The sequence below is a fragment of the Pristiophorus japonicus genome, chromosome 11, assembly GCF_044704955.1.
Source record: "Pristiophorus japonicus isolate sPriJap1 chromosome 11, sPriJap1.hap1, whole genome shotgun sequence".
NCBI classification, from domain to species: domain Eukaryota; kingdom Metazoa; phylum Chordata; class Chondrichthyes; family Pristiophoridae; genus Pristiophorus; species Pristiophorus japonicus.
The window spans coordinates 192,443,856-192,515,944 of record NC_091987.1 but is presented as its reverse complement, the minus strand read 5'-3'; positions in this window follow the sequence as shown (position 1 = coordinate 192,515,944).

Below are 72,089 nucleotides of genomic sequence, written 5' to 3'. Positions count from 1 at the left end.
TAATATTCTGCCTTCGTGTTTTTGCCCCCAAAATGGATAACCTCACATTTATCCACATTATACTGCATCTGCTATGTATTTGCCCACTCCTGTCAGAGAGCTATGTCGATGGATATGGCCGACCAATACTCTCGAGAATTTCGCATCATTTCCAGTCATCAGACAACCAAGATGAATTGCCTGCAGCTTAAAAGTAAAGGCAGTTGGGCCGCAAGGCCTCAGCAACTGGTTACGGTAACATTGCTCAAATCCGTCCATATGTGAAGGCTGTTTCTTCTGCAATACAACTGGGCATCTTGCGAAGGCATGCCGACTGAAGAGTAAACCGATTTTCAGTTAGAAAATCATGCTAGAAGTAGAAATCGGCAGACACGACATTGCATTGAAGAGAAGCAACAGGATGAGGAGGTTCTGGAGATACACGTCATCAGGAGAACGAGGGTATCTAACAATGATTCACGATGTATCGTCATCCAAGTAGGTGTTGCATAAACCAGGATATCCATGGAAATTGACATTGGGGCATCCGTGAGCGTAGTACCGGAATCACAATGTATCGACAAGTTGCGTGATATTCCACTGGAGAAATTGAAGAGCTACGAGGCTATTAAGGAGCGCAAATTCCTGTTGTAGGACATATCACTGTACCAGAGAAATACAAGGATCAGTTTCAGAGCTTGCCTCTCATAGTACAGGTTGAGCGTCCGAAATCCAGAGTTCCAAAATTCAGAATGTTCTGAAATCTGGACATTGCGCTGATCCATGGAGTGGTCGGCCGGAATCTGGAAAATGTTAGGAAATCCGGACATTTTTAAAAAACTAGGGAGGGGGGAAAACACCCCCAAAAAAATTCCCAAAAATAAAAATTCACAAAACATTGACAAAACCATTACTTACTAAATCGCTAAAAAGAATTAAAAAATAAAAACTTTAACTTACCTTTTTTGCAGGTTTTCAACACCGGTTTTTCCCGGCCGAAACCGGATCTACTGCCACCCGCCTCCGCTGACCCTCTGCCGTTGCCCCGGACCCTCCGCTGCCACCCCGGACTCCACGCTGATCTTCCTCCACCCCGGACCCTCCTCCGCCGCCACAGCACCCTCACTTCGGTCCAGGCGTTTCAGGATTCGGGACGTCGGAAAGACGTTCCGAAATCCGGAAATACCCGAAATCCGGAATGGCCTCGGTCACGAGCGTTCCGTATTTCGGACGCTCTACCTGTAGTGGCAGGAGGCAAGCCTGCCTCGATAGGTAGAAATTGGTTGGGATCACTGAAGTTGGATTGGAATGAAATTTTTCACGTGGAAATGAGATTTGCATCGAAAACGACATCATCAAGCAGTATCCAAAGGTGTTCCATGAAACAGGCAGTCGGATCTAAGGCTTCAAGACAAGTGTCAGTACAGAAGGACGCGAGACGAGTTTACTGCAAGCCACTGTACCATACGCACTCGAGAAGAAAGTTGAGTAAGTACTCAAAAGACTAGAAAGTCAAATGGTTAGCAGCACAGGATGGGTGGCATGAGTAGGCTCACATATAGCAGGCCAGGCAGCAGGTTGATTTGAAGAGCCATGATGAATTTTCAGGACTTACCCTCTCTCGCGTGTAGATCCAGCTTATGCAATATTGATAGTTTTTCTCCAGGTAGGACCCATCAAAGCAGCGACCCTCTCTTCCAAGGGTGTCAGTTGGTGCAGATTAGCCAGGCCTCCTCCTGTTCGAGTTCCTTTCTTTTTGTTGTGGGACAATTTCTTCTGCAGTGACAAGATCAGTCCAAGTCAACATGGATTTATGAAAGGGAAATCATGTTTGACAAATCTTCTAGAATTATTTGAGGATGTAACTAGTAGAGTGGACAAGGGAGAACCAGTGGATGTGGTGTATTTGGACTTTCAAAAGGCTTTTGACAAGGTCCCACACAAGAGATTAGTGTGCAAAATTAAAGCACATGGTTTTGGGGATAATGTATTGACGTGGATAGAAAACTGGTTGGCAGACAGGAAGCAGAGAGTCGGAATAGACGGGTCCTTTTCAGAATGGCAGTCAGTGACCAGTGGGGTGCTGCAGGGTTCATTGCTGGGACCCCAGCTATAAACAATATACATCAATGATTTAGATGAAGGAATTGAATGTAATATCTCCAAGTTTGCAGATGACACTAAGCCGGGTGGCGGTGTGAGCTGTGAGGAGGACGCTAAGAGGCTGCAGGGTGACTTGGACAGGTTAGGTGAGTGGGAAAATGCATGGCAGATGCAGTATAATGTGGATAAATGTGAGGTTATGCACTTTCGTGGCAAAAACAGGATGACAGAATATTATCTGAATGGTGACACATTAGGAAAATGGGAGGTGCAACGAGACCTCGGTGTCATGGTACATCAGTCATTGAAGGTTGGCATGCAGGTACAGCAGGCGGTGAAGAAGGCAAATGGCATGTTGGCCTTCATAGCTAGAGGATTTGAGTATAGGAGCAGGGAGGTCTTACTGCAGTTGTACAGAGCCTTGGTGAGGCCACACCTGGAATATTGTGTTCAGTTTTGGTCTCCTAATCTGAGGAAGGACATTCTTGCTATTGAGGGAGTACAGCAAAGGTTCACCAGACTTTTTCCTGACATATGAGGAGAGACTGGATCAACTGGGCTTGTATCCACTGGAGTTTAGAAGAATGAGAGGGGTCTCATAGAAACATATAAAATTCTGACGAGATTGGACAGGTTAGAGGCAGGAAGAATGTTCCCGTTGCTGGGGAGTTCCAGAACCAGGGGTCACAGTCTTAAGAATAAGGGGTAGGCCATTTAGGACCGAGATGAGGAGAAACTTCGTCACTCAAATTTCTGCGCTACTGCGCATGCGCGAACGTTGTGACCCGACTCTAATGCACATGTGCAGACGTCCCGGCATTGTTTTCAGTGCAGGACGCTGGCTCCGCCCCCGACTCCACTGGCCATGCTGCGCAACGACCGAGGAGAGGGCAGACAGCGTCCAAAGTGGGTAGCGATTTTTTTCGGAGCCGTTTCCAACGCAGAAAGTCGCCGCATCTCCGGTGAGTGCGCCGAGAAAAGGGGTGGGCCAATTTTGAGCTCATTATCTCTAAGATAGAGCTAAGTAATTGGTCTACACCCATTGTTGTTGTACCTAAGTCAGATGGTAAGGTAAGGTTGTGTGGTGTTTATAAAGTACCCGTAAACCAAGTTCTAGAGGCTAATCTACCCAATACATTGCCAAACGTAGAAGATTTGTTCACAACGCTGATAGGTGGCCAGATCTTCTCAAAGTTAAATCTGACAAATGCCTACTTACAGCTTGAGCTGGATGAGGAGTCCAAGTCATGCTTGACTATAAATACTCATCTAGGCATATACCAATTTAATAGGCTACCATTTGGAGTGTCTGCCGCCCCCGCCATATTCCAAGGCATTGAAGGGGTAATATGTTATTTAGATGACATGCTTATTTCAGCATCAAACAGGCAAATCCATAATGTATTGAATGAAGTGTTCAAATGGCTAGAGAAACACAGAGTACGAGTGACTGCTCACAAGTGTGAGTTATTTCAAAACTCGGGAATACTTGGGGCACAGAGTAGACAAAGATGGTTTACATCGAACCAAGGGAAAGCTGGAAGCAATCAGAAAAGCACCCATTCCCAAGAATGTCACTGAATTTTGATCATTTTTGGGTCTTTTGAACTATTATGGGAAGTTCCTACTAAATTTGGCTACAGTGTTACATCCACTTAAATGAGCTGTTGAAAAAACAGGTCCATTGGATGTGTTCAGAAGAATGCGACACAGCATTCAAGGAGTGTAAATGCCAGTTGATAGAGAGTACTATGTTAGTTCACAAAGACGTATCCAAGGAGATCAGGCTAGCATGTGACGCCTCTCTGTATGGAGTTGGGGCAGTGATCTCTCATGTACTAATTAGTGGGGAGGAGAGACCAATTGCTTTTGCTTCATGCATTCTCTGTGCTAGTGAGCGTATTTATGCGCAGATCGAAAGGGAAGCTTTGGCATTGATTTTTGTATGGTCGTAAGCTTACTATCGTCACTGACCATAAGCCACTGACAGCAATCCTCCATCCAAAGTCTCCAGTTCCAACCTTAGTTGCAGCCCGAATGCAGAGATGGGCTTTGATTTTGTCAGCATATATTGAGTACAGATGATCAGCTGATCACAGCACTGCTGATGCTATGTCCAGGTTGCTATTCCCATCACAAGTTTTACCCATTAGAGAAGAAGTGTTCTATTTTTCATGCATTGATCAGCTGCCAATCATAACTGAAGAAATTGGAAGAGCAACCAAACGTGACCCAGTTATGTCAAAGGTATATGATTACATAGCAAATGGCTGGCTAAACCAGGTATCAGAGGAAGATATCCATCCATACGTTGTTCGTAGGAATGAATTATCAGTGGATAAAGATTGTATCATGTGGGGTGCAAGAGTAGTTAACCCAGATAAGTTCAGGTCCAAATTGTTAGGAGTTCTTTATGACCAGTGCCTGGGAGTGTGCTTGACCAAGAGTTTTGCACGCAGTTACTTATGGTGGCCAGGTTTAAATAAAGATGTATAGTACATCATTAGTCAGTATACAACATGTCAATCGGTAAGCAAGAAACCACCATCAGTACCATTATAGCCATGGAAATGGCTTCCCAGAGTGTGGCAAAGGTTACATGTAGATTTTGCTGAGCTAGAAGGACAACAATTGTTCATAGTAATTGAGTCATTCGAAGCAGGTAGAGGTGTTTCCGATGTGGAAAATAACAACAAGTAAAACATTGGACAAGTTGCGAAGATTGTTTTCTTCATATGGCTTTCCAGATGAAATTGTGTCTGATAATGGGCCGTAATTTTGTTCAGAAGAATTTGCATAGTTCATGAGCAGAAATGGTATGAAACATACTAAAGTTCCACCGTACCACCCTGCATCAAATGGGTCAGCAGAGCGCCCAGTACAAATTGTAAAACGTACCCTCATTAAGCAAATGTTGGATCCAAATCCAAAGAAACGGCAGTTGTTGTTGGACCACAAATTGGCAGAAATTAAGTCTGAATCTGGAAATCAGGCAGACAAACAGTCTGAAGTTGTAGAGTCAAAATGTAGATCAAGGGTTGCCCTTGGAGCAAAACCCTCCTCCGGCTCAGCCTAGAATGAGTCTAAGTTCGACACCAAGTTTGGAAGGTTCTGTTCGAGAGCGACGGTATCCTCTTTGAAACCGAAAACCAGTGGTTAAGTTCGATTTGTAAATATGGAAAAATAAGTCCATATCTTTTGTTGTGTATACCATGAAAGTTATGTATGATGATTATTTTGTTATGATTACTTCTTCAATAAGGAGGGAGAAGTGTAATAGAGCTCCTCCTAGTGGACTACTGCTCCACCTAGTGGACGACTGTGGTAATGCAATTACTGATGTAAATAATAAAAGGTCATGTGGCAAAGTCACATGATGACAGTTTCTATGTTAAGAGCCATCCTGTGTCGTGTGTGTTTGTTAATGATGTCACAGAGGGTTCTCCAAGATTCAAGGACTCTTGAATTCAGTGTTTCTATTATTGAGAAAGTAAAGCCTCTAATCAAATTTGCATGTAATAAATAGAGCCAACGCTGGAAGTAAGGGGCTTGACTTTGTTCCTCCACTCTGCACGAGCTGAAAATTAATCTCTTCAAGATCATAATTAGGTTTAAGTTTGAACACCATGGGCTGCAGGAAATGCATCAATGAGTTACATCAAATATGTAAAAAATAGAGCTTAACAACAAAAGACTCACTTTGAAGACTCAAATAGGGCCACAGGGAGATAAAAAAAATGACCAGGGTGCAACAGAGGCGGCGTTCATTTGTTTTATTGCAAGAACGAAGGCTTGGCCCATCCTCTGTCTCCACTGACTCTGGTACCTGGGAAATGAAATGGCTAGCGGTGAATGTTTCTGGCAGAAATCTATTGCCACTTCGACCTTTTCCTCTTGATTTTTAGTAAATATTTCATGAATATTTATTTAATATCTTGTAAATCTTAATATATGGCTCAAATTTTCAATTGGGTCATTACAACATGAAATTTATTATAAAATACAGTAGACCTTTTGCTTGTCATACAAAAATCATATTTTCTGTTCATGTGGAGCTTTCAATGATGCGTATTAATGGAAATCCTGGTATATTTTGGTGAAGAATTAGTTCTTTGGATACTTGGTACAGTGGGAATACTGAAATCTCTTTATTTAGATTTCCCATCACATTATTCCTTAACCAGATTATTTGTCAGAATCCTTAATTACATATGCCACATAATATTAAAATGCAATTGTACAATATATGTGTATTTGCTGACATCCTGTGGTAATAGGGTACTATTACACTTTTGTTTTGAGAGGAGTTTATTGTTTTGCTACTCATATCACACACCAGTTGGGCCAGTTGATCTATTCTGATCTAGTTGATCTATTCTATCTAGTATTAGCTCCTGCTAATACCAACTATAAAGAGGAACATGAGTTGTCCAGAGTTAGTCCATTTTCCCCACTGCTCTCAATCTGTGGAGAAATTTCTGACTTCCATTCAATGCTTCACAATGATGGCACAGCTAAGAGTGGTAACCGGGATGTTACATTTTCACATTCAACCACAAGCAGAGTTGGAAGATCCAATATATTGTACTATTTTGGAGATTCTCCTTTGTTCTTTTTGAAAGATAAAGTAGCTTCACAAATAAATTATGCTCGTGTTAACTATTAATAATTGTTTTCGAGAGCCACGTGTGCTTCTTATTTCCTTCAAATAACAGTGAAGGACACAGTCTGAGGTAACATCAGTCAAGGAGATCCCCTCAGAATGTAGGCATGCCATAAGGAAGTAAATGGATTTGATATCTTTGGAGACCAACCAACAACTCATTATCCTGTTTCTTCGGGGCCATTTTTTCATTATTTTATCAAAATTAATTTGCAATGAGCATACTTAGCTGACCTTTAACTCCATGGACTCATCTGCATATTTTGATTTTGGAATTGCATCTTGTTAAATGAGACGCCCATAAAAATTTCTGTTGTGCCTGAAGTCTGTTTACATCTTAATTATTTTGGTCTAAATTTTTTTTAACTGGCCTCAACTTTTCGGTCCTAGCTTCCCAATACCATTACTTTGGTATAATTTTTTGTATAAAATTTTTGAATGTAGTTTGACATACATATACAAAACCTTTTTTCTTTCTTCCCCTTGGTTCTCTTCTAGTCTTGGTGCAATTTGTAATTTATTTCAATGTGTTTAAATTGTGACTAGTTTTGTCGTCGTTCCCACTCTTCATATGGTGAGTGATATAGAGGATTTGGAAAAGGTTCAAAGGAGGGTCACAAGGATGATACCCAGCTTAAACAACTCTAGCTAAAAAGTTGGGTGTATTCACTTTAGAGATGCATAGACTTCAGGTGATTTGATAGAGCCATATAAAATAGTTAAAGGGCTATATTTTATTCTGATACATTCTTGCAGCTTGATAGATTGGGGAAGATCAGGGGGCATGTGGATAAATTACCCAAGGGTAGGGCTAGGTTAGATGTTATGCAATTCTTATTTTCCCAGAGGATAGTAGATATTTGGAATAAGTTGCTGACTCTCTGAATACAGTCCCCACCATTTAAAATGTTCACATTTAAAGAGGCAGTTGCTGATATTGCCCAAAAAGCAATAACCATTTGCATAAATGTCAATTTGAAAATTGCTGGTCATATCATCTTAACTGCTCCGTTTATTTCAGGCACAAACAGCTGTTGCTTACTCACTAGTTCGCACCTCGGTATGGTGCACTGAATGCAAGAACAAACATAAGTAAATAAAATCTGTTATATCTCTAACTTAGAAACATAGAAAATAGGTGCAGGAGTAGGCCACTCGGCCCTTCTAGCCTGCACCGCCATTCAATGAGTTCATGGCCGAACATGCAACTTCAGTACCCCATTCCTGCTTTCTCACCATACCCCTTGATCCCCCGAGTAGTAAGGACTTCATCTAACTCCTTTTTGAATATATTTAGTGAATTGGCCTCAACAATTTTCCGTGGTAGAGAATTCCACAGGTTCACCACTCTCTGGGTGAAGAAATTCCTCCTCATCTTGGTCCTAAATGGCTTACCCCTTATCCTTAGACTGTGTCCCCTGGTTCTGGACTTCTCCAACATTGGGAACATTCTTCCTGCATCTAACCTGTCTAACCCCGTCAGAATTTTAAACGTTTCTATGAGCTCCCCTCTCATTCTTCTGAACTCCAGTGAATACAAGCCCAGTTGATCCAGTCTTTCTTGATAGGTCAGTCCCGCCATCCCGGGAATCAGTCTGGTGAACCTTCGCTGCACTCCCTCAATAGCAAGAATGTCCTTCCTCAGGCTAGGAGACCAAAACTGCACACAATACTCCAGGTGTGGCCTCACCAAGGCCCTGTACAACTGTAGCAACACCTCCCTGCCCCTGTACTCAAATCCCCTCGCTATGAAGGCCAACATGCCATTTGCTTTCTTAACCGCCTGCTGTACCTGCATGCCAACCTTCAATGACTGATGTACCATGACACCGAGGTCTCTTTGCACCTCCCCTTTTCCGAATCTGTCACCATTCAGATAATAGTCTGTCTCTCTGTTTTTACCACCAAAGTGGATAACCTCACATTTATCCACATTATACTTCATCTGCCATGCATTTGCCCACTCACCTAACCTATCCAAGTCGCTCTGCAGCCTCATAGCATTCTCCTCGCAGCTCACACTGCCACCCAACTTAGTGTCATCCGCAAATTTGGAGATACTACATTTAATCCCCTCGTCTAAATCATTAATGTACAGTGTAAACAGCTGGGGCCCCAGCACAGAACCTTGCGGTACGCCACTAGTCACTGCCTGCCATTCTGAAAAGTCCCCATTTACTCCTACTCTTTGCTTCCTGTCTGACAACCAGTTCTCAATCCATGTCAGCACACTACCCCCAATCCCATGTGCTTTAACTTTGCACATTAATCTCTTGTGTGGGACCTTGTCGAAAGCCTTCTGAAAGTCCAAATATACCACATCAACTGCTTCTCCCTTGTCCACTCTACTGGAAACATCCTCAAAAAATTCCAGAAGATTTGTCAAGCATGATTTCCCTTTCACAAATCCATGCTGACTTGGACCTATCATATCACCTCTTTCCAAATGCACTGCGATGACATCCTTAATAATTGATTCCATCATTTTACCCACTACCGATGTCAGGCTGACCGGTCTATAATTCCCTGTTTTCTCTCTCCCTCCTTTTTTAAAAAGTGGGGTTACATTGGCTACCCTCCACTCCATAGGAACTGATCCAGAGTCAATGGAATGTTGGAAAATGACTGTCAATGCATCCACTATTTCCAAGGCCACCTCCTTAAGTACTCTGGGATGCAGTCCATCAGGCCCTGGGGATTTATCCCATCAATTTCCCCAACACAATTTCCCGACTAATACGGATTTCCCTCAGTTCCTCCTCCTTACTCGACCCTCCGACCCCTTTTATATCCGGAAGGTTGTTTGTGACCTCCTTAGTGAATACCGAACCAAAGTACTTGTTCAATTGATCCGCCATTTCTTTGTTCCCCGTTATGACTTCCCCTGATTCTGACTGCAGGGGACCTACGTTTGTCTTTACTAACCTTTTTCTCTTTACATATCTATAGAAACATTTGCAATCCGTCTTAATGTTCCCTGCAAGCTTCCTCTCGTACTCCATTTTCCCTGCCCTGATCAAACCCTTTGTCCTCCTCTGCTGAGTTCTAAATTTCTCCCAGTCCCCGAGTTCGCTGCTATTTCTGGCCAATTTGTATGCCACTTCCTTGGCTTTAATACTATCCCTGATTTCCCTTGATAGCCACGGTTGAGCCACTTTCCCTTTTTTATTTTTACGCCAGACAGGAATGTACAATTGTTGTAGTTCATCCATGCGGTCTCTAAATGTCTGCCATCCACAGTCAACCCCTTCAGTATCATTCGCCAATCTATCCTAGCCAATTCACGCCTCATACCTTCAAAGTTACCCTTCTTTAAGTTCTGGACCATGGTCTCTGAATTTACTGTTTCATTCTCCATCCTAATGCAGAATTCCACCATATTATGGTCACTCTTCCCCAAGGGGCCTCGCACAACGAGATTGCTAATTAATCCTCTCTCATTACACAACACCCAGTCTAAGATGGCCTCCCCCCTAGTTGGATCCTCGACATATTGGTCTAAAAAACCATCCCTTATGCACTCCAGGAAATCCTCCTCCACCGTATTGCTTCCAGTTTGGTTAGCCCAATCTATGAGCATATTAAAGTCACCCATTATAACTGCTGCACCTTTATTGCACGCACCCCTAATTTCATGTTTGATGCCCTCCCCAACATCACTACTACTGTTTGGAGGTCTGTACACAACTCCCACTAATGTTTTTTGCCCTTTGGGGTTCTGCAGCTCTACCCATATAGATTCCACATCATCCAAGCTAATGTCCTTCCGAACTATTGCCTTAATTTCCTCCTTAACCAGCAATGCTACCCCACCTCCTTTTCCTTTTATTCTATCTTTCCTGAATGTTGAATACCCCTGGATGTTGAGTTCCCAGCCCTGATCATCCTAGAGCCACGTCTCCGTAATCCCAATCACATCATATTTGTTAACATCTATTTGCACAGTTAATTCATCCACCTTATTGCGGATACTCCTTGCATTAAGACACAAAGCCTTCAGGCTTGTTTTTTTAACACCCTTTGTCCTTTTAGAATTTTGCTGTACAGTGGCCCTTTTTGTTCTTTGCCTTGGGTTTCTCTGCCCTCCACTTTTCCTCATCTCCTTTCTGTCTTTTGCTTTTGCCTCCTTTTTGTTTCCCTCTCTCTCCCTGCATTGGTTCCCATCCCCCTGCCATATTAGTTTAACTCCTCCCCAACTGCACTAGCAAACACTCCCCCTAAGATATTGGTTCCGGTCCTGCCCAGGTGCAGACCGTCCGGTTTGTACTGGTCCCACCTCCCCCAGAACCGGTTCCAATGCCCCAGGAATTTGCATCCCTCCCTGCTGCACCACTGCTCAAGCCACATATTCATCTGCGCTATCCTGCGATTCCTACTCTGACTATCACGTGGCACTAGTAGCAATCCCGAGATTACTACTTTTGAGGTCCTACTTTTTAATTTAGCTCCTAGCTCCTTAAATTCGTTTCGTAGGACCTCATCCCTTTTTTTACCTATGTCGCTGGTACCAATGTGCACCACGACAACTGACTGATCTCCCTCCCTTTTTAGAATGTCCTGCACCCGCTCCGAAACATCCTTGACCCTTGCACCAGGGAGGCAACATACCATCCTGGAGTCTCGGTTGCGGCTGCAGAAACGCCTATCTATTCCTCTTACAATTGAATCCCCTATCACTATCGCTCTCCCACTCTTTTTCCTGCCCTCCTGTGCAACAGAGCCAGCCACGGTGCCATGAACTTGGCTGCTGCTGCCCTCCCCTGATGAGTCATCCCCCTCAACAGTACCCAAAGCAGTGTATCTGTTTTGCAGGGGGATGACCACAGGGGACTCCTGCACTCCCTTCCTTGCACTGCTCTTCCTGTTGGTCTTCCATTCCCTATCTGGCTGTGGACCCTTTCCCTGCGGTACGACCAACTCGCTACACGTGATACTCACGTCATTCTCAGCATCGTGGATGCTCCAGAGTGAATCCACCCTCAGCTCCAACTCCGCAACGCGGACCGTCAGGAGCTGGAGGTGGATACACTTCCTGCACACATAGTCGTCAGGGACACTGGAGTCGTCCCTGAGTTCCCACATGGTACAGGAGGAGCATAACACCCGACTGAGCTCTCCTGCCATGACTTAACCCTGAGATACACTTAAATTGGCAATAACAATGTTAAAGTTTACTCACTATTATCGAAGAGAAAAAAGAAAAACTACTCACCAATCACCAGCCAATCACTTACCGTCTTGGCTGTGACATCACCTTTTGATTTCTTTGTACTTCTTTTTTGCCTTCTCTCCCCGCTGCAGCTGCACAGGTACGCCTCTCGCTGCCACTGAGCCTTTATAGGCCTCACCAACTTTTTTCAGTTCTAACGAAAGGTCATCCATCGACTTGAAATGTTAACTTGGTGTTTCTCTCCACAGATGCTTCCTGACCTGATGAGTATTTCCAGCATTTTCTGTTTAAATTACAGATTTCAAGCATTCACAGTTATAGTAACTAACACGTCGTCAATGTTCAATTACTTTTGTGTACCTAAACCCTACTAATCCCGTCCAAGGTGGTGTGGGGTTACAGTTTGTATTGTGCACTGACAGCAATTTAAATAAAGCTAGTTGCATTGCACGCAGTCTTGTTTAGTTTATTCAGTGTTGATCTATAACATTCTTGTTGATTACTGTAATAATGCTGTCATGTTATAATGACCATCACGTTTGTATGAACACGCCCACTATAAGCGGTGGGCACTGCATCTTCAAAAGAGAGCTGGACCAGTTCCTGGCTGGGAAGGAGATCCTGTCTTATAAAAGGTAATATAAGCATCGTCAATGTAGTCTCCTGGACTAGCTTCAATCGCCTAAGGGGGTCCGATCGGAATTTTGCTGATTTTTCCCCACTAATTGGCCTTGGGTTTTTATCTTATTTTGCTTTTCACAGATGATTGCTTTTGGGAAGAGGGTTATCTAATCATGTGCTTCAGGCATCACAACTGTGTGCAGCAGGCTTGATGGTCTTTTCTTGCTCGTCATTTTCATATGTATGTTCGTATACCTATTTCAAATAAGCATTGTCCATTATAGTTGTCAGTTAAAGAAATTAACATGCTAATTTTGATACATTAGGAGTAAGTCTCTTTTTTGTTCAATTGTGTGTAACGTTCATGGGCATCTATCATCTTGTTAGAAGCTACTTTTAGAGTCAATAAAGTCTTCCACTGGTTGCCAATGTGCAAGTTTCACACATCTGGCAGCATCCCAATGTAAAATCGCTTATGCTGGTGTTCAAGCTGATGCTGTGGGAAAAAATGGGTCATTTTGTTTGAAAATGTTAGTGATACTGACAGGTTTACTTTGAAATTCCAGCCAGGTGCAAGAAACCTCTGCTTTGAAAAACTGGCAATGCAAAAAACCCCAATGATACCTGTATAAAAGCAACATAAGACTCTCTAAACTAACCTACTGAGAAACCACACTGGTAGAGTTTCTGTTTGATAATATGGATTACACACTTCTCCCTCTAAGGACACATCCCACTTACCTAAAAAAAAGCTTAGAGACAGAATGGCAGATTCAAGGTTTAACAGTCCCCAAGTATGTGGAGGGAGAGTGCTGGAGGTGTACTAGCTAAAATCAGCACAGGGTACTGGTAAGATTTCCACTGCCACCCTACTCATTTGGGACATTTTCCATGGTTGTATGGAACAGTCAGTGTGAGAAGAAATTCAGTTCCCACTGACAGGTCGACTCTTCCAGGTTCCATTAGTCAGCCAGGTTGATTCCTAATCAACATCTCTGCCCTTCAATATTGCGAACCTGGGTGATTTGGCTATCAGCCCCCTGGTTATACAATGAGTTTGATGCTGGTACCATTATTGCTGTATATTTTATATTAATGCATATATGTGAATATAAGAATTCTGCAACTCCTAATTTAAAAGGGTATGGCACAGCTGTCAACAGGACTTAGTTGATGACCTGTTACATCTCATATACAGGACGTAATCACAGGAATGGCCAGATTTTGTGGTCAGCAGTGAAAGAATGGCTCTCGCCGTTCATCACACTGACAGCTGCCCACAAACTATTGGCAAGCTTTTGAGTGGCAACTTGCGCTGTTTAGAAATAATTTCTAGCATGACGCCTTCTCCAGGCTGTGAGCAGTGCAATCAGATTGAAGAATCCTCACTGAGACATGCAGACTGGAATTTTCCAGGGTGGTAGTGGGCGCGATCGGTGACCAGTCGGGTGGGAAAGTTGTTATTGTTGACAGTGGGTCGGGAACCCGCTGTCATCTCTCATCCACGCGGCTTTCCTTCAGGCGTGTCTGTCATCGTGGAGTCGACCCAACCGGCAGCGGCGGGCGACCCAATTGAGATGACTATTTGGTAGTTTATAGATACTTAAAAGCCTTTTTTCACGTTTTAAATTTCCCTGCATGGCCACGGGATTCACACAGCTCGGCAACCACGTCTGCCAACCTGAGGCGGGAGATCCGTGGCCATTGCTCCAGCTGATTACTCGACAGCATGAAATGTACAGTAAAAACTCTCACCTGACTGATGATCACTTTCCTCAGGCAAAAGTTGTTGCTCGGTCCATTTCCAGCACAGATTCTGTAGTTTGCAAAAGTCTCACCTCATTGTAATAACGCTCACCATTGACATAATGCTTCTGTCATCTGTACTTCACCTGCCATCTATTCTATCAACATAGGTGCCATTTATACAGTCTCACCTCGGTCCTCACAATTGGACCATGATGAGCCCCAAAACCAGCAGCACCTACAGCAACACCAACCGTCTCCGCAATCACCTAATGCTGCACAGGACACAGGACATCAGCACCCGACCACACTGCCTCATCATGGCCAGATTTAGTTAAATTTATGCTGTACACCCATATGGCTGCCACATGATGCACCAGGCTGGCACAACCCCACACCAACACCATAAAGCATCCCTGTAATGCCCAATTCTTTTCGGGGGTACCGTTATATCTCACCATTCACTGGAACTCATGAAGCCACTTCCAAAGGTGCACACAAATCTGTCCAAGAACATAAAGATTTTTATGTTTGACACCACATGTTAGTTGGTATGATTGCACTAGGATGAGAGTGAGTGTGAGGGGTGACTCGTGAGAAGGGGATGTGATAATGTAAATAGAGAGAGAGGGATGGGTGGATATGCAAGGTATGTGAGTCATCATCATAGGTAGTCCCTTGGAATCGAGGAAGACTTGCTTTCACTCTTAACATGAGTTCTTGGGTGGTTGTACAGTCCAATACGAGAACCACAGTCTCTGTCAAAGGTGGGGCAGATAGTCGTTGAGGGAAGGGGTGGGTGGGACTGGTTTTCCGCAAGCTCTTTCCACTGTCTGTGCTTGATTTCTGCACGCTCTCGGCGACGAGACTCGAGATGCTCAGCGCCCTACCGGATGTGCTTTCTCCGCTTAGGGCGGACTTTGACCAGGGTCTCCCAGGTGTCAGTGGGGATGTCACACTTTATCAGGGAGGCTTTGAGGGTGTCCTTGCAACGTTTCCGCTGTACACCTTTGGCTCGTTTGCCGTGAAGGAGTTCCGAGTAGAGAGCTTGCTTTGCGAGTCTCATGTCTGGCATGCAGACAATGTGGCCTGCCCAGCGGAGCTGATCAGTGCTTCAACGCTGGGGATGTTGGCCTGGTCGAGGACGGTAATGTTGGTGCGTCTGTTCTCCCAGGGGATTTGTAGGATCTTGCGGAGACATCGTTGGTGGTATTTCTCCAGCGACTTGAGGTGTCTACTGTACATGGTTCAAGTTTCTGAGCTATACGGGAGGTCAGGTATTACTACAGCCCTGTAGAGCTTGAGCTTGGTGGCAGTTTTGAGGGCCTGATCTTCAAACACTCTTTTCCTCAGGCAGCCGAAGGCTGCACTGGCGCACTGGAGGCGGTTGGATCTCGTCGTCAATGCCTGCTCTTGTTGATAGGAGGCTCCCAAGATAAAATTTGGGCAAAAGTTTGGCAGATGGAGTATAATGTTGTAAAGTGTGAGGTCATGCACTTTGGCAGAAAAAAATCAAAGAGCAAGTTATTATTTAAATGGAGAAAGATTGCAAAGTGCCGCAGTACAGCGGGACCTGGGGGTACTTGTGCATGAAACACAAAAGGTTAGTGTGCAGGTACAGCAAGTGATCAGGAAGGCCGATGGTATCTTGGTTTTTATTGCAAAGGGGATGGAGTATAAAAGCAGGGAAGTTTTGCTACAGCTATATAAGGTATTGGTGAGGCCACACCTGGAATACTGCGTGCAGTTTTGGTTTCCATATTTACAAAAGGATATACTTGCTTTGGAGGCAGTTCAGAGAAGGTTCACTAGGTTGATTCCGGGGATGAGGGGGTTCACTTATGAGGAAAGGTTGAGTAGTTGGGCCTCTACTCATTGGAATTCAGAAGAATGAGAGGTGATCTTATCGAAACTTATAAGATTATGAGGGGGCTTGACAAGGTGGATGCAGAGAGGATGTTTCCATTGATGAAGGAGATTAGATCTAGAGGGCACAATCTTAGAATAAGGGGTCGCCAATTTAAAACAGAGATGAGGAGAAATTTCTTCTCTCAGAGGGTTGTAAATCTGTGGAATTCGCTGCCTCAGAAAGCTGTGGAAGCTGGGACATTGAATAAATTTAAGACAGAAATAGACAGTTTCTTAAACGATAAGGGGATAAGGGTTATAGGGAGCTGAGTCCATAATCAGATCGTGATCTTATTGAATGGCGGAGCAGGCTCGAGGGGCCGTATGGCCTACTCCTGTTCCTATTTCTTATGTTCTTATGTGGGAAGTGGTCCACGTTGTCCAGGACTGCTCCATGGATCTTGATGACTTGGGGACAGTGCTGTGCGATAAGGACAGGCTGGTGGAGGACCTTTGTCTTGCTGATGTTTAGCGTAAGGTCCATGCTTTCGTACGCCTCAGTAAATACGTCGACTATGTCCTGGAGTTCAATCTCTGTATGTGCGCAGATGCTGGCGTCGTCCGCGTACTGTAGCTCGATGACAGAGGTTGGGATGGTCTTGGACCTGGCCTGGAGACGGCGAAGGTTGAACAGGTTCCCACTGGTTCTGTAGTTTAGTTCCACTCCAGCGGGGAGCTTGTCGTCTGTGAGGTGGAGCATGGCAGCGAGGAAGATTGAGAAGAAGGTTGGGGCGATGACGCAGCTCTGTTTGACCCCGGTCCAAACGTGGATTGGGTCTGTAATGGATCCGTTGGTAAGGATCACGGCCTGCATGTCGTCGTGGAGCAGGCGGAGGATGGTGACAAACTTTTGGGAGCATCCGAAACGGAGGAGGACGCTCCATAGACCCTCGCGGTTGACGGTGTCAAAGGCCTTTGTAAGGTCGAAGAAGGCCATGTTTCAGGGCTGGTGCTGTTCCCTGCATTTTTCCTGCAGCTGTCGCGCTGTGATAATGTAAATAGAGAGGGATGGGTGGATGTGCAAGTTATGTGAGTAAGGATGTGCAGGAGTCGGGTAGGGAAGGCAGAGTGATGGGGATGTGATGAGAGGCACAGCAGGATGCAGTTGAGTATGGCTTTGTACTAATGTTTCCTGATCTAATGAGTCATTGAAACATTTGTGGAACTGAACCCAGGTCCTCCTGACCACATACCTGCTTGTGACCTCCTCTGAAATCTGCAACCAAGCATATGGAGGGAGTCATTAGAGAACGTGAGTGCAGCCCTCTGCCTCTGTGCAGTCATTGTCAGTGTTTGCAGCACTACAATGCTGTAGTGCACTGACAGCACTATGCTAGATTAAACTTCAAATGTGGCCATGGTCCCTGTTATATATGTAAACTTGTATTTACTCTGTACAGCTACCAGAGGGCTCATCCCCTGGAGTCCCAAGGGATCCCATAATCCCTTGAGAACACAGGTATTTAAGGAGGCCTCAGGTTGGAGAGGCACACTGGAGACCTGCAATAAAAGACTAAGGTCACACTTTACTTTTGAGCTCAGTCTGACTCTTTCTCCATACTTAACAGTCCCTTTATAGAATCCAGCTGAAAACGCATCATGAATGATGTCACCAGATCTGCTCCATCTCATTGGGCTAGGTAATGCGCCGGGCGGCCTTAATAGGCCCCATTAAGATAAGTTAATTTCAACAGTGGGATGGAGCCATCAGCAGGGCCGTGACCCACCATGGAGAACCGGACCCGCCGAGGTACTCAAAATTCCGGCTGCAGTCTAAATCAGGAAGAATAAATTAGATCTCATTCAATATAAAATCATGCACACAAAGCACAATAAAGAGTGGGACAGAAAGATGGGATTAAGAGAGAGAGATAAAAGAGACGGACAGAAATTTTTCATTAAAAAAACATTTCCAATACTAATTAAATTCTGAAGGAATGAGACTCCACACTTTTAAAATGTAATTTTCAGCAAGGATTTTTGCAGCTCAGCCTGTGGAGGAGCAGGGTAACTCGAACATCAATTTACTGATTTCTGCGTTTAACTACACGTGTGTGGCAGCTGGATATTGTGGTCCGAATTACTCTTTAACTTGAGGCTGTTAGCGTTATTTCTGTTGCAAACTCCGGGCCAATTAATGTTGCTTTTATTTGCGTTGGAACTTTAGCTAAACTGAGTCACTCCTAGTTTTCCCAAAAGTCAGAGAAAATAACAACATGCACGCCACAAAATTCTGAATGCCCAATACAGTAAGTCAGGAAAGTAATAGTAATAATTGAATTCAAGCTAAGTAAAACCACATAATAGAGTTAAATACCAAATAATATAAGCAATCTTTAACTTTAAGATATCATTTATTCTGCAATATTCAATCATCCATGTGAAGCAACTACAGCTATCCTGGGAAGATTGTGCTGTTCTTTCCCTTAGGCAGTTTTATACTTAATAAATTATAATTATTCCATATCCGTTTTATTTCATAGTCACCATTCAAATTCCAAACACATAAAATTTAAATGGCGTTTTTAGTTTTCCAGAACTACTACTAAAGTTCTACATATTGTATATAATTTACTTACTGTACTTATTTACATATCTAAGTTTAGAACCTTTAATAGAGTTTTCTCTAATTAACAATTTCTTCAAAAGCCTTTCAGTTTAAATTCTGTTCCTGTAAGCAGGGGATACATTTGTATACCTATTTCATATAAGCAATGCCTATTACAGTTGTCAGGTAAAGAAGTTTACATGCCTTTCCTCTAATTCAGATAAGTTATTGGAAGATGAAATCTGATCAGCTAAAAAAGAACGAGCAGTTGCATTCATAAACAGTGGATGGAGCAATTGCACTGTCTGCCTAATGGAACTAGCGAGAGATCCAAAATATTTTTATTGTTGTGCCTCATTTTAATTTAGTTGGTGAGCTGCCTGCACTCAATAAGCTACTCACCCCGGGGAAATTTTTCTAGCCTGACGGAGGTTGTTGGGGCACCCTCAAACTGAGACTCAGCCTTTGGACCTGAGTCAATGATTGCTGCCATTCAAAAGGGTACAGTACATATTACTTGGAGTACATGACAGTACAAACCAGTTCCTACTCACAGGGAATGCTAGGCAGCATGTCATGAAGTATAAATGGAAGAACTCACAGGGTGGGGAAAAAAACATGAGTCTTCTAGATCAGAGGTGTCATTGCAAGCTTAATGTTCTTTCAACGTACTGACCTCTTTCAAATCCTCTGGCTTCTATGTCTAATTCTATTTGCCTTTATTTCTGTTTAACCGTTATCTCTTTACTTACTATCGTTCATTTGTAAAATAAGTTGCATTATAAATTCTTACTATTTTTTTCTTTCTCCACATATCTGTTTTTTTTCTCTCTCACTCTCCCCCTCTCTTCATAATAAAATTATTGCCAGTAGCTCGGTTGTTTCTGAACCCTGCAACCACCCAACATGTGGTCCTCATTGTTCTACCTAGTCATTGAACAGTGGGAAGCTGTTCAACCTTCGCTGTCTCCAGGCCAGGTCCAAGACCACTCCAACCTCTGTCGTCGAGCTACAGTACGCGGACGATGCCTGCGCCTGTGCGCACACAGAGGCTGAACTCCAGGAATAGTTGACGTATTTACCGAGGCGTATGAAAGCATGGGCCTTACGCTAAACATTAGTAAGACAAAGGTCCTACACCAGCCTGTCCTCGCCGCACAGCACTGCCCTCCAAACATCAAGATCCACAGCGTGGCCCTGGACAACATGGACCACTTCCCCTATCTCGGGAGCCTCCTATCAACAAGAGCAGGCATTAATGATGAGACCCAACATCGCCTCCAGTGCGCCAATGCAGCCTTCGGCCGTCTGAGGAAAAGAGTGTTTGAAGATCAGTCCCTCAAAACTGTCACCAAGCTCATGGTCTACAGGGCCGTAGTAATACCCGCCCTCCTGTATGGCTCAGAGACGTGGACCATGTACAGTAGACACCTCAAGTCACTGGAGAAATACCACCAATGATGTCTCCGCAAGATCCTGCAAATCCCCTGGGAGGACAGACGCACAAACATTAGCATCCTTGTCCAGGCCAACATCCCCAGCATTGAAGTACTGACCACACTTGATCAGCTCCCCTGGGCAGGCCACATAGTTCGCATGCCAGACACGAGACTCCCAAAGCAAGCGCTCGACTCGGAACTCGTCCATGGCAAACGAGCCAAAAGCGGGCAGAGGAAACGTTACAAGGACACCCTCAAAGCCTCCCTGATAAAGTACGACATCCCCACTGACACCTTGGGAGTCCTTGGCCATAGACTGCCCTAAGTGGAGGAAGTGCATTTGGGAGGGCGCTGAGCTCCTCGAGTATCGTCGCCGAAATCAAGTGCAGGCAGCGGAAGGAACATGCGGCAAACCAGGCTCCCTGCCCACCCTTTCCCTCAACAACTATCTGTCCCACCTGTGACAGAAACTATGGTTCTCGTATTGGACTGTACAGCCACCTAAGAACTCATGTTAAGAGTGGAAGCAAGTCTATGATGATGATGATGATGACCTAGTCATTGCTACTTTGTTTGTAGATAACATTATTTCTGGTGGCAAATGGGAGGCGAATTATTCAAAAAGGAAATGGGCGATTCATCAGTTTGGCACAAGATTGTAAATTCGTCAATTTGTTATAAAAGTACAATTTTTGTGGGATTTGTTTATTCTGAATTCAGTAAATGGAGAACACAATGGGGTAGAAATTTGAATGGGCCTGTTCGGGCTGACACCCTATCCAGGAGTCTTAAGACGGTCCAAAATTGGGCCTCTGGCTTCATTTACATTATCTGGTTGAGCTGCCGGCCTCGGTCGTGCCTCCACAGTTGGAATTGCACGGCTATAGCCAGATACAGGCCAATATAAGTTTGTTCGTTAGATGTACAGGTTTCCCTGAGATCAAAAGGGATGAGATTTAAGCCAATTAATCCAGACAGAAGGTGAATTTATCCAGAAGTAGTCGGAACAAATAGAAACCTCTGCAGATCGAGGTTCACCACCCTGATGTCTTGGAAGGCAACACCAACCTCCTAGAGGAAGACGTGACAACCGATTCATCCAGTTAACATAAATTAACATTTATGTTAATGAGCTATCAAGTCACTAAGTTGTATATGGCAGCTCACCACCACCTTCTCTAGGGCAATTAGGGATGGGCAATAAATGCTGGCCTTGCCACTGACACCCACATCTCGTGAATACATTTTTAAAAACTCTATGGCAGATATATGGATGAAGTTGTAAAACTTCTGGAAATGGTGATAACTATAAGCATATAGATTATAATCTATTCAATAGAGTGTTTATCTAATGTTAACTTGTCAGCTAGCTAAGCTGTCCAATACTAAATTATCCTCATCAATTTATGTCAAACTGTACATTTATAATCAGTAAGCAGGAAATGCAGAATATGTATTAATTGTTTGTATATTCACTGTTTAAGTTTAAATGCTGCTAACAATGATTATTAGAAATGTTGGTTTATGACATTATTGCCTGACTTCTTGATAATTGGCAAAAAAAAAGTGTGACTTATATCACTCTAACTTGTGTATCCTAATGGGAGGTTTGTAATGTAAATACAAATATAATCTGAACTGGTTAACGTAAAACAGTTTGGCAAGCCCAATCTAGACCTCCTTAACACCTAGGCATAGAATGGGTGGTAAAATCCCAGACAATCCCTTGACGAGGAGTTAAGGTGAAGGAGTTGAGGATTTGTCTGGAGCTCTTGATGAATATTCTTATCAGCCTATCGATCCCACTGTTCTTAACCTCCAATAGGAAGCCATATCAGATGCCATTCAACCACATTAACACATAGAACATTTTGGATAATGCAACTATTACTAATTTCAAATAATTACAGATCCTCCTTTATGTGTATAAAATACAGCCAAATTTGTCATCGAATCCCTGGAGGAGGTGGGGTTTCAACCACTTGGCTATTGCTGTCCCTTTAAGAATTTGGTGCAATTTGGATCCATATTGGTCATACGGTGCATAAGTTTTTTTTCCTTTTTGGATTATGACCTATTTATTTGTATGTGCAGTTTTAACTCTAAAGTCTACAGACCATAGCTACAATTGGAAAGGTAACATTAATTAATTTTGTGAATGCCCTGGAACAAGGATATTGATAAATGTTTGAAATATCTTCCCTAAAATATTTACTTCAAGTATTTCCTTAGACTTCCACCATTTTGTGCATCCAGAAGCATGAATTTGTCTTTACTTTGCTGAATTATTAGATTATTAAAGAGATTTTGCTGGGGGATCATTGAGTAAATTATTGCTGGCAGCTGCTAAATGAATTTTGAAACCTTTTTTCGAAACCATTAATCTTATCTGAATTAAATTTTAATATATCATAAACTTAATTTTCTTTTATAAGAGTCAAAATGAAAGAGTGGCTATCAGTTTATTTGAAAAGTTCAGCATTATCAATCATGTATGAATATGAACAATTATATTGTAGGTTAAATTATTACTTTGGCAGTGAACCCCTATGCACCTGATGAACTACCTGAACTCCAGTTGTGAAAGTACAATTAGTTACTGTTTTTGCTATGGTCTTTTACTTCTCGTCTCAGTATCATTAATTGGATGCCAATTTTGCATTTTGAGTAAAAGCAAGGCAAATGTAACTAGCAGAGAGTGTAAGGTTAATTGCAAAGTAATGTGCAGATATTTTCTAAAAACATTCATTTAAAATTAGTTATGTCCAATTATACTTGCAGGGAAAGTACATCTGTAGAAAATCAAAGATAATAGCCCAGATTTTGCGGTCAGCAGCGAAGAAACGCCAATCACTGTTCGTCACGCTGACAGCTGCCCACAGACATTTTGGAGGGAATGTTGGAGGTGGTGAGGGTGGTCGGAGTAGACGGGGGACGCGGAGTGAAACCCACCTCCAACATGCCCACTTTCACCTTTTACTCAGGCAGGATGGGGCGGGGAGCGGGGAGGGGTGCACTACAGGGGATCTATGGTGTGTGATAGCAGGAAAAGCAACAGCATGTCTCTTCAGCCAATCAGATTGAAGGATCCTCACTGAGACACACAGGCTTAAACTTTTACCTGTGAGGCTTGTTAGGTATGGGGAGGAGTGTTACGTAGTGGGTTGGCCTGATGCAGCACTCGGCAGCGCGCTGTCCACTTAGTCTTTAAATTAATTAGATCAGATGAGTTAGGCCTCTGGGTTTTCGGCCAATTAAATGGAGCGGGTCTGTTGACGTCATCTGACTTGCCTTGAGCTCAGATATTTAAAGGGGCTTTCCACATGTCACACTTGAGGGTTGTTGGAGGAGGATCACAGCTCTTTGGCAGAGGTGTGGTTGTTGAGATTTTCAATCTGAGGCTTGAAGGAAGCATCCAGTCCCAATAGCAGAAGGCAGCGCCCAGATTCTCTGACTCCTCTATGGAGATCCTACTCCAGGGAGTTTGAGCATGTAGGGACATCCACTTTCCTGGGGATGGGTGCAAGAGACCTTCCAGTGAGACCAAGAGGGTGTCCTGGATCCAGTGCCGCAAAAGATTAAATGATCTCATGAGGTCAGGAAAGGTCACATTCAACAATTATGATGTGCGTCACCCCAACCCCACCACTCTACCTTCCCAAGCCAGCTCCTGCACGTCAATCCTCATCCAACCTATCTTGCTAGGTGCACCCATCCCTCTCTGTCTATGCACCTACTCACATCTCCATCTGACTAACCACCGCTGACACTCCCCCTCCTCCCAATGCAATCATAGGAAGTAATGCCACAGAAGGTCATTTGGCAATGTCAGTCCAATCTTTCATAGTCACCTTCTACAGATGTAGCCCATCCATTCTTTATACTCAGTCCATTACTCTCACTCAAAGTTTTCATAATTTCCTACTTGTAGGAGAAGAGAGCCCACAACAATCGGGAGAGACAACAAACCGGAGGTGGCCCTCCAATTTACACCAACTTGACTCCAGTAGAGGAGGAGGCGCTGCAAATCAGTAGAGTTCAAGAGCTGCTAGTGGTGGGAGACTAAGGGAGGGGGACCACTCAGAAACCTGGTGACAGACTTAAATATCATACAGCCACATGGCATACAACAGTCACTCATGGTGACTTGATATCAGCAGCCAGTGAAATGTCATCATGTGTATAATGGTAACGTTGCGCATTCTTATCATTACATGTCTAATCCAATTTAATCTCCCACAGATCCATGAAGTGCACCCACCACTGTCCAGCTGGAGGAGGAAGACGACTCCTCAGAGGAAGCTCCGCTCTCTGAGGGTGCACTGTCACCAGACTCATGCACCCAGCACCACCGCAGGTACCTGCACCTCGGTGTGTCCAGCGAGACATAGAATAGTTTTGTCACTTGGTGTCTCACAGATCACAAGTGAGCAAGAGTAGATGGTGGAGACCAGGACAGCAATGGAGAGTCCTCGCCGGAGGGCACAGCTCTGCTCAGCTGCATGCAGATGCTGAACCTTGGGGGCTGTCGACAAAGAGGATAATCTTGGAGGAGCAGCAAGAAATGTATGAGGCTCTGGCAGCTTTTGCAGCCTCGATGTGTGCGATTGTAGAGAGAGTGGAGGAGTCCATCATATCGCAGGTGATGGCGACAATGTACTCATGAAAAGGATGGCCACCTGATTGGACCAACAAATGCGCCAGTCGAACAAAACATGCTTGCTATGAATGACAGACTCTCATTGACCTCTTCTCGAGCAAGGATGCCATCATAGACTTGGGCTTTCATCACCCCACTGATGTGCAACTCCTTGCTAGCAGGGAAGTGTGGGTGGCCCATGAGAGGGATGATGGTGATGGGACATGGAAGTGGAAGCTCTTCTCAAAGTGCTCCCTCTTCTCCCCCGTTACCTCCCCCTCAGTCAGAGCCCCACATGCTGCTTCGAATCCCCATGGCCGAGTCTGCTCCTGCACAGTTGCAAGAGCAGCAGTTTTTGGCAGGGCCCGAAAACCCAGAGGACACCCGCCCAAAGTGTCAAAGCAGTCGCAGCAGGGAAGGAGCAGCCTGCTCCTACTTCTGCTGAAGACACAGGGGTTGCAGCTTGTAGAAGCACTTGGAAAAGAAAAAAGACACAATCATAGATGCATATGGGTGTTTGCCAAAATGTTAGTGTTAAGTTTCAGTTTTATTTATGACATACACAAATTTATTTCTTTGCACTACTTTCCCGTCTTGTCCATTTTTGCCTGCTATCTGGGAAGTGGCTTTGTCACTTTGAGTGAATAGTGAGATATTACTTAACCTTGAACAATAGGGGTTTGGTTGACAAGAATGGCTTGGTTATTGTAGGACTGCTTTGTGGTATTGGGTGGGGGGAGGGAGAAGTTGGTATAGTATCTGGGAGCCATATGGGTACACTGGTGCAAGTTAAGTAAATCGGGCCATTATGAGGCTATCCCGGACCACTGCTGGTGCCATCTCCACCTCAGGTTCCTCCTCCTCTGATGAAGCTGTGTGCTCTGCACCTTGCTCCTCCTGCAGCTCCAATCCTCGCTGCTGCATATGTTGTGCAGCGCGCAGCATACAACGATGATTCTGGAGAGCCAGGCTGGTGCATACTGAAGGGCTCCTGCAGATTTGTCAAGGCATCTGAAGTGCATCTTCAGTATGCCGATTGCTTGCTCTATGACACATCTGATGGAGATGTGGCTGTCATTATAGCGCTCCTAGCCAGAGCTGCAAAGCCGAGCGTCCGCTCAATAACGCTGGTTTCAACAGTGGCAAAGTTGATATAAATGGCTCACTTGTGAACATGGCATCGGTCACCTGGGTGGTCATCTGTGGGCGGCCTACTGCGAGATCCCACAAATGTCTGCTGCAGATTCCTAGAAGGAGCCTGAGGCAAAGAAGTTGAGGATGGTGGTGACTTTGACGGCCACTGGTAAGAGTGTCCACCAGGTCCTCTGGGCAGCAGGACTTGCTCCAGCAAGCTACAAATGATTGCGATGTCCTGGCACGATAGCCTGAGCCTCCTGAAGCACTGCTGTTCAGCCATGTCCAGAAAGCTCAACCTCTGCCTATATACCCTGTGTTTGTGGTATCTCTTCCAGTGCAGTGCATCCCTGTGCTGATCCCCTCTCTCCTGTGGAGCATCACGTCGGCGAGAAGAAGGCTGCTGGTGTGGTTGCTGCTTGTATGGCTAGTTGTTGGTGCTGGGGCTCATCTTGCTTTGAATCTGAAGTCCAAGGTGAGACAGCATAAGTGACACCATGCTAGATAGATGCTAGGTAAAGTGGAAATCAGAGGCACAATCCTCCAATGTACTGAGAGTGACTAGCAATGTGGTGAAAGTGGCTTCTGAGGCTGCAGAAATCAACTCCTGAAAGCAAAATTTCTGTACAATGGTGTCAGCAAGCGCCTTGCCATTAGGCAATGAAGCAGGTGTAAGGTGTGAGTATATGCTTTTTCCAGCTGTCACTTAATGAAGTTGCACAGTGGCTACTGAGCTTCCGCCTCCCTTTCACAGACGAGGTTCTCGAGGTGTGTGAATCCTGAGCGCAACCAGTTAAAGTTCAAACCTCATGTTAAAAAGGCAGATAAGGGTCTGTTAACGAGCAATTACACTTGAATGCACCAGCACTAACCTTTCCTGGCTTGTTTCGTGGATAACTCATGGGTAAGTATCGCAACTTCACGCCCTTCATGTATTTTAATACCAAATCTAATGGCGAGATTCCAATGTAGCGAAGCTTGTGGAGGAGTAGGGCAAATCAGACAGCAACTTCCGTATTTCCGGTTTTAACTACGCATAAATAGGTGCCAGAAGTTGTTGTCCAATTTCCCCCATAATAATGGTGAACGCTATTCCTACCGCAAAATCTGGGGCACAAATTCTATATTTTCAGAATTTCAGAAAAGTACATTGTTCTTTACTTACCGACATCTATGAGACTTCAGAACAATTCTGGGCTAGACTTTCCACTATGATCGCTATTGCCCCAAAATGGGTGATATTTCCAGCCTTAGTGCTTTTTTTATTTTTCAGGATCGCTGGAATATCGGCCATTTTTAAAAAACGCTAGTTTCGTCTTTTTAATTTAGGTGATAGCCTTAGCGATGTGAAATAGGCCGTAGCGATATATTCAGTCATGCAAGGGTGGCGTCCATAGCAACAGCCGTTTTGCCCATGCGTGTTTTTTTTTCAGGCAAAGAACTTTTCCCAGGGGAGTTGACAGAGAACAGGGGACCTGGTCCCCATCAATAACATTATAGAACCTTTCTTTTATTCTAGCCCCTGTTGCTTTATAAAATAAAATCTATCAGCCAACTGAGGTGAACTCCATTTCCTTCCTCATGGGATGACATACCCTAATTCTGCTTCTACTTGGACTGTGGACCAGAGTGGGTTGGGGGAAATCCATGATTAATATTAACCCTGACATTACAGCAATGTACTTGTATGTAACTTTTCTCATTTTATTCTCCCTTCTCTATTCTGCAGCATGCGATTAGTGATCAATACTGGTTTGAGAAATTACAGCCCCCCCCCCCTGCTCCCAATCACTATAAATCGCTATAAATGCCCTTAATTTGTCCTCAACAAATACAAAGTGATTAGATGATTGGCAAGAGTCAAAAAGGCTCTTAAAATCATTCACCAATTGATTCTCCTGACAGCCTTTTACTACAGATCCTCCCCGTAGTGCCGAGTAGTGCTAAGTTATTGCAACTTTTTTCAACCTATTTTTGGGCCAGTGATTATTTGGCCGAATTGTGGGCGAAATGGCGAAAGTAGCGCTCGGCGATAATCTGGGCCATAATTGGGCGGAAGTTTCCATTATGAGCACTATTCTCGGCCTTGCACGAGGATAACGTAATTTTTTTTTAAAAAAGTAGCCCGGGCGATGCAACTCTTTCAGCAGTGCCAAAAGTTGGGCCAGCGATAAATGGACTATAATCGAGTGCTAGTTTCCACTCTTCAGCAAATATGGGCGATAGCCTGCATCTCAGCTCTTATATGGGTTTACATGGGCGATTATGTGCCAACAATCTAGCCCTAGCTATTCCTTATAATAAGTTCATAAAAATATTAATCCTTTTTAATTTAATATTTTAATCTTTACTCTTAGCAGTATCCTTCATTCATTGAACAAGAGTTTCCTTTCCATGTAGCTATGAGTGGAGTCCAGTATGTGAGTGCAAGAGACAATGTTGGAGTGTTTGCAGTAGTGTTCAACCAAAAGTGCCAAGTGAATGATCCTGCTCTCCCTCCACCTAAGGTCCTCACCATTGTAGATACCAGTGCTGAGCATAAAGGATCAGTAGGTAGTAGTAGGTGGTATATTCGGTGAAGGATTGTTTTGGAGGGAGAGTAATGGAAACCTGCATCTAGCTCATGCTTTACCTGACTTGAGAGTATTTGATCCTGGTCGTGAGTGTTAAATATACAAACCTGTTCTGTTCCCAGAACTAGCAATTAACACTTTGATGAGCACAAAAATTCACCCCAATAAAATAGATTTTATGATTGTCAAGTTTGTCCAAACCTTATGATTGTTGCTCATTCTATCCACTGGTCTGAAACCATTTGCTTATTAGATCATGTTCAGTCTAAAAACCGAATTATCTTCTATTTCAAATAATGAAGAAAAATCTTTGTCAATTTCCAAAAAGGTTAACCATTAATTTGGATTTATTATTTGTGGTGCAGTGGTCAATGATGTGTGTTAGCTTCAGTTCATTACCTTTAGCGCAAAATCCAATAACTGCTCAGTGTGAAATCCAATAACCCATCAAATCAGAATCCAATAATCCTGCAGCCACTTATTTGCAGTATCTGCAAGCACTCAAAGTAGGAATTATGACTGTGAAAAGTTTCTTCTTTAAATTAAAATAAAATAAAATGAAAATAAATGTGAATTTCTGTTCACTTCAGGACTTAAGCACATAAGCTTGAATATTTGTGACAAGTGATTTATAAATTGTGGAATCATAGGGAAGTCACCAGACACACCTTAATTTGATTCTAGATTCAGTAGAGATAACTCTTTGGAGGAATTGTCAGAGGCTTCTGTGGAGGAGGATTCTGTTGTTCTGAATTCTGGATTATGTTGACGAGCTCCAGTTAGACAGTGACTGAAGATTTCCTAGGCTTCGTACATGATGAGTAACAATGCTGTAACTTTATTTACAGTTACAGGTACAACGTCCCGAATCTAGAAACCTCGGGACTGAGGCCATTCGAGTTTTGGGGTATTTCCGGGTTTTGGAGAAGAAATCTGATGTCCCGAATCTGGAAATCCCTGGGCCGAGTTTCAGGTATTTCCGGATTTCGGAGAAGAAATCCCACGTCCCGAATCCGGAAACCCCTGGGCCGACTTTTGGGTATTTCCAGATTTCGGAGAAGAAAATCTGACGTCCCGAATCCAGCAACCTCGTCGACGATTTTTGAGTATTTCCGGATATCGGAGGCAATCCGACGTCCCGAATCCGGAAACCCTTGGGCCTAGTTTCCGGTATTTCCGGATTTCAGAGACAATCCGATGTCCCGAATCCAGAAGCCCTTGGGCTGAGTTTCGGTTATTTCTGGATTTCGGAGCAGAAAATCCGACGGACCAGGCCCTGTGCCGGTTTGCGTATTTTTCTGGATTTAGCTTTGAAAAGGTATGTACAGCTTAAAATGTACTCAGAGCATGAAATATAATAAATAAAGGTTTTTATTTGGGAAACAGTACAGATATGAAATATAATACAGGTACAGTAAATAAAGGTTTTTTTTGGTAAACGGAGTACAGGTATGAAACAGAATACAGGTACCCTGTAATGTATGAAGAATAATATTCTTCCTTCCTGTGATCCACTTCATAAGTAAGCTGCACAGAAATAGATACAGTTTACAATTGGCTGGAGGTTGTGCTTGAGGTAGAAGGCTCCACTATGATATCTGGGGCCGAAGGTGGGCCAGCAATAGGATTTTCAGTTGTGGAAATTGCTGGTGTCGTTGCAGGCTGTAGGTTTTGGGCACTCTGCTGCGATACCCTTTGACACATATTGACTAATTTTAATTGTTTAAGTAATTTGGGCTTTTGTTTGATTAATTTTTCCCGAATTTTATACACCTACATTATTTCCTCTTCACTTATGCAGTTTCATTGCTCGAGGGCGTCAATTAATGCTTGACAAACATTGATTGATTTGTCAATGGACACTTTTTCGACCTGATTATCAACATCAGCATCGTCATCCTCACTACTTTCATCCTTTTTCTCTGGATGCAAAACCATGCCCACAATTTCTTCATCTGTCACTGCATGCACAACGGGAGCATCATTGTCTATATCCATGACTTCTGTAACATCGTCTTCATTCAATTCTAGCGCAGCTTAACAAGTCAGCCCTTTTGCGTATTCTAAAAGTTCAGCAGTCATTTTCTTCTCCCTGGACACATGAAAGCCTTCAAAATCATCATCATCATCATCAGCATCGTCATCATCTTCACTAAACATAGTTACTGGCCAGAGGTTATGCCAAGCATTGGACAAGATGTCTCTAGTTACCTCATTACACGCATCCGCAGCTGCCCATATGGCGTCCTTCACAGATAAATTTTTTAAGAACGCTGTTATTCCCATGCCACTGTTCACAGCACTAAGCAAACACCTCATGAATTCATTTTTGTAGAGACACTTCATCGATCTCAAACTTTCTTGGCCCATTGGCTGTACCAGTGATGTTACATTGGGAGGTAACAGATCCATTACAGACCCAATCCACGTCCGGACCGGGGTCAAACAGGGCTGTGTCATCGCCCCAATTCTCTTCTCAAACTTCCTCGCTGCCATGCTCCACCTCACAGTCAACAAGCTCCCCACTGGAGTGAAACTAAACTACAGAACCAGTGGAAATCTGTTCAACCATCGTCTCCAGGCCAGGTCCAAGACCACCCCAACCTCTGTCGTCGAGCTACAGTACGTGGACGACGCCTGCGTTGGTGCACATACAGAGGCTGAACTCCTTTACTGAGGCGTACGAGGGTACCGGCCTTACGCTAAACATCCGTAAGACAAAGGTCCTCCACCAGCCTGTCCACGCCGCTCATCACTGCCCCCCAGTCATCAAGATCCATGGCGCGGCCCTGGACAACATGGACCATTTCTCATACCTCGGGAACCTCTTATCAACAAGAGCAGACATTGATGATGAGATTCAACACCACCTCCAGTGTGCCAGTGCAGCCTTCGGCCACCTGACGAAAAGAGTGTTTGAAGACCAGGCCCTCAAATCTGCCACCAACTTCATGGTCTACAGAGCTATAGTAATACCCGCCGTCCTGTATGGCCCAGAGACATGGACCATGTACTGTAGACACTTCAAGTCGCTGGAAAAATACCACCGACGATGTCTACACAAGATCCAATAAATCCTCTGGGAGGACAGACGCACCAATGTTAGCATCCTTGACCAGGCCAACATCCCCAGCATTGAAGCACTGACCACACTTGATCAGCTCCGCTGGGCAGGCCACATTGTTCACGTGTCAGACACGAGACTCGCAAAGCAAGCGCTCTACTCGGAACTCCTTCACGTCAAACGAGCCAAAGGTGGGCAGAGAAAACGTTACAGGGACACCCTCAAAGCCTCCCTGATAAAGTGCAACATCCCCACTGACACCTGGGAGTCCCTGGTCCAAGACCGCCCTAAGTGGAGGAAGTGCATCCGGTAGGGCACTGAGCACCTCGAGTCTCATCGCCGAGAGTGTGTAGAAATCAAGCGCAGGCAATGGAAAGAGCGTGCGGCAAACCTCTCCCACTTGCCTTTTCCCTCAACGACTATCTGTCCCACCTGTGACAGGGACTGTGGTTCTCGTATTGAATTGTTCAGCCATCTGAGGACTCATATTTTTAGAGTGGAAGCAAGTCTTCCTCGATTCCGAAGGACTGCCTATGATGATTGGGAGGTAAATAGATTCCATGGACATTATCCTTTACTAGCAGCTCAGCATCAGGATATGCTGAGCAATTGTCAAGCAGCAAGAATATTTTGCAGTTTTCTTCAAGGCCAGCTGCCGTGCAATGAGCACGTGCCTGGGGTACAAAATGCTTCTCAAACCAGTTCAGAACGATTACCCTGATTACCCATGTTCTCTTATTAGCATAATAATGCAGTGGAAATACTCTCATGCCTTTGAAACATCTTGGACGCTGGCTTTTCCCGATGACCATAAGCTTACACTTATGTGTCCCAGCCAGATTTGCACAAGCAAGCACAGTCAGTCTATCTTTGGCGTCTTTTACATCTGCTGGCTGCGATTCTTCTGCTTTTGCTAATGTGTTTCTCAGTATGTAGCGCCAAAAGCGTGCTGTCTCGTTATAGATTTTCTCAGCCGAAAGGTTTTCATTAGCAATTTGTTTAACGAACTCATCTATATAACCTTCAACTGCCTCATGATATGCGGAGGCTTTTTCACCACATACTTGGCTTGTTGCATCACCATTGGGCCAGACAAAGGAACCTTTTCACTTCTCCTCTGTCACTACCACTCCATCATTACTCGATCTAAATCATCACTTTTAGGCTTATGCATAGTTTTTATCTTACCCATTTCTTTCTGAACATCACTTTCTGCATAAAACTTCATGATCTGTTCTTTCTAGTTTTTTATATCATGTGGTGAAGATTCCAACACCATACCCCTCACTCAGTCTTCTCACTGAAGCACCTCGATCTAATCTCTGTAGTAACTCCACTTTCTTCGCAATTGACAATGGATTATGCTTCTTCTTTGCACTACCTTTGTATCACCCATTGAGGTATCTGTTGGCCATTTTGACATTGTTGCAATTGCAAACAACACAAATTTACAATACCTTTAACACCACAGCGGTTGAGTCAGGTTGGATGGAGCCTGATCAAGTAGAGTATGTGGATCAGGTGGGGTTGGCTCAGATCACACATGGGTTAGGCCGGGTGGGTTCGGGTTGTACGTGGGTTGGGGTCGTGGGACATTCCAAAAGGCTCAAACTGATCGCAGGTCTGTATTTGTGCTGTTTTAAAAAAAAAAGTTACGTTTTCAGAACATATTTCCAAATTTCGGACGACTCCTTGCATCATGTGCTTTTTTTTTTTCAAAGTCCGGTTTCCAGGAAATATTTCCAGATTCCGGACGACTCTTTCTACGTTCTGCACAATTCCGGTTTTTAGAATTACCGATTCGGGACGTTGTACCTGTATTATATATTCCAAATAAAACCAGGGTTGCTTGTTGTGTGCAACAAATACACATTATATATGCAGTAAATTTTATTGTGGAGAGGAGAGTAAAAGAGAGCGTGCATTTTATAGGTAGTACATGAGAAATATAAAATATTATAGAATATCATGACTGTCCTTTTGTAGTCTGCCATTATGGGATAATTTTGTTGGCTTCGATGTCATTTATTTAATACTATAGGTGATGTTCTGTTGTGTGGCTCAGAATCAACATTTAAAAAATAGAATTGAGTAGGCCTAAACAGCTGGTACATCTGACTCCAGCGGCGTATAAATTGAGTCTCTGGCTTGTTCAATGGATGGAGCCCAGGCTTGATTTTGTTAACATTTCGATTAGAACTTCAATTTTTACAATTAGTTTAACTTACTTCGCTAATCTTTCAGTTGAAACTTTTAAATGGTTCAGGTTTATTTCAACTCAAGATAGGCTGAGGGGTTAACTGATAGAGGTCTTTAAGATAATTGGTCGAAAATTACGGCCCCTCCGTGTGCATACGATATGCACACGCACCTGAAGAGCATATGATATGCGCATGCACCCGAAGAGGCCTCGCGAATGCCGGTTCTCGGTGTGAAATGTGCATGCGGCCGAGAACCAACTTTTACGATCTGTCAATTTCTTTTGACAGATCGCATGCATCCCCAGGAGAAAGACATCCACGGGGCAGAGAGTGGGCTATTTGCCCAACTCTTGCCCAGTGAATCTCCTTCAAATTCTTATGCCTGGTAAAAGCAGGCATAGAAAAATTAAATTTAATCACTAGATCATTAGATTAAAAACCCTATCCATTAAGGTAAGTTTATTTTTAACCATATTAAAACACAAAAAAAAATGTTTTTCATTATTTTTCTAAAACATTTAATTACATTCAATTTCAATTAATGTTAAATATGTGAGGTGTTTTATTTATTTATTGTGTTGTGTTCATTGTTTTTGGTCGTGTTCATTGTTTTTGGTCATGTTCATTGGTGATCCAGGTCCACATGATCCCAAGATACAAATATGTACTTGGAAGACATTTTCCCATATATTGGACTGCGAAACTAGGCCTCCGACCGCAATCCTATGTTCCTCCGGGACCACCAGGTATTTTCATTAAAATGTTTCTGGCCGGAGGCGTTTACCAAAAGGAAGCCTCCAACCCCAATTTTCCTCCTAATAAAAAGCTTTGACAGGGTCGACATGGAGAAATGTTTCCACTTCTGAGGTAGACCAAGACCAAAAGGCCATAAATATAAGATAGTCACTAATAAATCCAACAGGGAATTCAGGAGAAACTTCTTTACCCAAAGAGTAGTAAGAATGTGTTTCCATGCATTTAAGGGGAAGCTAGACAACCACATGAAAGAGGAAGGAAAAGAAGGGTATGCTGATAGAGTTAGAGGAAGAGGGGTGGGAGCAGACTCGTGTGGAGCATAACCGCTGGCATAGACCTGCTGGGCTGAATGGCCTGTTTCTGTGCTGTAAACTCAATGTAAATTTTCAGTATTTGTGGTTGTTACAATATATGGATTCTCCCTGTGGCTGAAGAACTCCTCCCAGAGTCACAATCTGGATTCTGCCAACTAAGGGGCACAAGGGACATGATCTTCACTGCGCGTCAATTTTAAGAGAAATGCGGGAAACAACACCAACCTCTGTACATGGCCTTCTTTGACCTCACAAAGGCCTTCGACACTGTCAACTGCGAGGGATTATGGAGCATCCTCCTCAAGTTCGGCTGCCCTCAAAGGTTTGTCACCATCCTTTGCCCGCTTCACGATGACAGGCAAGCAGTGATCCTGACCAATGGATCCACCACAGACACAATTCACGTACGGACCGGGGTCAAGCAAGGCTATGTCATCAAAAGTAGTAATCTCAGAATTGCTACCGGTGCCACGTGATAGTCAGAGTAGGAATCGCAGGATAGCTCAGATGAATATATGGCTTGAAGAGTGGTGCACAAGGGAGGGATTCAAATTCCTGGGACATTGGAACCGGTTCTGGGGGAGGTGGGACCAGTACAAACCGGACGGTCTGCACCTGGGCAGGACCGGAACCAAAGTCCTGGGGGAGTATTTGCTAGTGCTGTTGGGGAGGAGTTAAACTAATATGCAGGGGGATGGGAACCTATGCAGGGAGACAGAGGGAACTAGAATGGGGGCAGAAGCCAAAGATAGAAAGAAGAAAAGTAAAAGTGGAGGGCAGAAAAACCTAAGGCAAAAAGCAAAAAGGGCCACATTACACCAAAATTCTAAAGGGGCAAAGTGTGTTAGAAAGACAAGCCTGAAGGCTCAGTGCCTCAATGCGAGGAGTATTCGGAATAAGGTGGACGAATTAACTGCGCAGATAGCAGTTAATGGGTATGCTGTAATTGGCATCACGGAGACATGGCTCCAGGGTGACCAAGGCTGGGAACTCAACATCCAGGGGTACTCAACATTTAGGAAGGATAGACAGAAAGGAAAAGGAGGTGGGGTGGCATTGCTGGTTAGAGAAGAAATTAATGCAATAGTAAGAAAGGACATTAGCTTGGATGATGTGGAATCGGTATGAGTGGAGCAACGGAATACCAAGGGGCAGAAAACGCTAGTGGGAGTTGTGTACAGATCACCAAACAGTAGTAGTGAGGTTGGGGACAGCATCAAACAAGAAATTAGGGATGCATGCAATAAAGGTACAGCAGTTATCATGGGTGACTTTAATCTACATATTGATTGGGCTAACCAAACTGGTAGTGATGCGGTGGAGGAGGATTTCCTGGAGTGTATTAGGGATAGTTTTCTAGACCAATATGTCGAGGAAACAAGTCGGGAGCTGGCCATCCCAGACTGGGTGATGTGTAATGAGAAAGGACTAATTAGCAATCTTGTTTTGCGAGGCCCCTTGGAGGAAGAGTGACCATAACATGGCAGAATTCTTTATTAAGATGGAGAGTGATAGTTAATTCAGAAACTAGGGTCCTGAACTTAAGGAAAGGTAACTTCGATGGTTTGAGGCGTGAATTGGCTAGAATAGACTGGCAAATGATACTTAAAGGGTTGACGGTGGATAGGCAATGGCAAACATTTAAAGATCACATGGATGAACTTCAGCAATTGTACATCCCTGTCTGGAGTAAAAATAAAACAGGGAAGGTGGCTCAACCTTGGCTAACAAGGGCAATTAAGGATAGTGTTAAATCCAAGGAAGAGGCATATAAATTGGCCAGAAAAAGCAGCAAACCTGAGGACTGAGAAATTTAGAATTCAGCAGAGGAGGACAAAGGGTTTAATAAAGAGGGGCAAAATAGAGTACGAGAAGAAGCTTGCCGGTAACGTAAAAACTGACTGCAAAAGCTTCTATAGATATGTGAAGAGAAAAAGATTAGTGAAGACAAACGTAGGTCCCTTACAGTCGGATTCAGGTGAATTTATAACTTGGAACAAAGAAATGGCAGACCAATTGAACAAATACTTTGGTTCTATCTTCACAAAGGAAGACACAAATAACCTTCCGAAAGTACGAGGGGATCGAGGGTTTAGTGAGAAGGAGGAACTGAAGGATATCCTTATTAGGCGGGAAATTGTGTTCGGGAAATTGATGGGATTGAAGGCCGATAAATCCCCGGGGCCTGATAGTCTGCATCCCAGAGAACTTAAGGAAGTGGCCCTAGAAATAGTGGATGCATTGGTGATCATTTTCCAACAGTCTATCGACTCTGGATCAGTTCCTATGGACTGGAGGATAGCTAATGTAACACCACTTTTTAAAAAGGAAGGGAGAGAGAAAGCGGGTAATTATAAACAGGTTCACCTGACATCAGTAGTGGGGAAAATGTTGGAATTAATTATTAAGGATGAAATAGCAGCGCATTTGGAAAGCAGTGACAGGATTGGTCCAAGTCAGCATGGATCTTCTGGAATTTTTTGAGGATGTAAATAGTAGAATGGACAAGGGAGGACCAGTGGATGTGGTGTATTTGGACTTTCAAAAGGATTTTGACAAGTCCCACACAAGAGATTGGTGTGCAAAATCAAAGCACATGGTATTGGGGGTAATATACTGATGTGGAGAGAGAACTGGTTGGCAGACAGGAAGCAGAGAGTCGGAATAAACGGATCCTTTTCAGAATAGCAGGCAGTGACTAGTGGAGTGCCGCAGGGCTCAGTGCTGGGACCCCAGCTCTATACAATATACATCAATGATTTGGATGAAGGAATTGAGTGTAATATTTCCAAGTTTGCAGATGACACTAAACTGGGTGGCGGTGTGAGCTGTGAGGGGAACGCTCGAAGGCTGCAGGGTGACTTGGACAGGTTAGGTGAGTGGGCAAATGCATGGCAGATGCAGTATAATGTGGATAAATGTGAGATTATCCACTTTGGAGGCAAAAACGCAAAGACAGAATATTATCTGAATGGTGGCAGATTAGGAAAAGGGGAGGTGCAACGAGACCTGGGTGTTATGGTTCATCAGTCATTGAAAGTTGGCATACAGGTGCAGCAGGCAGTGAAGAAGGCAAATGGTATGTTGGCCTTTATAGCTAGGGGATTTGAGTATCTGAGCAGGGAGGTCTTAATGCACTTGTGCAGGACCTTGGTGAGGCCTCACCTGGAATATTGTGTTCAGTTTTGGTCTCCTAATCTGAGGAAGGACGTGCTTGCTATTGAGGGAGTGCAGCGAAGGTTCACCAGACTGATTCTCGGGATGGCAGGACTGACATATGAGGAGAGACTGGACCAACTGGGCCTTTATACATTGGAGTTTAGAAGGATGAGAGGGGATCTCATAGAAACATATAAGATTCTGACGGGACGGGACAGGTTAGATGCGGGTAGAATGTTCCTGATGTTGGGGAACTCCAGAAGCAGGGGACACAGTCTTAGGATAAGGAGTAGTCCATTTAGGACTGAGATGAAGAGAAACTTCTTCACTCAGAGTTGTTAACCTGTGAAATTCCCTGCCGCAGAGAGTTGTTGAGGCCAGTTCATTGGATATATTCAAGAGGGAGTTAGATAGGCCCTTACGGCTAAGGGGATCAAGGGGTATGGAGAGAAAGCAGGAAAGCGATACTGAGGGAATGATCAGCCATGATCTTATTGAATGGTGGTTCAGGCTCGAAGGGCCGAATGGCCTACTCCTGCACCTATTTTCTATGTTTCTGTGTTTCTCAACCAATGCTCTTCTCGATCTTCCTTGCTGCAATGCTCCATCTCGCCCTCCATAAGCTCCCCGCTGGAGTGCAGCTAATCTACAGAACAAACGGGAAACTGTTCAACCTCCGCCACCTCCAGTCCAGATCCAAGGTCGTCGCATCCTCTGTCATTGAATTACAGTACGCAGACGACGCTTGTGTCTACGCACACTTGGAGGCCGAATTCCAAACCATTGTCAACACCTTCACAGAAGCGTACGAGAACATCCTTAAGACAAAGGTCCTCTACCAAACTGCCCCCGCCACACAATAAAGCCCCCCGATTATCAAAATTCACAACGATGCCTTGGACCACGTGGACCATTTTCCATACCTCGGGAGCTGACTGTCAACAAGAGCAGATGTCGACGACGAAGTCCAACACGGCCTTCAGTGTGCTAGTGCAGCCTTCGGTCACCTGAGGAAGAGAGTATTTGAAGACCAGGACCTCAAACCCGGCACCAATTTCATGGTCTACAGAGCAGTAGTGATACATGCCCTCCTATATGCTTCAGAGATATGGACTATGTACAGCAGGCACCTCAAACCACTGGAGAAATACCACCAACGCTGCCTCCTCAAGATCCTGCAAATCCATTGGCAGGATAGGTGCACCAACGTCAGTGTTCTCACTCAGGCCAACATCCCCAGCATCGAAGCATTGAGCACGCTCAATCAGCTCCGATGGACGAGCCACATCGTCCACATGCCTGTGTCGAGACTCCCAAAACGAGCGCTCTACTCGGAGCTCCAACACGGCAAGCGAGCCCCAGGTCGGCAGAGGAAACACTTCAAGGACACCCTCAAAGCCTCCTTGAAAAAGTGCAACATCCCCACTGACACCTGGGAATCCCTGTGCCAAGACCGCTCAAAGTGGAGGAGAAGCATCCAGGAAGGCGCCGAATACCTCGAGTCTCTTCGCCGGGAGCAAGCAGAGGCCAAGCACAAACAGCGGCAGGAGCACACGACAACCCAAGCACCACCCACCTGTCCCTTCAACCAACTTTCCTTCAACCACCGTCTGCCCCACCTGTGACAGAGACTGTAAGTCGTGCATCGGACTCATCAGTCACCTGAGAACTCATTGTTCGTGTGGAAGCAAGTCATCCTCGACTCCGAGGGACTGCTGAAGAAGAAGGATGTGGATTCTGCAGTTCTGAATACTAGATTAATGTCGAACAGAACTTATTAGTACCTGTATAGATAAATAGATGCAAATTTAAAAAAATTTAATCAAACAATGTGAACCTACCGTGAGCAGGAAGTCATGCACTTCTCAACTTTGCAGAAGCTGAGGTCTAACTAAAGAGTTCCCAGATGGTCCAACTGAATTTTTAAGCTCAATTTTAAAATGTTTTAATGTTCGTAAAGAAACAACTACTCAGTTCTATATTTTCCCTGGCCAGGGAGAGGTGTTCAGCCGGCAGTCCATTGGCCCTGTTTTGTTCTAAGCAATAAAGCCTCAAACTGAGGACCGTATTGCAACTGTTCTCTTTAAAATTACTATTTAACTTCTAATTTCTTGGGAAATGCATCACATTTCTTCTAAAATTGTTTCTCTTCAGAATCTTTAAATGATCTTATTTTGTAACAGAAAGACATAATTTATCACTGATACACTAAGCAAGAACAGATCACTGTCAATACTAGGGAGAAGAATGGTCGGCCAAATTGCAAGCCATTATATTTTGACAGAGGTGTATTTTTCCATTGCATCGAAGCACAGTAGGAATAATCAAAATAATTGACTCTTACTGAAAATAAGTCTAACTTGATGGGTACTTGCTAACTGAGTCTATTCTCATCCTGATTGATTGATTGCTTACGGTGTGAGGCATAGGTTTATGGGCTTAATTTTGCCCAAAGCCGTTTTTTGGCATATTGCCAGATCTATGCCCGTTTTTCTAAGCCAGAACTACTCCAAAAATAAATGTGCCAAGATTCCCTGCTCTATTTTTCAAAATTGGCACCGCGCAGCCTATCCTGTAGCTTCGGGGGGGTGGAGCCTACTGTCTGCACCGAAAAAACAATGCTGCCCCTTCTGCGCATGCGCGAAAAGAAAAGGACGTTTTTGACGTGATTCCTATGGGCATGCATGCGCAGTACAGCTCCTGGTCTGCAATCGGCCATTTTTATAGAGCCAGTTGTGTGTGTGAGAACTTTGAGTGCTGTGTGAGAACTTTAATTATCATCGGAGCTGCAATACAAGATGCAACGTAGTGTAGGGACCAAGAATTTCTTACAGGATGAAGTGGAGGCACTAGTGACTGTGATTGAGGGAAGATGGCAGGAGCAGGACACCAACACCAACACATAAAAGTTCCATCCAAAGAAATAAAGAAATGCTGGAACCAACTTGCAGAAGATTAATGTGCAGTGGTGACCACCCCAAGGTCTGGAGGCCAGTGCAAAAAGAAATGGCAGGACATTGGTCGAGTAGTTAGTGTAAGTAATATTTTCATTTTTCAATGGAATTGCAATTGTAAATGTGACCATCTATATATGTCGCACCCAGCAGAAAGACACCTCTCTTAAAAAGTTATATTTTCATCTTTTCACACTATAAAAGAGAAAGAACTCGGACAGGAGGAGGCCCGGAAAGTCTGCACCCTTGGAAGAGAGGGTCACTGCTTTGATGGGTCCTGCCTGGAGAAAAGCAACACCACTGCACAAGCTGGACCCACACTCGAGAGAGAGGGTAAGTCCTGAAAATTCCACAGTCTGGCCTTGCTAAATGTTAAGTACTGCACGGGCTAGCCATGTTTCGGTTCATGGGGATGTCTCCCTCAGCTATGCTTCGGTTGATGCAATGTGCTATCATTCATCATTGTCCTTCAAATCAGCCTGCTGCCTGCACTGTGTGAGCCTACTCATGCCACCTACCCTGCCCCCTCCTCTGCTGCTAACCATGTGTCTGTTCTGTTATATCTTGCAAAACTTGAGGCTAGCCCTGACAATGAAGAAGAAGATTCAGACGCGCCTGAAGAGGAAAACATCTTCCAATCCCACCTTCCAGACCAAGAGCATGGAGCTGAGGGGGAGGGGATGGATGAAGCCCCCACTGTTTTACTCACTTTGGAGGAGGTATAGGTGCCAGCCCTTTCCCTGAGTAGTGGTTTGAGAGTTGGTGGGATATTCCATGGTTTCCCACTGTCCAAGGCTGGGGATTCCAATGGGGTGCAGCGAGGCACACCCAGGGACCATCGTCCAAGGCTGCGGGTCCCAGTGGTGGGTTGCAGCGAGGCATACCCAGGGCCCATCGTCCAAGGCTGCGGTTCCCAGTGGTGAGGTGCAGCGAGGCACACCCAGGGCCCCACCGTCCGAGGCTGCGGGTCCCAGTGGTGGGGTGTAGCAAGGCACACCCAGGGCCCCACCGTCCGAGGCTGCAAGTCCCACTCGAATGCTACGAGCCACACCCAGGGTGAGGAGGGGAGGGAGAGCTCAACCATGCTCTCCTGAGGTGCAGGATCTAACAGATGTGGTTCAGATGATGGCAATGAGTACGGAGAACATTGACCTTACGCGATCATTCCGGGACACCATCAGTGGGGTGGGCAATGAGGTATCGGGACCGTCGGGAAAAGTAACAACACTCTCATGAGAAATGGGAACTCTGTCTGGAAACATAAGTGAGGGAATATCTCAGTCAGCTGAAACCATGTCGGTGCACATGAGGGAGGGAATGTCGCAGGTAGCTCAAACACTCAGTGAACATGAGAGAGGGAATGTTGCAGGTAGTTGACACATTGTTGCTCAACATGAGGGAGGGCATGTCACAGGTAACTGAGACACTGTCGGCGAACATGAGGGAGGTAATTTTGGAGGTTGTTGAGACACTGTCAGGGCACATGAGGGAGGGAATTTTGGAGTTAACTGCTGCAATAAAGGAACACGCCCAGATCCCGCGCCCATTGACAGAATCAACTGCCACACCCACTCCAATCCCCAGACCAGCCTCCTGAAGAGGCCAAATCCACATTACCGCCTGCCCCTGCCCCCCCCCCCCCGCCCGCCACCTGCATCAAGAAATGTGCATTACCCAGATGTTCGAAAGAATAAGCTTGGTACCAACCCGAGAAACGCTGTGCCACCACATGCAGGCAGGGGTGATGGAGTTACCAAGACCAAGCGCAGAGGGCGGTCTTAGAATAAGGTGGAGGAGAGATGGTTGCAGCCTTTCTTTGCTACTGCTGTTATTATTATTATTGTTGTTACTGTTGTAACTGTTCTCAAATTAAAAGTTTTTGGTAAGTTTTGTAAATTTGCAGGTCTGTTTTTACCAACTCACAGATCTCAGTTACAACATCTTTGCGAAAACGCAGCCTTCTGACACAGTCTGCATCACTCAGGTGCAGGTACAAATGCCTGTCTCGATATACCCAATGTGCGTATCACCCTATGGGCTCTGAGGTTCCTCATGCGATTACGTCGAATCAATTGTCTCGTCCGCAACACCATCATGGAAAAAGTTTGCACAAGGTATGGCATTGTCAATATTGCCCCCATGCTTAAACTTTACCTTTGCAAGAAGCTCAAAAAGGCAGGCAGGCAGGACAAGGTTCTTGTTCTCTCTACCCACAGGTCTGCATGGCCCACACCCAGGTCTGAGCAGGCCCACCCCCCCTCCCCACCTGTCCCAACCTCCCGGTTGCATTTGATATGCAGTGCAGTCTTGTCATGCCTTCCGCTCGCCTTCCACAGCCCCCAACCCACCCGGGCTTGCTTTGATGAGTAATGCAGTCAAGGACAGTCAGCACGGATTTATTAAGGGAAGGTCATGTCTGACTAACTTGATTGAATTTTTCGAGGCAGTAACCAGGAGGGTCGATGAAGGCAAAGTGTATGATGTAGTGATTTTGGATTTTAGAAAAGCTTTTGATAAGGTCTCACATGGCAGACTGATCACAAAAGTAAAAGCCCATGTAACCGAGGGCAAAGTGCAAAGTGGGATCCAAAATTGGCTCAGAGGCAGGAATCAAAGGGTAATGGTTGATGGGTGTTTTTGCGACTGAAAGTATGTTTCTAGTGGGGTTCCGCAGGGCTCAGTACTAAGTCCCTTGCTTTTAGTGATATACATCAATGATCTAGACTTCAATACAGGGGGTATGATTGAGAAGTTTGCAGATTATACTAAAATCGGCTGTGTGGTTGATAATGAAGAAGAAAGCTGTGGACTGCAGGAAGATATCAATCAGCTGGTCAGGTGGGTAGAACAGTGCCAAATGGAATTTAATCCGGAGAAATGTGAGGGAATGCATTTGGGGAGGGCTAACAAGGAAAGGGAATACACATTAAATGGTAGGACACTTGGAAGTGTAGAGGAAAAAGGGACCTTGGAGTGAATGACCACAGATCCCTGAAAGTAGCAGGTCAGGTTGATAAGATGGTTAAGAAGGCATACGGAATGCTTGCCTTTATTAGCCGAGGCATAGAATACAAGAGCAAGGGGTTATGCTTGAACTGTATAAAACACTGGTTGGGTCACAGCTGGAGTACTGCGTGCAGTTCTGGTCACCGCATTAAAGGAAGAACGTGATTGCACTGGAGAAGATACAGAGGAGATTTACGAGGACGTTGTCGGGAGTGGAGAATCTAAGCTAGGAGGATAGATTAGATAGGCTGGATTTGTTTTCATTGGATCAGAGGAGTCTGAACGGAGACCTCATTGAGGTGTAAAAAATTATGAGGGGCCTAGATATAGTGAATAGAAAGGGCTTATTTCCCTTAGCAGAGGGGTCAACAACCAGGAGGCATAAATTTCAAGTAATTGGTAGAAGGTGTAGAGGGAATATGAGGGGAAATTTCTTCACACAGAGGGTTGTGGGGGTCTGGAACTCATTGCCTGAAAGGGTGGTAGAGGCAGAAACCCTCACCACATTTAAAAAGTACTTGGATGTGCACCTGAAGTGCCGTAATCGGCAGGGTTGCAGACCTAGAGCTGGAAAGTGGGATTAAGTTGGATAGTCTCTTGTTGACCGGCATGGACACGATGGGCCGAAATGGCCTCCTTCCGTGCTGTAAACTTCTATGATTCTATGCAGTCTTGTGATGCCTTCTGATCGCCTTCCGCAGCCCCCCACCCACCCGGGCTTGATTTGATGGGTAGTGCAGGTTTCTGATTCCTTCTGATTGCCTTTTACAGACCCCCCCCCCCCCGCCCCTCCCCCCTGGCTTCTTTTGCAGCCGAGCCCTGAGTCCTGTGTCCGGGCGTGGGACTGAATCTGCCGACCCTCCAGCCCTGTTTGCAGACATTCGGTGGTGGCGTGTCAGTTGAAAAAGTATGAAAACTTACAGAATTTCATCAAAGTTCCTTTTACTGCGTTATAAGGTTAAAAAAAAATAATCTTTATTATGCATATTTAAGTCTTCTTGACTCCCTCCAAAACTTCGCTGGCTGAAAAACAATGGCGTCTTTCTGTGCCGATTTTTCAATGTGTGCTGCTCTTTCTTAACTCACCAGAAGGTTTTTCGGAAGTGGTCACACATGCCGACCAAGGAGACATTTTTTGGGGGCAAACTTCCATAATTGGCAAAAACTGGCGCAGACATCAGGTTACGCCCCTATGACGCAAAAAGAACTAACCCCCAAAAAAAACGTAATTAACTGAGTTACGCTGCCGCACATTCCTTGGAGAAACTTGAATTTTTTAACTTATGCCAAAAAAAAGCGCGCGCCAAAAAAAACAGCGCAAATCACTGGGGAAAATTGAGCCCATAAACTCAGTCTAATTTCTTTGTGACATAATTTCACAGTTCATAAATAGTACATCTTGTGATCGAGGCACTGTAGCAGTAAACAGCGAAATATCTTAACTTTGATTTTTTTTCTCTGAACTCCCTCGACTGCTTAATAACCCTTTTGTACAATGCAAGGAATGTTGTATCGAAAAAAATCTGTTATTAACACCACATTCACTCCCTTCTTTATGAGGTTGCCACGGAGAAAATTAATGATAGAGAAAAAAGTACTGCAGACAGGGGAAATATAAAATTCAGATGGAAAATCTACAAGAAGAATTTATAGGGAAAGTTGAAACCTAAAAAGAGAAACAGAATAATTTATTCATCTAGGTGAGGTGGGCCAGCAGCGTATTATTTATCTGTGAACAACACAGTGGCAATCCATTATTACAATCGAAAATAACTGGGAGTATGATACAGGTTTTAATTTAGTCTCAGCATTTTATTAATGTATCTGAACTGTTGAAGGTTCCCTTGCCTTGTTTATGTGAATCACTCTGACTAACAGTGATGTGCCCATGTAACTAGCCAACAAATCTGGCTTCAGAATTTTAGACTGGTTTTCATATCAGTGCAGTTATTTATTTTGCTTGCATGTGTATTTTTTGATGCAGTAGATTTGGTAACATAATTGAGGTTGTAATTATAGTAGTCTCAGGATCAGGGTCGAGGGGTATTCGAAATAAAAACAACGGGATAAATACTTGTCTTCGACGCATAGGCAGTAATCTGGTGAACCCATTTTGTTAAAATCAATGGAATAAAAATTAGGTGGATCAATCCACTTCGATCGCCCATGTGGTGAAGACAAACAATTTCCTCACTGATTTTACCAGAGTTCAATTTCTCTTGCATAGTTTCAAATAGAAGCCAGTCGGGGTATCTTTTCAATGTGTTGCCATATTTAGATGGCTCTGCATATTGGTGCACTAAACTGAGGCCAAGGGGAAGGAGGGGAAATCTTGGTCAAGCTACCCCAAGTGGCTCTTGCGTTTCTCCGATCAGATGGCAAGGATCATTGAAGATTAAATAAACAACTTATTTCACTACGGTTGAGGTGTCTTGAATAAGTTAGAAAAAGTGACATGTTGAGCACCAATACTTATAAGAAAAAAAAAATTCTGTAGGTGATTGCTGATTGAGTGTATGCTGTCAGTCTTCATTGGATATTACTACTGATTGTGCTGAAATCTATTTATATCATAACTTCTATTTACATTAGTCTCACAGCAAGAAAGTGTCAGTTTAGATTTGGCATTTAAGTCTCCGCAGTGGGACTTTCTTACTCCGAGGCAAGAGTACAGCATCAATAATTTACCAAATAAAAATATATTTTTAATTTATTTAAATATTTTTTAAACAAAATCAAATTACACTATAAAAGTAACTGCCAAATTAGCTAGAATTCTATGACTATTATATATTTATTTAAAAAGTTAGTTCAGAATGCCATTATTTCTGGTAATAGAAATCCTTCTGAGATGTTTGAGTTGCAGATTTTTTTCAACTATTTATTGTTTTCAGCAATACAATCACCTCACCAAAAGGGAATTTCAGCTTAAGTGAATGAGACTTCAGAGGTTGGAGAGACCATCTGGTAAATGCTATTTTTGAACAGTGATTCACTTGAAATTCACATTTGTAATTAGTTTTCATGAAGTGCAATGCGAAATTAAGATCTGCCTTTTTTTAAAAAAAGAATCATGCCTGTCATCATCATAGGCAGTCCCTTGAAGCGAGGATGACTTGTTTCCACGCTAAAAAGGGATGAGTTCACAGGTGTTTCAATGAAGGACCTAATATTCCAGGTCCCAAACTACATCTTGGAGGGTGGAAGATGCCTGTGCGCGGATTTTTTTAACGTGTGGTGGCCGTTGCACACTAGCCACCACACGGGCTTGACAGAGCTAGGTCTTGGTCCAGTGGCAAGAATTACCCAAGACGAACTGGAGACCAGCTCTGCTGCACAGACCAAGCGTGCACACATATCGCAGTGTGGGCTGGCCCTTGCTGCCCCTGGGCCCTCACCTCTTTTGGGCCCCAGACTCACGCCTCTCCTGGGCTCTGGTCACTTCCTTCTACAAACTCTTGCTGCTCCTTTGCCCCTCCTGCTGTGCCTACCCGCACTGCAATCAGCAACCTGGCTTCGCAGCTGTCACCCTCCTGCAGCAGCACGCGATATTCCCTGCAGTGCATGCCTGTAACGAGAAAATATATAGCGCCCTCTAGCTAGGAGGTATTGATATAATGTATAGCACCCTTAAGCTAGGAGGTATAGGGAACTGTTTTCTGAGAGAGGGTCTGTGAAGGAACACCATCTTAAGCTCCACATGGCTGTCTGAGATCTCCCAAATAAATAAGAGTTAAATTGAACTAAGAGTGTTCAAGAGACTATAAAATAAATGGTGTCAGAAGTAGGATATTTAAGATCTTTCGTCGAACGTATCTATGACCAAAATATTGGAACTGTAAGACTTTATTGAGTCGATTGAAATCGACGTTAAGCAGTGCAGTGCAGAACGTGCTTCCTACATATTGCGTGTGGATCTGTGAAGGGCGATTAATAGTCATAAGCCTGTAAAATAATCTAGAGGCATTAGTCAAGTAATTTTAAAATGGCATAAGTTATTGGCGAGCCTCGATTGAAAAAGTATTTCTACAAATACATGGCCCCGATATTTTACTATTAGATTTGTTCTAGTCCTCTGGATGTAGGGTTCTAAACTCGAGAACATATTCACATGAGGCATATACTGCAGACAAGGTCACTCATGACCTGCACCTTTATTTCCCGGACCAAGGAGTGCTGAGCCTGCGTGGAACCTCCCTTTAAGTACCTGGCTGACCAGGTAAGGAGTGTCTCCCACAAGTTCACCCCCTGTGGTCAAGGTGTGTATACAGTGTACAGTGTTGTTACATATTGGTTACAGTTATGTGAAGCTTACAAACATGACATCACATCCCCCCCCAATGTCTGGGTCAAAGATGGAGTCTTTCAGGCGGTCGATGCTCTCTCCTGGAGCGCCGCAGTTGTGGCTCTGGTGGTTGAGCCGTGGCATGCGTCTCTGTTGGTTCCGGCCTGTCCGGGCTGGCCGCAGGGACTGTGCTTGCTGTTGACTGTCCTTGTTGCTCGTTCACTGGCAGTGGTGTGGTTGATATCCCATGGTCTATTTCAGGTTCCTCAGTGTCCATGCTGAACCTTTTCTTTACCTGGTCCAGATGTTTGTGGCATATCTTCCCATTGTTTAGTCTGACCACTATGACCCTATTTCCCTCTTTACCAATTACAGTGCCCTCAAGCCACTTGGGTCCTAGTGCATGGTTAAGCACAAATACTGGGTCATCCATTTCTATACACCTCCCCCTTGAGTTTCGATCATGGCACTCGGTTTGGGACTGCTGCTTGCCCTCAACAATGTCTACCAGGCTTGGGTGAATGAGGGACAGCCGCGTTTTGAGCGTGCGTTTCATGAGGAGCTCTGCTGGCGGGACTCCCGTGAGCGAGTGCGGGCGGGACCTATAGGCCAGCAGGAGGCACGATAGGCGGTACTGAAGAGAGGGTCCCTGGATACGGAGCATGCCTTGTTTTATGACTTGGACCGCATGTTCTGCCTGGCCATTGGAAGCCGGCTTGAACAGTGCCGTCTGGATGTGTTTAATGCCATTACCCGACATAAACTCCTGGAATTCATGGCTGGTAAAATACGGGCTATTATCGCTGCCCAGAATGTCCGGCAAGCCGTGGGTTGCGAAAACTGTGCGCAGACTCTCCACGATGATGGATGTCGTGCACGAGTTTAATATGATGCACTTGATCCATTTCGAGTTTGCAGCGACTACAATCAAGAACATTTTTCCCATGAACAGCCCCGCATAGTCCACGTGGATGCGTGGATGGGCCAAGGCCACGGGCTGAGCGGGGCCTCCCTAATGGCATTGCCCAGCTGGGCACACATCGTGCACCTGCGAACCCAGTGTTCCAGGTCTGAGTCAATCCCCGGCCATCATACATGTGACCGGGCAATGGCCTTTATTAACACAATGCCAGGGTGCTCGCTGTGGAGATCCCTGATGAATGCTTCCCTTCCTTTCTGGGGCATGACCACCCGGCTGCCCCATAGTAGGCAGCCGGCTTGGATGGAGAGCTCATCCATCCGTCTCTGAAACGGTCTGATCTCCTCGGGGCACGCCCCGTGTGCGGGCGCCCAATCCCCAGTCAGGACACATTTCTTTATCATGGATAGGAGGGGGTCCCTGTTGGTCCAGAGTTTGATCTGGCGAGTTGTGATGGGGGAGCCTGTGGTGTCAAAAACCTCAATGGGCATGACCATCTCAGCGCTTTGCTCCACTGCCCCCTCGGTGGTGGCCAGCAGAAGCCTGCTGAACGCGTCAGCACAATTTTCAGTGCCTGGCCGGTGCCGTATGGTGTAGTCATACGCAGCCAGCATGAGAGCCCATCGCTGTATGCGAGCTGATGCATTGGCATTGACAGCCTTGCTGTCGGACAACAGGGATGTTAACGGCTTGTGATCTGTTTCTAACTCGAACGGTCTGCCGAAAAGATACTGGTGCATCTTTTTCACACCGTAAACACAAGCGAGTGCTTCCTTTTCGACCATGCCGTACCCACGCTCTGCCTGGGAGAGTGACCTGGAGGCATAAGCCACCGGTTGTAGTCGACCGTCGTCATTTCCCCGCTGCAACACACACCCAACCCCGTATGATGATGCATCGCATGTTAAAACTAGATTTTTACAGGGGTCATACAAAGTCAACAGTTTGTTAGAACAAAGCAGGTTCTGTGCCCTGTTGAAAGCCCGTTCCTGACAGTCCCCCCAGAACCAGTCACAACCCTTACGCAGGAGCACATGTAACGGCTCCAACAATGTGCTTAAGTTAGGCAGGAAGTTCCCGAAATAGTTCAAAAGTCCCAGGAATGATCGCAACTCCGATGTGTTGCCAAGCCGGGGCGTACGACGGATCGCCTCCGTTTTGGGTTCGGTAGGCCGGATCCTGTCTGCGGCAACCCTCCTGTCCAAAAACTCGACCTCTGGGGCCAAAAACACACACTTGGCCTTTTTCAGTCGCAGGCCTACCTGGTCCAGTCGGCGTAGCACCTGGTCCAGTCGGCGTAGCACCTCCTCCAGGTTGTGGAGGTGTTCCTCGGTGTCTCGACCCGTTATTAGGATGTCGTCTTAAAATACGATTGTGCCGGAAATGGATTTGAGCAAGCTTTCCATGTTCCTCTGGAAGATTGCAGCTGCTGAACGAATGCCAAACGGACACCTGTTGTAGATGAATAGTCCCTTGTGCGTCGTGATGGTGGTCAGAAGCTTGGGTTCTTCAGCCAGTTCATGAGTCATGTAGGCCGAAGTGAGGTCCAACTTACTGAACAGCTTGCCACCTGCCAACGTGGCAAAAAGGTCCTCCGCTCTCGGGAGCGGGTATTGGTCCTGCAGTGACACTCGGTTGATGGTGGCTTTGTAGTCGCCGCAGATCCTGACCGAGCCATCTGCTTTAAGGACAGGAACGATGGGACTTGCCCAGTCACTGAATTCAACGGGCGAAATTATTCCCTCTCTGAGCAGCCTGTCCAATTCACTCTCAATTTTTTCACGCATTACATATGTCACCGCTCTGGCTTTGTGGTGCACTGGTCTGGCATCCGGGATGATGTGTATCACTACTTTGGTGCCCTTGAACATTCCGACGCTGGGTTGAAACAATGACTCGAATTTTTGTAGGACCTGCGAGCATGAACTTTGCTCCACAGATGAAATGGTGTGCACATCTCCCCATTTCCAGTTCATCTCGGCTAGCCAGCTCCTTCCCAAAAGCACGGGGCTATTTCCCGGAACAATCCAGAGTGGCAGGCGGTTCTGTGATCCATTGTGTGTTACCACCAGGTTTGCACTGCCTAGCACTGGGATGATTTCTTTGGTGTACGTGCGTAGCTGCGTATCAATGCGTTCCAGTTTGGGCCTGCTAGCTCTGTGTGGCCATAGTCTCTCAAATTGTTGGACGCTCATAAGGGACTGGCTGGCTTCCATATCCAGCTCCATGCGCACCGGGATGCCATTCAATAAGACTTTCATCATCATGGGTGGTGTTTTAGTGTATGAGCTGCAGACATCAGCCACATGAACCCTCTGAAACCTCAGCATCCATGGCTTGGCCCCAGGCATCATCCTGCTTTGCAGACCCCTCGTCTGATTCCTCTGTTTCATAGATTAGCGTCGCTGCAGCCTTTTTGCACATTCTAGCCAAATGTTCTCTGGCATTACAATTCCTGCAGGTGAACTGCTGGAACTTGCAGCTTTAGCTCTAGGGTGGGACAGCAACAGAGACAATGGCAAGAGGATTGGCAGTTCACGCCATCAAGAAGAACAATGCGTCCCGTGATGGGACAATTGACACCCACCATCAGAGTGCTTAGAAACAACCATGGGGATAATTACAATTCCTGCATCTCCAGCATTGGCTGAGATTGTTGTTCACAAAGAGGCTGTTACCAGGCATTTCTCTCTAATTGTCCCGTTGGTTGTTTCTAAGCACTCTGGTGGTGGGTGTCAATTGTCCCATCACGGGATGCATTGTTCCTCTTGATGGCGTGAACTGCCGATCCTCTTGCCATTGTCTCTGTTGCTGTCCCACCCTAGAGCCTGTTGCTGCCTGGGCGGTGTCGAATTGCCTTGCCTGTGTCGAATTGCCTTGCCTGCCTGCCTGGGGGTTGTCGAATTGCCCTTGCCTGCCTGCAGGGTTTTGTATCACTTTTGCAACATTAACTCCCTGGTTCATCACAACGTTAAATCCAGGGCTGCTTGCGTAAATTATCTTGGTCTCCTCTTCCCCCGCCAAGAAGGTCTGAGCTATCAAAGCTGCCCTTTCCAAAGTCAAGTCCTTGTCCTCAATAAGCTTCCTGAAAATATCGGCATGACTAATGCCCTCAATGAAAAAATCCCTTAACATCTCCCCCCTGCAGGCGTCTGTGAACTTACAGAAGCTGGCCAAGCGCCTCAGGTCTGCAACGAAGTCCGAGGTGTTTTGCCCTTCCCGACGCCGGTGTGTGTAGAACCGGTGCCGGGCCATGTGTACGCTGCTCGCCGGTTTCAGATGTTCGCTGATCAGTTGGTTGAGCTCTTCGAAGGACTTGTCGGCCGGCTTGAGAGGTGCAAGCAGGTCTTTCATCAGCGCGTACGTTTTTGTCCCGCAGCTTGTCAGTAGATGCGCCCTTCGCTTGTCAGCCACTTCCACTCCCAGCCAGTCCTTTGTGAGAAAGGTCTGCTGGAGTCGCTCCACAAAATCGTCCCAGTCCTCACCCATACAGTAACGTTCCTCTGTGCTACCGGTGGCCATCCTTGTGGTTCAGTGATTCCCGTTTCTCGTCGCCAGATGTAGGGTTCTCAACTCTAGAACATATTCACACAAGGCATATACCGCAGACAAGGTCACTCATGACCTGCACCTTTATTCATGACGAGCGGTTTGACAGATATCTCGTGAAAGTGAGAGAGCTAGCATCGTCGTGTGATTTCGGCAATTTGAGGGATGATTTCATCAGAGACCGCATAGTCTGTCGAATATCTGATAACACTCTGCGTAAGAGGCTGTTACAAGAATCATGCCTAACACTCGATAAATGTGTGATGCTCTGTCAAGCTACAGAGGCCGCAGTTGCGCAAATGAAATCCATGAAGCTCACTAAAACAGACTCTGAAGATGTCAAAGCTGTCAGACAAACCCTGATCCACAAAGAAAGAATTCACAGACAAATAGTTCATGAACAATTGCAGATATTGTGGCAAAAGACATGAGCTATCAAAAATTAAATGCCCAGCATATGGGAAGACCTGCACAAGTTGCGGCAAACAAAATCACTTTTCTCAAAAGTGTAGGCAAAGTGGATCGAGGCAGAAGTCTACACATAACCCTAAATATAAGGGCAAATCAAAAGTTCATGCACTATATGAAGAGAGTTATGATTCTGATTTTGAAGTCATGACTGTAAAGACGCTTGGGAAAGTTGATTGCATAATCAAGAACAAAGCTAACAGAAAGTATCCTAACAAGATTATGGCTACCTTCTCCATTAAAGGTAAATGGTAAAAATGCAAATAGATTGTGGGGCCACATACAATGCGCGACCTCTTAGATACTTACCAAAAGGTTTAAAGATAAAAGAATCCAAGACAATACTGTCACTATATGGCAACCATTCCAGTGGTAGGGACTTGTAATGTGCCACTGGAAAATACAAAGAACAAGCAAAAGTACGTTGTCCCCTTTGTGATTATTGAGAGCCAAAGTGCACCACTGATTGGCTGATGCACTGCTCAACAGCTACAACTAATAAAAGTGCAGCATCAGAATATCGTGGTGGTAAATGAACCACGCGAATCACAAACAACAAACAAGGCAAACGTCTCGCTAGCGCCAAAAACTTATGTCAACAATGAGTATCCGGTTGTGTTTAAGTGACTTGGACGCATGCCAGGGACAGTTCAGCTTGAACTTAATTATACCAGCTGTAATGCCACCCAGACAGGTGCCATTAGCAATCAAACAAACACTAAGGCCCCAAGTTTCCACATGATTTGCTCCTGATTTTTAGGAGCAACTGGTGGAGAACGGACTATCTTAGAAATTGCAATTCTCCACAATTTTTTTTCTGCAGTTCTAGTCAGTTAGAACAGTTTCACTTTGGAACAGAATTTTTTCTTCAAAAGGGGGCGTGTCCGACCACTAACGCCTGATTTCAAAGCTTCCACAGTGAAAACGTACTCCAAACTAACCTGTGGAATTCTCCCGACCGACCGCAGCAGGGGAGAGGCAGGGGGGGGGAGGCAGGGAGGAGGAGGCAGCCGTTCCCGACGGCGGTGGGGGGAGGGAGTGAGGGCCCGACCGACCGCAGCGGGGGGGAGGCAGGGAGGAGGAGGCAGCCGTTCCCGACGACTGGGGGGGTGGGGGGAGGAGGCAGTAAGAAGGCTGCAGGAAGCCTCAGAAGTTGAGGCAGCCATTCCCGACGGCAGGGGGGAGAGGCCGTCGGGAAACGGCTGCCTCAACTTCTGAGGCTTCCTGCAGCCTTCTCACTGCTGCAACAAGCCTCAGTGCTGATCATGGAAGGGCAATGTGCTTTTATTAAAAAATGTTCAAAAATTAAACAGCTACAAAGAACTACAAAAATGGCCGAGTGCCAAAGTTTCCTTCACACTGCGCGTACGCGAACGCTCCAACGCGCACGCGCAATGTTGCCGGCACGAAAAAAACTAATTTAAATGGTACCCGCCCCCTCCCACTTACAAAATGGGCGCGAGTGGTAGGCTCCGCCCCCTGGGCGCCGCGCCAAGCTGCCATGGAGCTGCAGGGCGCTCCAGAATCGCGCGTTTTTTTTCAGGCGCGGTTTTCGGCGCGAAAAACGGGCATCCAGCTCGAAGGGGCGCCCGTTTTGTAGCGTGTGGAAACTTGGGGCCTAAAAGAGGAACTCGATCACGAAAGTGGTTTAACCGACGGACTGGGTACCCAGTCTAGTGATGTGATTGTACAAAAACCAAAGGGAAAGATACGAGTATATATCGACCCTCAACATCTGAACAATGCCCTGAAACGTGGACAATATACACTTCATGTGATCGATGACATCGTGCCACAGATGTCAAATATAAAGGTCTTCACTAAAGCAGACTGTAAGGAGAGTTTCTTGCAATGTAAACTAGATACAGAGTTCTCTGACCTCACGACTTTCCAGACTCCGTGGGGACGATATAGATATAATAGAATGCCATTTGGCATCAGTCCCAGCAGAAGCTAGACCAGAACCTAGAGGTTCTAGATGGAGTCTACAAGATTGCAGATAATATCTTGATCACTGGACGCAGTGAGACACTTAAAGAGGCTAATCACGATCATGACGCAAACTTAGGCAAATTCATGCAGAGGTGCAGAGAGCGAAACATCAAACCAAACTTCGATAAGTTCGAATACAACAGCTCCCAAGTGAAATATATAGGACACATATTGTCTCGTGATGAACCAAAGCCAACCCAAGCAAAGTGGTCGCAATCAACGAAATGCAGAAACCACAGGATGTCACAGGTGTACAACGATTTGTCGGCATGACAAAGTACCTTGCAAAATTCTTGCCAGATCTTTCAGACCTCAGCGAGCCTCTGCGATGGCTTACTCATAAAGACATGGTCTGGAAATGGACTGAAGAATAAGACAAAGCGTTTGTGCTCTCAGATAACGTGTGACAGATTCTCCGGTGCTCAGGTGCACAAACTTGCAACCGAAGGTCAAGGAGATGCTTTGAGCAAGGGTCTTGGGTTCGTCCTTCTGCAACAGGGACAACCAATTGCATACGCGAGCCGAGCGCTCACTCAAGCAGAAGCGCGATACTCTCAAATCGAAAAGGAGCTGCTTGCTCAATCTTCAGAATGGAACAAAACCATCAATATGTATACGGTCGCAAAATCACACTATGGACAGACCATAAGCCTTTGGTTGCTATACGACGCAAGCCATTATCTGCAGCACCCAAGCAACTACAACATCTGCTCATTTGGCTCAACCAATATGACGTCGAAATAAAGTATCAACCAGGAAAAGAAATGCACCTAGCAGAAACTCTCTCGCGTGCATTCTTCGAAAATGTGGAGAGATCACCGACAGAAATTGCAGTGGAATGCATCAACATGGTGGACTTTCTCCCACTCTCCAAACAAGGACTGACGACCATACAATGCGCAACCACAAGTGACTCCACACTACAACTGGTCATACAACAAATTGCAAACGACACATGAATGCCCACCTGAAACTTATGCATACCTCAAAGTTCGTGACGAACTCACAACACAGAAGGGCATAGTCTTCAAAGGCTATCGCTGTGTCATACCAAAATCCCTGAGATCCGACATTCGTCAGCGACTTCAAGCTGCTTACACTGGCATCGAGAGCATTCTTCGACGTGCCAGAGAATCTGTTTACTGGCCAGGACTGAACAGTGACATAAAAGACTATGTTTCAAAGTGTGAAACATGTAACACCTATCAATCGAGCCAACCAAAAGAACCATTGATAAGTCACGACCTCCCTCAGAAACCGTGGGAAAAGATTGGTTGTGACATATTCACACGCGATGGTAAAGGCTACTTACGCACAGTGGACTACTACTCGGATTATTTCGAGATAGACAATCAGCATGGAAAGAAAGATGCCACTGTCATCATCAAACTTCTCAACAAACACTTCTCTAACCACCGTATTCCAGACAAGGTTCAATCCGACAATGGACCTCCCTTCAACTCACAACAGTTCACAAACTTTGCCACAGAATATGGATTCGATCACTTAGTCTTCCTCTGTTGAATTCTAAATTTCTCCCAGTCCTCAGGTTTGTTGCTTTTTCTAGCCAAATTATATGCCTCTTTCTTGGCTTAACATTATCCTTAATTTCCCTTGTTAGCCATGGTTGAGCCACCTTCCCCGTTTTATTTTTACTCCAGACAGAGTTCATCCATGTGATCTTTAAATGTTTGCCATTGCCTATCCACCATCAACCCTTTAAGTATCACTCGCCAGTCTATTCTAGCCAATTCACGTCTCATACCATCGAAGTTACCTTTCCTTAAGTTCAGGACCCTAGTCTCTGAATTAACTGTGTCACTTTCCATCTTAATAAAGAATTCTACCATATTATGGTCACTCTTCCCCAAGGGGCCTCGCACAACAAGATTGTTAATTAGTCCTTTCTCATTACACATCACCCAGTGTAGGATGGCCAGCCCTCTAGTTGGTTCCTCGACATATTAGTCTAGAAATTTGCTTAAGCATTGCTATTGTCATTTTTGCAGAGGAAACTATCTACAAATCGGGCTGAGTAGCGGCACACGGGGGTTGGCCCATCCAGATTCTTACAATTAACCGAAGCGGAGGAACGTGCGGCAGCTATGGTGGGTGCCCGTGACAAGGCGGCTACCCATGGGGTTGCTAATCCTGTAGTTGAAGGTAAGTGAAGAAAAATCCGCGGGCCGTGTTGGTGTCATGTAATTTAATGTTTGTATTATGTAATAGAATGTCATGTAGTGGATGTGAATTCGGCTTAGGATAATTTCGGGTTAGGATAATTTCATATATTGTCTTTCGACGACATATAATGCAGTCCTTCAAATAAGCCTGCGCTATGTGACCATACTCATATCACCCTTCCCCTGCTGCTAACCACTCGTATGTTGTTTTCTATTTTGCAGACGAGGAGGTGCATACGCCTCAATGGTATGTGGTGCGAGACAAAAACCAAGAGGAGAGAGAGGAAGATCAAGGACTTGTTCTTCATCTTGAAGATATAGATGAAGAAGCTGTTGCAGGGGGCGGGGGGAATGTTGTCAGTGGGGTTGGAGGGGGAAGAGGAGGGGCAGGGGTTGGGCCTGCAGGTGGAGGAGCATGTGTTTTAGTGGGATGAGCAGGGGATATTTTACCTGCGGCAAACACTCCCTTGGAAGGATCCACCTTCCAAGGGTTCCCCGCCAGAGATGCAGCCGGACCAAGTGGTGTGCAGCAACGCACCCCGAGCACACAACCCTGTATGCCTCCACGGAGGTTGAGTCAGCAAAGTGGGCATGCTGTCAGACAGGCTGTCGCAAACCTTGACATGGTGGGACTGTCTAGGGAGAGCATCAATCAAGGTCGAGAACTCCTCCGGACCATAGAAGGAATTTCCAACAACATTGGCGCGCAATCTGCCCGATAATCGGCGGATATGTTGGAGCAGACTGTGGCTTTGAGGGAAGTATGCGAGTCTGTCAATGCTCTGTGGCAATTGATGGTCTTGCGTCATGGCACTGCACCCCCAAGTTTCATACCACCCAGAGCTTCTCCAGTGGGTCCACACATGGCGCAGCTAACGTCTATCCCCCGACAACAGCAGCGCTCTGGATGCCTTGTTGCACAACGTCTTGGTCCCAACGCAGATAGGGGCAGGGGCAGAGATACCGGGAGGAAGCATTTGGGGGTGAAGAGTACGAGGGGGAAAGCTGGGAAAGGCGGTGAGAGTCTTGGCCACAAGTAAAAGAAGTGCAGGGTGGAGTCTGATGTTTTATTGCTGTTTTTGTTCTTGCTGTTGATGTTGTAGTTCTTGTAATTGTTGTTGCTTTGTTATTGTTGTTATATTGTTGTTCTTGTGTCAAAAAAGTTAAAAAATGATTTATTATATTTTTCAAAATCATAACCATTCTTGTACTGTGTCTAACTTTCAAAAAATGAAGGGTAAAACTCAACAATAAAGTGGGCAGTAAAGGTGAAACGTAACTCTCACTGATTTATGAGCTGCTGATGTAACACTTTTGCAGTGGCGAAAGCTCCACGAGGCTTCCCCTATGCTATTGGGGGTGGTAGTGGCATGGGTTCATCGCCAGGTTCCTCATCCTCATCCCCCCCCACCCTCTCCTCCTCAGGTGGTCCTGCAGCCCCCTGTGGCAATTTCTGTCCCCTCATGATGGATAAGTTGTGTAACATGCAGCGCACCACTATAAATCACAGACCTGCTCAGGGTGGTATTGCAGGCTGCCCCCTGAGTGGTCCAGGCATCGAAAGCGCTGCTTGAGTACTCCAATTGTCTTTTTGACGATATTGCGTGTGGCTATATGGCTGTCATTGCAGCGCTGCTCAGCTTCTGTCTGAGGGTTCCTCTTGTCTGAGGGTTCCTCAGGGGGGGTCATGAGCCAGGTAGCGAGGCTGTAACGTTTGTTCCCCATCATCCAGCTTTGACTTTGTGGCTGACGCTTAAACAGCTCTCATGCAAGATGTAAATATCATGGATGCTCCCTGGAAAATTTGCATTTACTGCCATGAGGCACTGCGTGTGATCGACGATGAGCTGCAGGGAGTGGAATCCCTTTTGGTTTCGGAAAACCTCTGGCTCCTCTAAAGGTGCTCGCAGGGTGATGTACGTACAGTCTATGGCACCCTGAATCTTGGGGAATTCAGCAATTCATGCAAAACCCACAGCCCTCTCACTTTGTGCCTCCCTTGTCATTGGGAAGTTTAGAAAGTGCATCCGGCGTGCGTACAGTGCAGCAGTCATCTGGCGAATGCAGTGATGTGTAGCCTGCTGCGAGATGCAGCATATGTCCCCAGCTGATGCCTGAAAGGAGCCAGAGGCAGAGAAGGCAAGTGCCTCAGTCACCTTGTCCTCGATGGTCAGTGCATTTATGTTGGTGCTGGTAGGCTGCAGGACAGCCTTTATGAGCTGGCATATCTCTGTGATCACTTATTTTCGAAAGCCAAACCTTCTAATGCACTGTGCCTCAGATAGGTGCAGGTATGAACGTCTCTCCCTGAAAACTAAGGCCTTCTCCTCAAAAGTCTGCAAGCTCTTTGATTAGGCACATAATGCTCTTGAATAAATCTTCTTCCAGCTCTATTCTGCATCATATAAGTAGTCAGCAATATTAGCAGCGATATTTTAGGCCCTATTCCTTTAAGTGTCCTGCAAATGTTCTCAAAATGTTCTCAAATGTCCTCCAATTTTCTTAAATATCCTTAAAATAATCCACTAAAAGCCTCAAAGAGCCTTAAAATCTAACTCTGAACTTACATAAAGATGTCTGTGTAAAACTCAGCCTTCATGTGGAATGGATTGCCGCTCCATCTTTTAAAATGGCGTCTGTTGCACTGGATGATCAGATAAGACTGCACTTTTCTCGGTGGTAATTTAGGCCAGTGCTAAAAATGGTGATATTGATGAATTCACCTCTGGTGGTAATTTTCGGTGGTATTTTGGTTTTGCACCCTTAACGATGTCATAAAAACGGGAAAAAAATAAGATCTTTGGTATTTTTTTACCACCGGTAGTAAATCACTGATGAATTTAACACCGGTGGTATTTCTGTGCTACATTATGAAATCGGTGGTAATCTGTGATGAATTTACCACCGGTGGTAAATGGGTGGTAAATGATTGAAAAAATGATGAAAATCCAGCCCAATGCCATTAGTCCTCTTTCAAATAAAATGGTAAAGATCATTGCAAATAACATAACATTGTTTTTCCATTTATATCTAACTGCAGGAAGAATCCCCAATCATGATGAGAAACACTGTGACATAGAAATCTTGCATACTATGACCCAGTTACTTCTGAGATCATAGTCCTCGAAAAAGGGTTAATGATCCTGCCTGACAGCACTCCTGTAGTTTTGGTGATTTTTAAATAAATACATAAAGGCTGGTAATGCCTGTGAATTACAAAGAAGACTGCATGGTGATGGAATTCTAGGTTATGAAAAGGCAAACTGAAGAATGTTGTGGAGCGCAGTGATTCTATTGTTCTTTAACCAGGCAGTTATTTTAAACAATAATACAGTATAATGTGGATAAATGTGAGGTTATTCACTTTGGGGGCAAAAACACAAAGGCAGAATTAGGAAAAGGGGAGGTGCAACAAGACCTGGGTGTCATGGTTCATCAGTCATTGAAAGTTGGCATGCAGGTACAGCAGGTGGTGAAGAAAGCAAATAGCATGTTGGCCTTCATAGCTTGGGGATTTGAGTATAGGAGCAAGGAGGTCTTACTGCAGTTGTACAGGGCCTTGGTGAGACCTCACCTGGAATATTGTGTTCAGTTTTGGTCTCCTAATCTGAGGAAGGACATTCTTGCTATTGAGGGAGTGTAGCGAAGGTTCACCAGACTGATTCCCGGAATGGCTGGACTGACATATGAGGAGAGACTGCATTGACTGGGCCTTTATACACTGGAGTTTAGAAGGATGAGAGGGGATCTCATAGAAACATATAAGATTCTGACGGGACTGGACAGATTGGATGCGGGAAGAAAGTTCCCGATGTTGGGGAAGTCCAGAACCAGTGGATACGGGTAGGCCATTTAGGACTGAGATGAGGAGAAGCATCTTCACTCAGAGAGTTGTTAACATGTGGAATTCACTGCTGCAGAGAGTTGTTGATGCCAGTTCATTGGATATATTCAAGAGGGAGTTAGATAAGGCCCTACGACTAAAGGGATCAAGGGGTATGGAGAGAAAGCAGGAAAGGGGTACTGAGGTGAATGATCAGCCATGATCTTATTGAATGGTGGTGCAGGTTTGAAGGGCCGAATGGCCTACTCCTGCACCTATTTTCTATGTTTCTATGCAACCCAATTTTTATTTTTTCGTCACCATAAACAAAACCATATGTGGTATATATGACACCTCCAGACAATTTGAATTACCTGAAATAACTTCAGTAGATACATTTTTTTGCCTAGATATAGACCTTGAAATTTGATGGTGCTGCGTACATTTTTAAGATGCAGAACGGGTGCCTAAGCATCCACTATAGCGGGCAGGGCACGCACGTTATTCTGCATCACCTGCCATATTGATAAAGTCAGAATAAAGACCTTTTGAAACAAGAAAATCTGATGTCTTATACTGTGTATTTGTCTCTCTCCAAACTGAATTCACAAGTGACCACTCCGTGTGAGATTCTGAATACACTATTAGAATTTTGATTTCACATTCATAATATACAATCTAGATCCTCTGCCTTGTAAACAATAGTATTTTTGCATGAAGGTCCAATGCAGGGATGTCAAATGCAATTTATATGATGGGCCTGATGAGATATCCGGAGCTTAGGCCACATTCAGTAAACATTATTAAAATAGAAAGAAATATTAATACCTGGCACCTCTTAGTTTGAACTACTGAATCAACATTTGGAGTAAATGACTATTCTGAGATTATCTTGAGTATCAAGAACATGATTTAGACTTGTTGATATTCATGATGGAGAATATTTGTTGACACATGCACGTGATCCCAAACATGGAAGAATTCATTATGCAAAGGACTACAGTTTGGGATAATTTGGTGTCAGATATTGGTATCCCCAATATCGGAAAACTTGTCCTTCAAAAGAGTATTGCACTCTGCAGTTCAATAACTTCTATTTGGAGCTTCTCTGGTACATCATGCACATTGACAAAAAATGGTGTGCAAAGAATTAAAAACTCTCCTTCATGGGTTTCCTTAAAAGAGGAGATGGTTCAGGTCCAGTCGAGGTACATTCCCACGAGGGGGAAAGGTAGGTCAACCAAAGCCAGAGATCTCTGGATGACGAAAGAGATAGAGAGTAAGATGAAGCAGAAAAAGGGGAAACAGATGTCAGGTTGAGAATACAAATGAGAACCAGGCTGAATATAGAAAGTTCAGAGGGGAAGTGAGAAAGGCAAAGAAAAAGTATAAGAATAGAATGGAATATAAATAGTGAACAGGTAGTAAGGAGGGGTGGGGCCAATAAGGGACCAAAATAGAGACCTACGCATGGAAGTAGAGGGCATGGCTGAGGTACTTAATGAATACTTTGCATCTGTCTTTACTAAGTAAGAAGATGCTGCCAAAGTCATAGTGAAAGAGGAGGTAGTTGAGATACTGGATGGGATAAAAATTGATAAGGAGAAGGTACTAGAAAGGCTGGCTGTACGTAAAGCAGATAAGTCACCAGGACCAGATTGGATGCATCCCAGGATGCTGAGGGAAGTAAAGGTGGAAATTGTGGCGGTAACGGCCATAATCTTCCAATCCTCCTTGGATAGAGGCCTGGAAAATTACAAATATTACACCCTTCTTCAAAAAAGGATGTCAGGATAAACCCAGCAACTACAGGCCAGTCAGTTTAACATTGGTAGTAGGGAAGCTTTTAGAAACGATAATCCAGGACAAAATTAACAGTCACTTGGACAAGTGCGGATTAATTAAGGAAAGCCAGCACAGATTTGTTGAAGGCAAATCGTGTTTAACTAACTTGATTGAGTTTTTTGATGAGGGCAATGTGGTTGATGTGGTGTCCATGGACTTCCAAAAGGCATTTGACAAAGTGCCACGTAATAGACTTGCCAGCAAAATTGAAGCCCAGGGAATAAAAGGGGCAGTGGCAGTATGGATACGAAATTGGCTAAGTGACAGGAAACAGAGTAGTGAAGGACTGTTTTTCGTACTAGAGGAAGGTATACAGTGATGTTTCCCAGGGATCGGTACTAGGACCATTGCTTTTCTTGATGTATATTAATGACTTAGACTTGGGTGTACAGGGCACAATTTCAACACAAATCTTAGAAGTATAGTGAACAGTGAGGAGGATAGTAATTTACTTCAAGAAGACATAGACAGGCTGGTGGAATGGGCACTCATGTGGCAGATGAAATTTAAGGCAGAAAAGTGCTAAGTGATACATTTTGGTAGGATGGGGAGGCATTATAAACTGAAGGGTACAATTCTAAAGGGGTGCATGAACTGAGAGACTTGTGGGTATACGTTCACAAATCATTGAAGATGGCAGGTTGAGAAAGCGGTTAAAAAAGCATATGGGATCCTGGGCTTCATAAATAGAGGCATTGCGTACAAAAGCAAGGAAGTCATGAGGAACCTGGTTCGGACTCAACTGGAGTATTGTGTTCAATTCTGGGCACCATATTTTAGGAAGGATGTGAAGGCCTTGGAGAGGGTGCCGAAAAGATTTACAAGAATGGTTCCAGGGATAAGGGACTTCAATTACGTGGATAGACTGCAGAAGCTGGGGTTGTTCTCCTTAGTGCAGAGAAGGTTGAGAGGAGATTTGATAGAGGTGTTCAAAATCATGATGGGTCTAGACAGAGTAGATAGAAACTGTTCCCATTGGCAGAAGGGTCAGGAAGCAGAGGACAGAGATTTAAGGTGATTGGCAGAAGAACCAAAGGCGACATGAGGAAAAAACTTTTACGCGGTGAGTGGTTAGGATCTGGAATACACTGCCTGAAAGGGCTCAATCATGGCTTTCAAAAGGGAATTGGATAAGTAACTGAAGGAAAATAACTATAGGGAAAGGACGGGGGAATGGGACTAGCTGAAGCAGAAGAACCTTTACCCAAAGAGTGGTGAGAATGTGGAACTCGCTACCACAGGGAGTGGTTGAAGCAAATAGTATGGATACATTTAAGGGGCAGTTAGATAAGCATATGAGGGGGAAGGGAATAAAGGGTTATGCTGATAGAGTTAGATGAGGAAGAGCGGGAGGAGGCTCGAGTGGAGCATAAACACCGGCATGGTCTGGTTAAGCAGTGTGGCCTGTTTCAGTGCTGTATATCCGATGTAAGTGCCCTTGCAACGAGCTGGCACTGGCTCGATGAGCTGAATGGCCTCCTTGTATGATTCCTGAAATCCGAGAATTGTTCTTGAAGTTCAACACGAGCACAAAGAGCTGAATAGCCGCAGCAATGCTTAAATATCTATTATTATGTAACTGCACTTGTGTTCTCAGAACGCTTGTCCATAATAAAGGCATCTTTCAGAAAATATCATAAATATTCAGTTGTCCTGAGCCACCGTGTCTGAATTTACGAAGAAATGTATGCCATTTTGGAGTGCAGCAAACAAAACCTTCTTAATACCTGTGACAGCTGATAACTTGGTTATCTGGTACAGACTATATAAAGATTCCATTCATTAACTGGTTGTGATAGTAAAGATGTTTTGAGCCAGATTGGAAAGAGAAAAACCTGGAAAGAGTTATAAAAATAAAGATACTTATGACTGTACCTTTGTTGACCGAATCAAAAATGACTTTCTGAGATCAACTCAAATTAAAAAGATATGTAGGCCTTTTGCCTCTCTCTATGATGCACCACATACTGATAAAGCATAAAATGATCTGTTCCCTACTAACTCGAGAATAAATCTTTGCCTCCAACTTTACATTCCACTGATTGGCACATTTAGCGAGCAATTTGTGAAACTCTTATCAGTCTCTTGCTCCTCAGACACTACTACAGCTGCTGACGTGCAGGTATTCAGCCTTAAATTGCACTTGTCGCTCATGCAGCTACAAAATTCACAGCATGCCATGTATAAATTTGTGTCTCTGCACGAAAGAAAAATTCTGTCATAAGGAAACTGAGGCCGAGCCAGTAGGCCAATGTTAGGAAGAGTGGCCCAAAAAGCTTGATCGAACAGATGAATTTTGAGAAGGTTTTTAAAGGTGAGTGAGGTGGAGAGATGGACTAGTTTAAGAAAGAAATTCCAGAGTACGATCTAGGAGGCTGAGGTCTTCCCAAATGCTGGGGTGTGGACAGGGGGCTGAAAATAGACATTAGACCAGAGTCAGAGGAATGTAGTGTCAGGCATGGATGGAGTCATAGGGCTGGAGTAGTCTGCAGAGATACAGTGAGATATTGTCATTTCAGGACTATAAGCCAAACTACACCCATCTCAAGACAAATTGCCTGTTTACTGTAAATAAATTTGAACTTATCACTGTTTCAATTTCATCAAACTATCAGTATGTCAATTATACTTCAGTCATATTCCTGCCCATAGATTGATGTTCTGTCGATGCACCATTAAAAAGATCCACGACAAAACTTCATATTCAAGATGAGGGTCATTCACGTGATTTTCCTGCCTGTTAAAATGAAGGAGAGAGAAGTTTCGGGCTGTCAAGTGGACAAGCGGAAACTCCAGCCTAAAATTGTATGTGTCCACGTATATATTAGCTCTGTATTTAGCGTCAGACAAATCAAAGATTGTATGATATTAAATGTAAGGATATTTAGATATATTTGGTGCCAGGAAGTCATTATATTACAGGGAAACTCAGTCATCAATTACATCAGCCACAACTTTATCGCTTGTTGGGAGAAACCTGCAGGAATCATTAAACACAAAGAATTGCAGCAGTTTGTTGATTAGAACTTTAACAATAACCAATTCACTCATTTCTGTGGCAATATTCATTAATTATGATTTTGGTTGAAACTGCCAGGAAGACTTTCAACACCAGTGCCTGTAATAATCCTTATTACCCTTATTCCCATTCCTAATCGCATTAACTGCTGGGAGTCAATTCCACATGCCCATTATGCTAGAGGGAGGTTAACTGCAATAACATTTCACATACTATTCCATTTCTTTTCTGGTTGTAAGTGTCCCCTGAAGCTGACTTTGGACTTTGCAAAAGAGATTGTTAACTTGAATTTGACAAATACCTACAATTGCATTGAAATTAATCTTTTACCTGGAAGATTATTTTATGAAGAGAAATGTTCAAGCTGATAGCAAAGATAAAGAAGTTGTAGCCTATTATATATTTAATAAAGTATTAATGTTCCTATGTTTAATCCTTTTCGCTATTGTGACTTTTATTGTTCACATTAGTACATTTTAATGATCTCTCTCAAATTGAAATTTTTTTAAACAGTTTCTAACTTTTGTGATAATTTACTCTGACAAATGAGTCCAAAACTAGGAACCATAAATATAAGGTAGTTACTATTAAATCGAATTCAGGAGGAATTTCTTTACCCAGAGCGTGGTTAAAATACAGAACTCGCTACCATAAGGGGAAGCTAGATAAACACATGAGGAAAAAAGGACTAGAAGATTCTGCTGATACTATTAGATGAAGAAGGGTGGGAGAAGACTCGTGTGGAGCATAAACACCACCATAGACCAGTTGTAAATTCAATGTAATTCTATGTTCAAGGAATGACATTATGATTGAGGCCCTGTCTTGAGCAGGGGGGAGTTCTCCCAGTCTCCTTCAGACAACACCTAAAACAGATGATCTGGTTATTATCACATTACTGTTTGTGGGACTTTGCTGTTCGCAAATTGGCTACCACGTTTCTTAAATTACAATAGTGACTACACTTCAAAAGTACTTAATTGACTAAAGCGCTTTAGTCAATTATGAGGCTCTGTATAAATACAAGCTCTTTCTTGTTGCTGCTGTTCCACGTTAATCCCAAAACTCTCATTAGATCAGCAGTACTCCCAACATCCCCAGCAATACTAGTCTTCCTGGCCTCTATATCAATATTACTATTTATTGCATGGTTGTTATTTTGACTGTAGACTTTTTCTCAGTAATCTCCATGGGGCCGATTTTCAGCACCTCACCGCCACCGACATTCCGTCTGAAGATCCGCCCAGTGCCACTTTCGGGGTGGCCTGGAGCGGGCGGGAGGGGAGAGCCGCCGGGAACCGACCGCTGACGTCAGCGAATGGCCGAGTGGCGCAAATAAGCTCTCGCCCGCCGAGCTCCCAGATTCCTGTGGGCGGGAGTCGACGGGACTCGGCGGCAGAACGGGGGTGGGCCGCTGGCTGGAGGCTGGTCTGACCCCGACGGTGAATATGAAGAACCTGAAAAAAAGGTAAGTGAACATTTTAATACTTTTTTTCAACAGCAACTTACCTGGATGGGCTCCTCTGAAAGTCTTCGGATACCTTTTTATTTTTTGCTGTTGTATTTTTTTCAGGTCTTCGACCCTCCGTGGGCCCGACTCCATTCTCGGCGGCACTTGGGTGGCAATCGCCTCTGCCACCGAGAATGCGACCTCCCGCCTGCTGCCTCCCAGATTGGCAGTGAATGTCTTCCATTTGCTACCCGCTGACCTTCGAAGGACCTTCTTCATGAATATCCCGCCCAAAGTACCGTCCGGCACCTGGGCGGCACCTTGGGCAGGCGGAGGCCTTGCTGAAAATTGGCCCCCATATTATCTGCTATAGTTATTGCCCCCCTTATCTTTTCTTATTTTGCGGTTTTGATGGAGTGAGGATTAATTTTTTCACATTAACAGCAACAACCCAAGACATGTTTTGTATGGAAGATTTTTTTGGCTCATTGCAGTGGAACAGAATTGAATTGTTTCTGGTAGAGTGGAGGTGAATTTCAAAATGGAATTGTGTTTATCTCTTACTGAATTCAAAATGTTTTTATCACTGCGTACTTGTTTCATACCTTTTAAATCAACATTCAATTATTCTAACATTTGTCAGAATAAATTATGATCTTTAGTCTTCGTCAAGTTAATTTTCTGCAATGAGATTGAAGCTCATTATTAAGACTAGAGGAGTGATAAGCCAAATCAAAAAAAGCATTTTCTCCCCTTAAGTCAAAGAAGGTGAACGTGTTCTCTATTCTTCATTAACTTGTGATGTCTTGGCTCAGTTCTTGTCCTATAATTTTGTTTTCATTTTCTTTAATTTTTGCACTTGTGTTTCACACTGCACTTTCCACCATTTGCTTTTTGACTATGCTTCCTCTCTCCCCTTTCCTTCTTCCCTTCCTCTCCTCATTCATTTCTTCTTCCTCTCATCTTTCCTCCCATCTTCGTTTTTCTTCTTGCTCTTCTGCACCTACTACTCTCCATAGAAACTGCTTTTGCGAATGATGATTGTAATTTATGTATGCAATGCTTTGCATGTTATTTGAGACAGCTAACTAGTCTTGGCAAATTTGTATTGTGCTGACAGAATAGTTCATCCTTTCATACAAAAATCTTCAGTAACCAAGAGAAAAAGTCACCAGCTAAACACAAAACATGACAGGCATTGTTGGATATGATATGCTGATGCTAAAATGTGCTAATCTGGACACTATTATTTAAATGCCATTTCCTGTAGAAATCGTTTGCCAATCAGCAATGCTGAACTCCTTGTGATCATTATTTTCAGTGTGTTAAATTTAATTTGTGTATTAAATGTACATTTTATTTTTCATATCTCAGTATTTCTCATGATCTAGTTACTGGAATTGTAAAAAAAAACATTGAGACTGTTTACATTAGTATTCCTGACCTGTATTGCACAGTATTAAAGCCATATTGCTCAGACAGCCTCAAGCTGACAGCTAAATTTAAATTTATCCAGTCCTAAAGATACCACTGGAGCCAATGCACAATCCATGAAGGTACTTAGTTTCATGCATCATGTTTAAATGCATCTTTTAAGATATGAGATAAACAGAAGATATTGTTAAGAACTGAGGAAATACTTTATATTCCACCTATGGCATCTGGATTTCATAAGTTGTGGGTTATATGTTCAGCCCATTATAAGATTTTTCCTCCAAATTCCTTTTTTATATTCTAACTTTACACAAAGAAACGCAAACAATAATAAAAACCAATCCATTGTGAAATTAATCACAATATAAACTAAAAGAGATATCATCAAGTAAAACTGCAAAGTGTATAAGTATACTGTCCCTACCAATGAGCAGAAAAGAGACAAAGGAAAAGTTTTAAAAACAATTAAATTTAACATTTTTAAAATCCCCAACAACCTGAAAAATGAGGCTCCACACTTGTAATAGTTAATTTTCGGTGCCAGAGAGGTTGTTTGGCAGTAATTAACACTTAACCCGTTGTGAAAAGGATACCTAGACTGGAATGGACAAGATTTAACTTTCTGTGGTGAGTTTAGTTTGTATCTTTGGCACAGATATTGCAACTTCACGCCATTCAATGCATTTCAGTGGTGATGCAGACTGCGAGATGCCGTTTTCATGAAGCTAACGGTGAAGCAGCGCAACTCGGCAGCAATTTTTGGATATTTGAGATTAACTGTGTGTCTGCCCCGCGCTAGAAGTTGTGGTACCACTTACATATAAATAATGGTGAGCACCATTAGCCTCACCATTATTTTGACAGGAAAATCTGGGCCTATATATTTCCATTGGCCTGGATTTCGCGGTCAGCAGCAAGGATCGGCGCTTGCCGTGCACTTCGCTTACAGCTGCTCACAGACCTTTTTGTGGATTTTTGAGAGGCAACTTGCTGCCATTGGGCATCTGATGCAGCATGGCACCCTCTACAGAAGATCTTCAGAGGATCTGTCTGTGAGCTAGGAATGCAACAGCGAGGCTCTTCAACCAATCAGATTGAAGAATCCTCACTGAGAAACGCAGAGTATAAATTAGAATATTTAATTCATTGTAAAATCCTGTACAGAAAGCAAAATAAAGTGAGGGAAAGAAAGATGGGATTAAGAGAGAGAGATAAAAGAGACAGAAAGAAAAAGTAAAAACATTTATTTTAATTTTACATTTCTTTTAAATCTTCAACAATAATTAAATTCTGAAGTAAAACCACACTTGTAAAATTAAATTCTCAGGGCCTAAGAGGTTGGCAGTAATTAAGTCTTATCATGCCGTTAAAAATTCACTTACACCTGAATGCACCAGCATTCTAGCGTGTTTAGTGGGTAAGTACAGCAACTTCACGCCCTTACGTGGATTTCAATGTCTTATAGGCGAGGTACCGGCATAGCACAGCTAGTGGAGGAGCAGGGAAAATAGGACAGCAACATCCTAATTTCCGTGTTTAACTGCACATGTGCGGACTCCGGAAGTTGCTGTCCAATTTACTCCATAATAACGATGAGTGTTGTTAGCCTTACCATAGAATTATAGAAATATACATATATAAATATAATTATATACAGCACGGAAGGAGGTCATTTCAGTCCATCATGTCCGCGCCGGCCAACAAAGAGCTATCCAGCTTAATCCCTAATCCAGCTCTTGGTCCGTAGCCTTGTATGTTACGGCACTTCAAGTGCATATCCAAGTACTTTTAAAATGTGGTGAGGGTTACTGCCTCTACCACCCTTTCAGTGAGTTACAGACCCCCACCATCCTCTGGGTGAAAACATTTCCCCTCAAATCCCCTCTAAACCTCCTACCAATTACTTTAAATCTATACCCCCTGGTTGTTGACTCCTCTGCTAAGGGAAATAGGTCCTTCCTATTCACTTTATCTAGGCCCCTCATAATTTTATACACCTCAATAAGGTTCCCCCTCAGCCTCCTCTGTTCCAAAGAAAACCACCACAGCATCTCCAATCTTTCCTCATAGCTAAAATTCTCTGGTCCAGGCAACATCCTCGTAAATCTCCTCTATACCTTCTCTAGTGAAATCACATCTTTCCTGTAATGTGGTGACCAGAACTGCATGCAGTACTTCTAGCTGTGGCCTAACTAGTGTTTTATATAGTTCAAGCATAACCTCCCTGCTCTTGTATTCTATGCCTTGGCTAATAAAGGCAAGTATTCCGTATGCCTTCTTAACCACCTTATCAACCTGGCCTGGTACCTTCAGGGATCTATGGATCTGCACTCCAAGGTCCCTTTGTTCCTCTACATTTTTTACTGTCCTACCATTTAATGCGTATTCCCTTTGCTTGTTAGCCCTCCCCAAATGCATTACCTTACGCTTATCCGAATTGAATTCCATTTGCCACTGTTTTGTCCACCTGACCAGTACATTGATATCTTCCTGCAGTCCGCGGCTTTCTTCTTCATTATCAACCACACAGCCGATTTTAGTATCATCAGCACACTTCTTAATCATATCCCCTACATTCAAGTTTAAATCATTGATATATGCCACAAAAAGCAAGGGACCTAGCACCGTTATTCTAAACAGGCCAATATAAATTCCTATGTGATAAATATAAATATAAATTCCTATGTCCACATTTATAATGGAAACTGCCTATTTACACGTGTCGCTATAATGACACACTCTCGCCAGCGGCACAGCACCTCCACTGGCAGGAAGTTAAAATAACTGCATTATAAGTGGACATGCTGAGTTTTCCCACTGATATTGGATATAGGAAATGTTGAGGAGAAATGTCGGCAGGCTTATGATTTTATTTTGTGTGTTCCAATAAAATTTCCCGAGTTGTCGTTACACCAGTCGATGTATCTAGATGGAATGGGACAGCAGGTTTCTCATCTCGGCTCCTTTCTTGCAGTTTACCTGTGTGCTTCCATCTATCTAACGATCGGATCGTGCATCCAGCGCTTTGGGTTTCGCCAGCAGTGAGAATATAGTGAGAGGTTGGTGTTAAGTGTTACCTGTGCCTTGCCTCCCACGGCGTGTGTGCGCGCTGCTACAGAGGCGCGGAGCTCTGCTAGTGGGAGGC